General features: G+C 36.8%; 1 protein-coding gene across 1 annotated transcript; it reads right to left on the bottom strand.

Annotated features, from left to right (window-relative positions):
* Positions 1-8,267: 8,267 nt before the first annotated feature.
* MICU3 (mitochondrial calcium uptake family member 3) lies at positions 8,268-65,074 on the bottom strand. The gene is made up of 15 exons (XM_074866288.1): positions 64,793-65,074; positions 51,878-52,031; positions 47,919-47,950; positions 46,987-47,065; positions 42,008-42,055; positions 40,586-40,668; positions 35,421-35,492; positions 34,064-34,102; positions 30,740-30,835; positions 26,164-26,264; positions 24,213-24,384; positions 19,875-19,983; positions 18,754-18,911; positions 15,704-15,778; positions 8,268-10,676 (listed from the first exon to the last, which is right to left on the bottom strand). Exons 1-14 carry the CDS (start codon positions 65,072-65,074, stop codon positions 15,710-15,712), a joined length of 1,494 nt encoding a protein of 497 aa, XP_074722389.1. The 3' UTR covers positions 8,268-10,676; positions 15,704-15,709.
* Between the last annotated feature and the right edge of the window lie 688 nt (positions 65,075-65,762).

Here is a 65,762-nt window from a genome sequence, read left to right as displayed (position 1 = left end):
TCGGAGAGACTTCGGAGCACTTGGTTAAGAAAAGTGCCGCCTCCTTTGCAAACACCGTTTCATAGAGTGGACAAGAGGGGGGCGGCCGCCCCGCAGCGGGCGAGAGGCCCCGCTCTTGGCAGGGGCTCGGCAGGGGAAGGCGGTGCAGGGGTGTGCTGGCGCACCCTTTCCCGAAAAGGCTCCAAGTGATGGCCATCGGGGTGAAGCGCTTGTGAAGTGTCAGAGTAAACCCAGACTGCGTTGCGGTACGCGCGCCCAAATTGTTGCTGAACTATCGTTCCAGAATTAGAAATGCCGCGCACAGCCCGTAGTATTTCTGCAATCTGCTGGAGTCTCTCAGAGCATCGGCGGCGCGGTGGGTAGGAAAGAGCTGGTTGATTAAAATGTGTTTGGACTTGGAAGAAAGGCTTGTGTAATGTCACACACAGGAGACTATGCGTGAAGCCAAGTAATCACACCCTGGAAGGCATATGGCTGCCATTGATTAAAAACAGGCTGCGAGAGAGGAAAAAAATAAGAGAAAGTAAGACAAAAACAATAGCAGGTGTGCTGCCAGGTTCCAGACTATGAAACGGAGTTGTTAGCATGTTTACTGGAAAGACAGAGAAAGAAGTTGACCATATGGCTGCGGTGTTTTTATGTAATGCAAAGTCATGCACCCCTCATTATTATCAGAATAGGCTGAGGAATTTCAGTTAGCCACGGTGAACCGGGTGAATGAGCAATACAGAATGATGTACTGAGAGGAGTATTACATATCCCATGGTAGTAAATTCTTTACCTATTCAAGAAAAAGACTCATACATCATTGTGAATGGCTCAGCAAAACCATCTGTGCAATGTATAGTCATCATAGAAGAGAAATTAACAAAATATGATGCCATTGAGAGATTGGAATATGATAAGAAAAGATTCTGCATGATGGGGAATTATGTATTATATATAAAAAAGGTAGAGACATAGTGAATGGTATGGAAAAACAAGATTTGATATTCCTACACACCGTATCTCACAAAACAGGAGGAAAGGGACCAAAACCAATGTGACATAGACAATAAAGCCATTTTATTTTACCTGTGGTTAATTATGCAAATAATCACTGAGGTCAACATCTTAATAGAACATTTAAAGGATTTGACTTTAGTATGTTTAATGAAAACATCTATGGTTATTCAAAACAGATTTCAGAAGTATAAGGAACCAAATTACTCCCGCTTGAAGGCATACCCCATGCTTTACTGGCAAAAGTTAAAAGAAAGGAAGACAGTTTAATTCATTTGATGGAAATACCTGACAGTGACTTCTCCCAGGTACAAAGGATAACACATCTAATGTGTTGCGTGTTTCCAGGGACATGTTGGCTGTACCGTGAGAAATTAGCAGCTGGAAACTGTATGCATAAGGATGAATTAGTTTTTGCACCATACTTGGGGGCTATGAAAAGCCTATAAACCATTTTAAAATACTGCATGTGATACGGGGCTTATTAACAACAACACATGCCAGGGAAACGTGGTAAACAGTAGAGAAGACTTTTTAACATAGTAATTAATTCCTTGAAATAATAGTTATTATACAAAATTATGTATATAGAGAGGTGGCAGTTTGCCAGAGATGTGGGAATAAGAAGATGATGTGTTACAAAGACCTCAAATTACATCATGCAGTTTCTGGTCAGAGGGTTTTTATTACTCCTTCATGGAAATGGGCTTCTGTAGTCCAGCTTTCTAACTTTTCCATGGCCAGTGCCAACCTCCTCAGATTCCACAATAATCAGAATTTTGTTATTTAGTATGCTAGTAATTATATCGATAATTATTATTACAGCATACTCTTTATTAGAGCTCCAATATCATGGTCATTCTGGTTCAAAGCTAGCCTGTCTAATGAAGTAAACAGGCAAACCTTACTTTAATTTAGCTGGGGCAAAAAAGTCTGCCTTGATTGATATTCCCAATTACCCTGGAGCATCCTTTGGTCAGAAAACTGTAAATCCCTCTCATTTGCCCTTGTGCTCATGGCTTCTCCCCATGGATGTGGGCTCTTTTACTCCCGTCCATGCCCACTATTCCTTTCTATTCCCTCCACGACTCTTACCACTCTCCAGATGGGTCATGAGAGACCTTTTCTTCTGTGCCTTTCCTCCTCCTCCTCCCTCTGTGGTATGACCTGCAGAAATTTTAGGTAGCAGCAGAACAACTCAATAGCGAGCATATTCAAGGGAGCATTGCATTATGGCAAAAGTAAATCCTGGGATAATCTAAACCGTTAGGTATTCATGGACAGATTTCCCAAATGACTGTACTCGGGCAGCCTCTCTCTACAGAGGGAGGTTACTTGGGGCACAGTTTATTGATGCTTGTATGAATATTCACAGGAAAAAGAGGAAACAGAGGTAATTTACTGATTTTTCTTCCTGTCAGGAGCTGGTTTGAAGGCAGCTGGGGTTTGAGGAGAGCTCCTAAGTGTTTGGCAAATCGAAACAATATGTTCTTGTCATAGGTGGTACCACTCAGGTTTTCCCCTCTGGCAAGGTAAACATAAGGTGTTGCTGGTGGATTTTTAAAAAAAGTGTCTCATCTGGAATACATTTCTAAAATTACCATGTCTGACTACTCTCTATATCAGGTTGTGCGACCTAGGTAGCATAAAGGAATGCCTTCCACAGCTCTGGGGCTGGGCGTCCTCCTGCCCAGCTGCTGGAGCCCAGCCCGGGGACCTGGCATCTGTGTCCCAGGCCAGTGGACATGGTTGCTGCTTTCCTGCTCAGCTAGTGGCAGCTTCAACAGCACCTATGTGTAGGACTCACAGAAGTACTGACAGCCAGGTTCCCTTCTCCTCTTCAGCTGTCAGGGCTGAGGTTCCACAGGGAAAGCATCCCCCCCCCCACACTCTTTATGCTCACAAGCACACGCGCAGTTGCAGATCCCCGAGTACAGGCACGGTCTCCCTGGCTGTCTGACACCCCTGCCCAGATCCCAGGCCCTCTTACCTGCTCCATGGTCCCTGACTTGCCAGCTGGTCCAGCTTGGTGCTCACTGCATTTTGACAAGCTCATCTTGCTGAAACAAGCATCCTACCGCTCCACATACCTGTACCAATCCATCTGGCCGACCAGGGCTGTTTCTTGTTGTTGTCTCTGTGAGCATTGTTCAGTCGGGTTTGTGCCTCTGTATGCTTGGCTTCTCCCCTTCTCCTTGTCATCCCACTTGACCAGGTCCTGTGTCAGAGGTCGATAACAAAGCAGGCGCTCTCTCCTTCCACATGCACTGACAGGTAGATTCCAGCTGGGTTCAGATACAGAAGTGGAGAGTGCAAACAGTGCCTCTTTCCAAAGGAAGTCATCTTGGTACCCTAGCATCCAGTCTTAATTAAAAACTACTCCTGTGCAAGTCTAGGAGGCTCTGCTTTGTTGAACCAACTTTTATATAAAGAATGACATTGTGGTTCTAATTGCTGACATTAAAGTTCTTTGATACTTAAATTATAGTCAGATCATGCTGCATATTTACAATGCTCACTGTACGTGGATAGCTGTTAAGAGCATTTTGGTGCATTTAAGAAAGAAGAAACTGTTCTAGGAATTCTGGTCTTAATAAGTTGCCCATCTAGAGCAAACAGTAGTAGAAGGTTTGTACACATCTAATGAAGTTACACAGATGGCTTGAATGTATTTTATTAAGATGTGATAAACAGTTTCTGATAATCTATAAAGTAATGGCAGCAAAATAGAAGGAAATCTCAAGCAGGGGAGGATGTTTAATACATGGCAGAGAAAAATTATCTGTTATTGATAGTTTAGCATAGAGTCTCTTCAAAGCTCAGTTTTGTACTAGTTTGAAGGGCCATAAAATTTCAAAACAAGAATAAAACAGTAAAATGAGCCACAAAGAAAAGTGATTATGCAAATTAACAGTGTTGTTAATGTATACATGATTTGAATACGACAGTACTGCAGTAAGAGAGCATTTGTCAAGGAGTTACTTTAGGTTTAGGCTCCTGTGGATTTAATATCCAAGAGTGGTCATAGATGTTCACATTTCCAGTCCATTCATAGGTTATGATGAGTAGCTGGAAATACCATGTGTATCTAGCTCAATACATTTCAGTTATTAAATTACACTGAATTCTTAAGACTACCATTACAACAACTGAGTGTGGAAAAACAAGACTTTGTTTTTAAGGTGTCACAGATTTACTGTGCTAGAAGTTTGAAAATGATAAAGCATGATTCATTTTATAATCTCATAATAATTTTCTGATGATTTTAAGCACAGTATTTCTTTCATTATTTGGTCAATTAAAAAAATCTGAAACTAAGTGTATGCAGAATACAGTGAATGATAAATAAGCACACAAGCAAAATGCTCTTAATTTAAGAAGTATTTTTCAGAGAATCGGACTGGGAATTTAGAGTTTACAGACTCTGAACATCATCTCCTCTATGTAAGCAATCTAATATGGTGGAGTACTTTCTCTCCCACCACATGTCCCACATATTCAGTGGAGCAGCAAGAGGAGGAGGGACAGTAGGACAGGAGTATAAATACTTGCCTTCACACAAGTGTAATACTTGGACCAGCAGCTAGAAGCAGGAATACAGATAGACACAGTCATGCAGGCACACGGCACAAGGCAGGCAAACCAGTGGCTCTGCAGGGATGCTCTCCGACCTTTATGACAGTGCTGTGCCACTTGCTTCTCTCCAGAATGCTTGGGTGTTGGACCACACTTACTACATATAGAAAAATAAATGTCTGCAATGTCTCTGGTGCAAGATATCACTTAGAAAATGTATGTTGCATCCCATCTGGAGTCAAGTACCATCTATGTATAGTTCATGGCTCCCACATACATGAAAACAAGCAGCTTAGTAGCCTCTCCAGTCTCAGTCTAGCTGTCAGATGTATTTTAATTGGAGGGCTGTCCCAGATGTATTCATCCTCTTGCTCTCCCTTCATTCTAGCTAGCTACTTTATTATTTGCAACTGTTTGGATACCCAAACCTAATTGTTGTCATATGATTTTTAAATTTTTTTTCTTTACTTTTTCACAATGTGGAAATTTGCCTGGTTCTCCACAGGAGAGGCTCATTATCTCCTTTTCAAGTAATGAAGTCCTTCCTGGAATTTCTTGATTGGTACCCCAGATTAATAAAACACTGTATTTGTCAGAGTCTGCTTTCAGGGAAGTTGTTTAAACTTGTATTTGGATTCATTATCCACCCACTCTTCTGTCATTTTCAGGTAATTTTTTTTATTGCATTGTTTTTTTCCAGACATACTCATCTTGGAGTTTTCACTCCCCTGCTGCTTCCCCTTTTGCCCCTTAAGGTGGGAAAAATTTAAACCAGTTCTATTGTACATGTCTCTACTGAGGCAAAAATCACAACCCCTAGAGTGGAAAGGCCCTAGAGATCTGTATGTAAGAAACCTTATCTCATCTAGTGACATCCCCTGCTTTGCACACTGATCCAGTGGTTTCTGCCCTTTGGAGTAGTTTTGTGGCTTAATAGTTGACTCCAAAAGTAGGCATCTAAATGTAAAACTGCCAGTCTGATAGCCTCTTTTTTGTTTTAGATCAGGCAATTTTAAACCCACTTTTGCTCAGCTAATGCCCTGAAATGCCTTGACAGCGCTGAGTCACTCAGTGCCTTGGTCACACATCCCGGTTTGATCATTGTCCAGGGATGAGATACCTTCTCATGTTCATGCTTTCTATTCCTGAGGATCCTGAGAATATGCCTCTGCACAAAATGCAGTGACAGCCACAATTTCTTTCTTTCCACTTCCCATGGAAGTGTTTTAATTGCCAGTATGTTGGCTAGTTTTGGCAATTTGTCCACTGTCTTTATAAAGTGATATAGAAAAGGATGCAAGAATCACGGGACCGGAGAAAGTAAATGCTTCAGCAGCCTCGCAGGGCATCTGCCCAAAACAGGGACTTCTGGATTCCAGTCCCTGCTCCTTGTACTGGGTTTTGTCAAGCAGTTTCCAAGTACAGGGACATATTCTTTTTAGAAGCTAAGTTATCTCTGACAAGAAGCATAATTTGATAGCAACTACCACAGCAGCTCAAGTCTCTCTGAATCCAGACTGCCCTTATCCTGCTCTTCATCTCTGCTTCAGGCAATGTATTTCCACCCCCTCTGATACGCTGTCCCCAGCACTTTTGTAACAGGGAGCTGTTTTCATTGAATCGCATCTGTGCATACGTGTGTGGTTTTTTTGACTGTGTTAAATTTCTAACTGAGCCATCTCACCATCACTCACGTGCTACTGGCCATGAAAGCAAACCCAGGAGAACGCACAGCTCCCAGGAACAGTATCTTACGATGTCCCTGTACTAAGTACTGCCTGTTAACTGGTTTGGCTAGTTTGCCAATTTAAAAGTTTGTGATGTTTCTGGATCTCGTGCAATTCTCTGCATGCATTTTTTGGAGAGCCTAGGTGACTAACTTCAGACTCGGTATTTCACTGCAGAGATTTAATACCTGAAAGTTTATTTTTACAGCACTACAACTCTTTTGAATCTAGGTTGTAGCTTCTGAATCAGGGTTGGAGTGAGTTAAAGTTCATTGTTTCAAACCAGAACTTACCACCTCAGGCAAATTACCTAAACCCACTTAACGGTAAAACCACTTACTAAAAAACCATGGTGTATAGGTATGGCTGCTTAAAAAGGAGAAGGATTGTAAATTTATTGTCAGGAGAAAACTGTAAATGAACAGTTATGCATTGGATAGCTATGAAACAGAAACTGGAAAAGTTCCTGCACAATGATATTCATTTAATTCCATTTATTTTTAAATTAAGGTGGACATATAAATAGGTAACTCAGCTCTGTGTACTTTTAAAAAATATATATATATTTAGGTATTTTATATTAAGATTTTCAAGTGGGTAGCAGTATTTTTATGGAACTCTAACTAATAATAATGTTCCTCTGTGGGAGGAATTTATGAGTGAAACTAGTGGTGAAAATTGACATTACCCATTCAGGATTAAACACACCCCCATGTATTTAATTGTGTGTGTAAGAAAAAGAACATAATATATCCAAGGGCACCATCTGCTGACAGGTTCAGGGTGCCAAATGCTTTCATGGATTTTGAGATATATGGAAAAATACTGTACATTCAGACCTCAGATATATTAGAAAATACTCGTTTTAGTTTTGGTTTGATTTTAAGGAGAGTTCAGACTTGGTATTGCTACAAATTAGTTTTGTTTGAGATTCATTTTTTGAGTAACGAGCTTTTGGTCTGATTCTTTTCCTTCTCCAAGTATTAGTCTGGAGTTCTTTTGCTTGAAAGTGCCCTCAGTGGGACAAGACAGCAAAAGACATCATTATGTAAAGAATATATGCAATGTTGAATTGAAGCAAAGTGAAAAATTAAAATTCCTCTATAATTTTTTTTCTCATTTTGTTTCAAAGCACCTTTATACTGATATTTAGGTGGAAAAGAGAAGATCAAATAACTATAGAAAATCAGGCAGTACAACCAACAGTATGCTGCAAGTCACCGTTAAATAGTATTTCTTTTTTTTCTTTATGAAGTAACTTTATGACATAGAATAATTTTTATCGACTTACTGTCAAAATGTGCAAGGAGGGAAACTGCCAGTGTGATTTTAAACGTCAGAGGATTAGCAGGGAGCAGCTTGCAGTACGGGATATTCTGCTGGCAGCTAGGAATTCATCAGAGCTCAGACAAAAGTTAGTATCGTAAAGCTACCCAAAGCTGCAGGTTTAACAGTTACCATTTTATCACAATTTACAGCTGGTCTGGGCATCAGTTGGCAGTTCCTAAGCATCCACTGAATATTTTCTTAGATTATTAGAGTTTTCTTAATTTACAGAAGAGAACAAGAGCTGGTTTTACAAAAAGCCTTCATGTAGGCAACTATCACATAATTTAGTTGCAGCATACACACCTTCTCTGCTGCCAGGAATCTGGCAGATTTTGAGCACGGTTTTATTGAGCACACTGACTACTGTCTATCCAAGGGGTGCCTCTATAGCAGATGGCGTGTCCTACTACCCTGCCTTGTTTTCACCTGTCTGTCCTTACACTGCCAGCTCTTTATAGAGAATTCTGTGGCAGAAAGGCAAAGCTATCTAACAAAATGACCAAAAGAAGGAACAAAGTCTTACATTTTGTGATGGTGAGCTGCTCTAGTTCAAAGCACTTGTACATTCATGCTACACAAAAAAAGATTTTATTTCTGACAAAAGAATTTGAATGATATACACTGCAAAGAAAATTAGTTTCAAGTGCATTTATTTTGAAATAAACAAGATTATTATATGCATATATTCATATTTATATTAAATAACATTATTAAACATGAGAAAAAAATACTCTTAAAAACTATTCTGACACTTTCACATTCTATTTTATATTAAGTGACTATAGTTAGGAAATATATAGAAATACGATAAAATTGTAAAATTGTCTCAAGCCAGCCATAAAAGCAAAGTGCACTATTGGCCTAGGGCAGTGGAGGAGCAAAATGATGATGGTGCTGCTGCTTCCTCCAAGGGGAGGAGCACTGTGAGTGAGCAGTAGTGAATGAAGAGGAAGGACGGGAACCCCCTTCAATAACTCCCTATACTTTCTTCCCATTTTTTGTCCTTCATCACTGAAGTAGCATATTGGGTTTTGCATACACTGACAAGAAGCAGTGAGACAGTTCCACGTACCAAGATGATACATTTAATAAAATTAATTCCCTAAATGATCACACAGGGATTGCAGATTATCCATGTTCTATTGTGTCTTTATCCCAATTTATTCGATTTTTCCTGTTGTTGGTAGTTTAAGGACGCCAAGGTGGAAATTTAGTAAGTATTTATCATGAAATATTAACTAAAGTAGCATTCTTTAAAAGCTTTCTAAACTAAAATAAAAGCCACAGCTAGCACTTTTCTTTTTTCCTAAGATTCCCAGTGGAATTTCTTAAAAAAAAAATCTTCCATTTTGTTTTGATTTTTTAGCATAGATAAATCTTATTATAAAGTAAACATTTCTGAACTTCAGTGTACTTACACAGATGCTATACATCTTTTCTATTGACATGTGATATAAGATGGTATTTGAGCAACATGTGCACTAAATACAATTTTGAAAAGTTTGCTTACAGTTATTTGGAGTAATAAAAGATTTAAAACCATTATTTTGGTTGTATTTTAATTGTTAGACTCCACCAAATATTTGCCTTTCTGATAACAATTTATTAACACGAGTTTTAGTGTGTGTGTATTCAGCTAGAAATATTTCAAGGCACAGATTGTTCCTAATATTTAATGTCCAGTGAACCTTTTCAAGAAAGATAAGAGAAATATGTGTTTGTTTGGGTTTAATTCACACTGCCTAACAATCACCTTGAAAGGGAGTAAGGGAGTAAGGAAAAACGCTGCTGCTGAATAGCAAAGAAAAAAGTTAAGAGAATATAAAAACCAAATGTAATAGTGTCCTTACTAATGTTTCAGTAACATCTAGAACCTACAGGGCATGAAAGGTCATGGTGGCTACTGATTGCCTGTAGTCTCCATAACCTTTGTAAGGCCTAATTTATGTCTAATATTTGATGTGTAATATTAAAATAATATTACTTAGTGCGTGTTGCTCTGTACTGCTGCATGCATTCATGTTTAGTTTTTCATTTTCGACACAAACACAAGTTATCTATTTTTCAGATACTGCATTCCAGAGTAGCAAATGAGACAACTATAATTTCTGTTCAGTGCCACATCTTATTTTATATAAAGTGCACTATTCACAAGAAACACATGAAGTTTTACTCTACCATAAATATACCAGTGAAGTTAAACGTATGGCAATAAAATTTATATTAAATACGACAAAGTGTGTGTTACTTAATGTAAATTTGAACATTTTGACTTTTCTTCAACATACTACTTGTAAGACATCTTAAAATCGGCACTATTTTTTTAAAGGATAAATTAATAAACATAATAGTAAGACTTGGAAAATCTGAACATTATAGTCCATACAGTACCATTCCTAAGTAAATACCTATCATTCACATTATAACCATAATAGCTTTACTTTTTTAAAGTAACATCTTTGTTAGCTTCTAAGAGTTTAATTTTTACATTCAACTCATATGTAATTGTTATGCTACTTAATGTATTCTCATTATCAATTTAGCACAAATTTTTAATAGTGCTCTTCTGAAAGCAAATTCACAGTCTAAGCTGATGCAGGCAGTTTCTCTTCATTGCCAAAACGTTTTCCTACCCAGGTATAAAATTTATATTTGTTTTCTTTTAAATGACAAACATATCTCAAAATAATAAAAAATAATATTCAAAATGTGTTCTTAAAAAAAAAACCTTCTGCCAATCAGGTGATAGTTCATTGCTTAAATAAAATAGCAGTTGTAAGAGATGATGATCACCACATTAAGTGGAAAAGGAGTCCTGTGTTTTCTACTGCAGCTGGAAGATTCATAATTCAGCTGGGTTAGTTTGTTCTTCATTAAGAATTCATAGGAATAAATAGTTCTAACCAGTGCAGGTATTCCTTCTTTCTTCCTTTATCTCAGCATATCTCGTCTCCGAAATTGCTTCCATAGATCTCTGAGATGTTCACTGGTTACAGTCATCACACAAGAGTAATATTCCTTCCAACCATATTTTGGAGTCTCCTGTGAAAAATGAAAACCATACAATTGGAAAAAGATATTGTTCACTAAATTCCTTAATATTATATTAAATTTGACTCAGATTCATACAAACTAGATATATGTTTTAATATTAAAATCATGAAAGATCAAATAATTCTATGGCTCAGAACTACTTCTGTAAAATGAAGGTTATAAATCCATACATAGGTTAAGTATTCAGAATGCATCCTCACCTCACAGCACACAGTTAGCTTTCAACAAATAGCCGATGTATATTAAAAGCTGTAAGAAAGGATTTCCTCTTTATTCATGTACGTCCTGCTCTCTCTCTAGTTTTGTTTCTGGCTTCTTCATGTTGACACTGTACTAAAAAATTCAGCTCTAACACCAAATAAAAAGTATAGAAAACTGATGTTCATGAGACTGAGGCATTAGCAAAAACCAAATACAAAATAGGCAGATGATATGAAAGCTTCTTTATACTAGGTTACCTTAATCCTAAACTGCGCCATAGTTCACTGACATTAATAAGTGCTCACTGAATGGAGAGGAACATTGGCGAAAGGCTGGCCTGGGAGAGTCACTAGACTCTATGCTGTTATCACTATATCTCATTATTTCTTCCGCTGTTCCTGAGTCCACAAGCCTATTTTGATAGTAAGTACAGAAAGATAGAGAGGGGCTAAATATTACATCAACTGGGGAAAGAGGGTAAGTAAGGAACAGAAATTGTAGATAGAAGCATTTACATGTAATTTTAAACTGTAATTCATTTCAGAAATTAGGTCCAGTATCTGGAGGTAAATGGTTACAGTGTCAAGATGAGAGATTGTCTGATAGCTTGTTTTGGTTGAACTGAGTGAAGAAGTTAAAAATACTGCGACATTGCAGTATATTAAAACTAACCATTAGAGAGTAAAGCCTACTTTCCATTTATTCTTATTAGTCGTCTTGTATAATTAAAGAGCATAGAATATTATGCAGAAGTTGTAAATATTCAGAAAGCAATCTAATCCATAGCAGTATATAATCCAGACTTTAAATGAAATATTAGAAACAATACTTACATGAATGCATAATTTAGTTGAGATTTAGTCAGTCTTATGGAAAAAATGCATTACTTGCAAGATGCATTTCATTAACAAAAGCATATTCAGTTGATTAACCAGTGCTTTAAGATATGCATTTATTTTATTTTATGAAACAGATTCAGAGAAATTGTTCATGAAAATCAGTAAAAGAAACACTGAAGTGAGTAACTGTTCATCTACTTATTTCTAATGTATGCACTGTTGTTGTGTCTACTCTCAGTGTACCAAATTCATAGAACATTTTGTCCGCATACTCTGCGATGCTTTCACATTTCACTTGCACATTTCCCTCCAACTGTATCCAGGTGTGTTTTTAAGGTTCTAGTCAGGTTTAGGATCAAAGTTTGGGGTATGTAACTTCCAGTTACTCTTGTAAGATGAGTAAGGAAGGCATGCCTACCACACACTTCGCACTTTATCTGCTTTAAAGAAGAGGTAAGCAACAGTCTCAACTAGTAAGCAACAGCCTCTTTAGTTTTTGGGGTTTTTTGAAAGCTGTCTCTTACAATAGATGTGTTCAACTGCTGCATATTAGGAAAGTATGGAAATTAAAAGTTTTCAAAATACTAACTACATGACAAACCTTAATCTCACTTGACTGTAAATACTTCATTCAGAAACAGCAATTTATTGTTGAAACTTGTCTGGAAATGAGGTTCTGAATCCATGCTTCAGCCTTTTGTGTCTTTCTCAAAATGAAATTTCCTTCCTCAATCAGTCCCAAGACACTGGTTTTAGCTGTTAACTATTACTTCCTAAAAACCTTCAGTCAGAAATTTAGAAACCCCATAAAATTCTGAACATCTAGGAAACAGTTCTTTTAATGAAAAATCTTAAGATTTTCAAGAAATTACTGGGACATACAACTTAATTTCTAGATTTACAATTGTGGCATATAGTATTTCCTTTCAATACTTTAGAAGTGAACAAAATTGGAATTACAGCTTAAATATCTGTTACAGTTACTGAGCACCAAATGGTTTAGCAAACAGTACTTTCAGACGGACCTGAATCCCTCCTGAAGTTGCCCTCTAGCACCCTTCTTCAGAAATTAACTCTGAAAGCATGTTGTTCGAAATTTCCTAGATAGCCCTTCATAAGGCATTCAAAGCAGAGCTCTCCTCCTGGCTGTTTGGCAGTTCCCTACTAACATGTCTTTTCTGTTCTCCCTACAGTATATGCAAAGGTCTACCTGCTGATGCCGTCAGGGTGTGTGCCCTGCAGGGAGAGCAGTGCAGAAAGACAAGCTCTCCAAGAACACTGCCAGCTGTTTGGACCACACAGAGGTTGTACAGTTGTTCCCCAAGGAGAGATTTTTATTATTTAAGGGTATAACATTCTTTATGCTGTTAAGTAAATTGCATTAGTACAATTCAGAGATACATAATGTACAACACAGTGTGCTGTTTATCACTTTTCAGGGTGCAGATTCAAAGTATGGTATAATCTATGGTATGTATGCCAAGTATCTTAATCTCTTTCATCAGAGTTCTATGTTTACCACAGAAAGTATATCAAAGCACAGAAAATGATCTGTACATTTATATTTGGAACAAAGTAAAATTAAGAGTTATTGTATTGCACCTAACTTTGGGATGTAACTGCAGCAGATTTTTGTATTTCACATGCATTTATGTGGGTTTTTTTGTACATCAGACTGAAATTTCATTACCCACTTGAAATTGCTCAATTTCAAATCTTCAGTGATTCCATCTTTATTATCTTTTCAATTTAGAAACTAAATAGAAAATAATTATTTTTAGAATTATGTAAATTCACTTTCACTCCACACTGTACAGCAAAGACAGAATTAGTTCTGTTCTCCTCCATAGTAACTAACTCCAAATCACTTCATATGTGTTTTGGCTAAAGTTTTCATTTCCAACAAACTTTAATAAATATTTACAACAAATTGGAAGAAGTAGTGTAAGTTAAGTAACACTCTGCACAAAGGAACTCAGAATAGATAACAACTGATTATGTTACTGTAATTCATCATAAGAGACAAGGAGCCATTGCTCAAGTGAAGGGCAGTAGCTGACTAATATAAAATCTCTTTCCTGCAGACACATATTTTGAGGTTTACACTGCATTTCTGAGTGCACAGGAAACAGATACCCAATACAGACCTCTACAGGCAAGCTTAGGTACCAGAAGCATTCTTGTTAGAGCATCCGGGAGCTCCAGGTGGGAAGAAGAGCAGGGTAAATAACCAGCAACCTCTACCTATCAGTGAGACTGCCTGGGGCCAGGTCAGTGCATTGAGAACTAACCTGGTTTCTCTGTCTCCCAGCATGTAGTGTAGACATACTATTATTTAACTTTTATTTTTTTTTCCTTGAGAATGACTTTATACAGAGTGAACAAAATCTCCCTTTATAAATCTCCACTGCATATTTTTCTCCCAGTATTCAGATCTCTGTCAAGGTGTCGATGTATGTAAACCCGATCCTTTTGTCACAGTCTCTCTTCTAGTCACCAAGGTAATTTTATTAGGCTTGATGATTAGATATGGGATTCTTTTGTGTCACTGCATTTTGTTTCACTTGGTCACATACTCTTCACTAAAATTATTAGGAAAGCATCATAACTGTATATCACTTTGCTGCTTTCCTGTAAGAGCTGTTCCGTATCTTGAAAAGTTTACAGTTTAAACAATACTTGATAGGCAACTACGATGTAGGTTGTGGCAGAAATAGTGGGGATAAAAAGACAAAGTACTCCTAAAAATGATTTTTAAAAAGACCTGGGAAAAAAAGAAAGCAAGTTTTGAGAGTCAAAAGTTTCAAAGCGATGAAGTTACATAAAATTAATATAAAGCCATGAATTTTCTCTCATGTGACTGGTGAGTTGCATTACTAAAATTTGGTTTAACTATTTGTCATTTACACTTCCCAGTACACATTCCCACTTTGCAGAGATCAGATTTAAACCAGACGCCCAGCACACTCAGTGGCATACAAGTGCTCAGAGAGGCATATGAAGATGGTTATTCGACAAGAAATCTCAGCTTAATATTGTGCCTCAGAATTAAAAACAGTGGAGGAATGACAGTCAAACCCTCCTGGCTCAGCAGCACTCACACCAGACCACTGGCTACTAGGCCTTGTTTGTCATGGTGTACATCTGTTCGTTCCTCCCCACTGCAAAAATAATACATCCGGGATCTACATTAGCCATTAACAGTCTTCATAGCAACTACTGCAAAGTCTATAAACAGGAAAAAAGTGCTGGCTCCAAAACCTTAAATTGCAAAGGAGCAAACTCTTGCTTTATGTAAGAAGAGAAATGTCTACTAAAACATTTCTGTTGTGTCCACCATGTGACAAACAAGTTTCACAATATGGCTCCAGAATATCCACATCAGTTTTTACACTGAAACCCACAGTACAATCTAATTGTAAGAACGAATATTCATGTAGCGGATACACACAAACAGGCATGGTGGTCATGTGTGGGCACAGTGCTTATTTTTGAAAATTGCTGGTATAGCATTGATAGTGCCAAAAACACATTACTGTTTTCAAAAGCTTAACTATAAATCAAAGTAGAATCAACTTACTAACAGTCTCTCAGAAAGAAAAATCCATCTTTACAGTCTTCATTGGTAAATACTTATTAGCTATAAGTATCTGAAAAATTACTGGAAAGTGGTCACAGGACAGACAGAAAACAACAACAGAAACTATGAAGGAATACTTTTCCCTGTTCCAAACATAGTACAAAATTGCAGCTGGCTTACAAAACAGTGACAGCATGAGTCAGTCATTGCCAACTCCAGAATAAAATTTTATTGCTTCAGTCAAAAACACAACGTGACACTTTGAGCTAATACATTGCTTACACCCAGATAACCTCTGCCTGAGTTTTGGAACAGGAAACACAGCAGTGACAGTTTAACATTCAGCCATTCCTGCAAGCATGCCAGCACACTCAGACTGGGCGGCTAACACATACCGTCATTTATCTGCTATAGAGTTCCTTCCTCACGCAGGATTTGAAAGTAGTATACCTCTGTATAGGTTTGTAGCCCTGTGGAGCAGAAGATGGAGAAGTGCACAGATGCAGACAACATGTGAAGGCAGCCAGAGGTAAGCATAAGACAACGGTATCATGAAAATACAAAAAAATGGCTTTAAGTGACAAATAGCTACAAGATACAATATAGACTGTGCTAGGTAAAATTTTTAGTCATTAAGTTCCAAATCTTTCTGTTTAAAAATGGAATTTATAAAGGAAAGGGAATCTTCTTATATATTTTTCAATTAAAAAAAAGGAAATAACTATTTTAAACCAAACAGCAAGAAAAAATAAAGCTTTTTCGTGTCTGCACATTTTAATGAGTTTATGGCAATACTCCGACCGACCACTTGATGGCAGCTTAATATACTAGTTTGTTTCAAACTACTAAAACCAAGAAAGGTTTCAGATTACAATACTGTATTCCAGAAAGAGAGAAATTTCATTTGATAAACTCTTTGAGACATTTACTTTTCAAAAAACATATCTAAAATACATGTTAAAATGAGTATTTGTTATGTTCCTATAAGGGGTAGTACCCGAACTTCCTCAAGTTTATGGCTAAGCTTTTAAATAGGACAAAGCTGGTAGGTACTGACTGACCTTTCAGAACTCTAGTTTATTGGACTTGTGTAACTCTCTGATGTTAAATGTTTGTTTTAGTCAGACTATATAACTATAAAATGCCCTTTTCTAAAATACATGGTCCTAGTACCAAGCTTTGTGAAACCCTCAAGATTCTTCTGAGCACACATTTTAGTAAAACAACTTTTGAAAAAGTTGAATTACTTCAAGTATAAGATGTTAATTGTAAAATCATACTTCAAATCATAGGCCTACTTTAAACTGTTGTTTTGAGATTTTTTAGAGTGATAATCAGAGACTACACTGATTTGGGCAGACATTAATTGTAGTATACTTAACATTAAAATCAGGCATTTACACTTTATAAACAGGTTCAAATTCCTCATGGCAAAAATTTCCATGTTGCTACAAAATACTGCATAAGCAGAAGCTATAACGTTCTTTTATCTGGAACTTACCAAATCTTAGTATCGATTCAAAACACAGTTACTAACAAAGAAAAGGTTAGTGATTTGTTACTTTGGATTTAGCACAAGACAACAATTAAGCCCTTCACTGTAGGAGCAACTTTTACTTGTTCTGGCCACACTAAATACTGTGTAGCTTTTAAAGTACAAACAATAGGAAGCAATTAATGACACCTTCCACCAATCTGTTCTGGGCAAGCTGTTCTTATGTGTTTTCTTCTTTTCATTCTAAACCAAGATTGGGGTGGGTGGGAGGTGTTTATTAAACTGAAAAGGCACATTTTTGCAGAGTTTTTACTACTACCCACTCTTGGAAAAAATCAGGTTTGTGTGACACTTACAGAAACTTACTGGAAATTGTAATTCCTAAATTTGGTACTGTAATTGTCTTGGAATACTACTGATTAGTGAAGAGTAATCTAACAAGTCTGCATGTAGGCATATCTGAATATAACTGAATTATAGGACCAAATCATGATCATCTCCTGTGCAGTCCCAGAGAAATCTCCTATCTAATTAAAATTATTAGACATTCATGAAAGACGGTGCTATTCTTCTGAACACCCTTGGCTATTCCTTATAGTTCTTTTACAGTCCACTGGAATATTTTATAGTGGCCTAGGCAAAAGAAACATACATGTATAACACTGAATAGTGCTGGATGATACAGATCTTAAGGATTATATGTGATTTCTGTCATGCATTTTGTGAAATAGAAACATGTAATGCATTTACAAGAATTACTTAGTAAGCAGACTGTTTTTTCTGGTTAAATTAACATACACTGCACACTTACAATTAGTAAACAGTTAAAACATATAACTGAACATCTTGAAACAGTTATGAAACAATCATCATTTCCACATTTCCACAAAGGAATTGAGGACCAACAAGGAAATAAGTTTGCTACAAATGCAGTGGTTGTTATCCACATTTTATGTTCAATCATAATATTACAAAATTAACAAGTAAACTACTAGACTCAACACCACTTCACAGAAAGTTCTAAAATTATATTTAGGAAGCTAACTAAAAATGACTAAAATAACATTACAGAAATAACATACTGAAATGTGAATTTAGGACTCATAATACAATTTAAGATTTATGTCTAAGCGATTAGGTTGTCAGTAAGAACACCATTTTACATTTACTAAAAAAAAATGTTAACACCTGCCATATGAAGAAAAAAAATGTAACTTTTATTGATCATACTCTAAAAAAAATTTTCTGCTACTATAAAATTCCCCTTTTGCGACACAGAACCTGAAGAGGGCAGTAAGGCCTATATATTCACCTAAAAGGCAAAGCATGATTTACAAGCTTGTTCCCTATGAAAATTTTCTGGAAGTAATTTCCTGCCCTCTAGCTTCTTTTAATTTTATATATTAGATACAGGGTTAAATTATCAAAAGTAACTTTCAACTAGAATATAGCATTGCTCAGCACCACTTCACTAATTCTTTATTTGAAAATGAAAACTACTTTCTGCTGCAACTTTCCAACAGTCATTATCAACACTTGGTATTTTAAATAATGTTTTAGAAGAGCTAGTGGTTGACCTTTAACTAAACTGCCCGAGTCTGAGACAGACAAATGCTCTTTTCCTTGCAAATAACCCAGACATAATTGCTAGCCTTGTTAAAATTCTTAATGCCCATATCAATCTCACAATACAGAAGAAATGACAGAATACAGAGGATTTCTCATCTCCAATTTGGTTTGTATACTATAAAGGTACATTATGTCCTCTATGTATTGCTTTCTGATAAAAAAAAAAAATCAAGAATTTAAGAAGGAATTTATCTGACAGACTGCTTCAGGATTTCTATTAAACAGATGCACTGTTGCATCCTACAGGTGCTACAGGTGCTAAAATAAGTAGTGGTAAGTAGTAAAGTCAACTAAGATAACGATAAAAATCAGAATCCTTACCCTAAACCCCCGATTGAGTCTGTCTTTCATAATGCCGATAAATTCTTTATAACTCAACTGGTCATCTCTGTCAACATCAAAAATCTTGAACACTGTGTTCACCAAATGTGGTGAAAGCTTCACACCTGTGGCTACATACACAGCACGTTTGAATTCATCTGCATAAAAAGAACATCAGAAGAAAAAATAAAATACATTAATCCTACTTTGTGGACAACATATTATGAAATACAAGTAAACTTTTAACTGAGTTTTCACATTTAAACACTCAAAAAATAAGAAAATGTGAAAATTAGGATTGAATTTCACAGTTCTAAGCCAAGTAGTTCTCAACTGATATAAAAAGATACTGCTTAACTGGTATCAATTATTTTACACAAAAGGTACGTCTATATACAATACTGTGTGTAATAACACAACTAGGAAATCGTATTATAATTAAACCTATGTTACATATATACTGATGGCATCTACTTAATTGACACAAACCAGAACCTAAGAAATAGAGCACAGAGAAAACAGTATACTCCTTTAGTAAGACCACACAAGGTAGGACTATGCTGGTGTTATTGTGTCAGACCCATAAATGATGCTACTTGAGGAGAGCACACAAGTCTGACCAGTTCACATATTCTTTACCTTGCACTCCCCAAGCAACTCAACTGTTGTATTAAGGATTTTAGTCAGTACATACCTGCCTAGTTCTTTCAGCACCCATTTACTGATTTGTTCAAAAATCTGTCTAAGCTCTCTTTGGCCCTTCTGACACTGTTTCCTTCTACAACCTCGTAGAAGGCCAGATTCCAGACGCCCACTGTGTAAAGAAATGCTTTTGTTTGCTTTAAACTGATCTCTCATTGGTGTCATCAAGTGCCTCTTAACTCCTGTATTGTAGGATTTGGTGACCAGCTATTCTTCATTCAGCTTATCCACCACTTATATGACGCTGTAAAGCTTTATCATATCACTTATGATATGACCCAGCTTTCTCCTCTCAAAGCTGGAGTCCTAGCCTTTTACCTGAGACTTTAAAACTACAAACCAGGAATTACAAAACATTTTTGTATTTTTGTCAACAGTTCCGTATATTTATCAACTGATTTTTATAAAAATATACTTACCTTGACCTATGGAACGACTTGCAAAATTATACATTTGCATTGCAATTGTAAAGTCTTCCAGGTTGTTCAAGAATTGGAAAAACGATCTAAACTCATCAAATGTGATACCCTAAAAAACAGAACAACAATATGCACCATAAGAATTATCAGTAGTGATGACAACTGAATAAATAAACCTTGCAGTTACCTATGTCCATTTCATTTAAGAATAGATACTAAACCCATTGAAAAAAAAAAATAAATAGAGATTTGTACTGAAAGTCAGTAAAGAACCGGAGTCTCCTGAGGAATGCAAGATGTCTTCCATCTTTGCCACTGCAACGGATAGCAATTCTCACCCAAAAAGCAGTCAAAAATATTGTTCTATTGTTTAAGGCAATCTTTAAGAATTCCAGGATTATTAAAATACAGTAGTTAATATTGAGAATAAGAGTCTAGGTTTATATGACTATTAGAATATGGTTACTACTGAAAACCTGCTAACCACTATTATATGTATGTGAGTGTGTGTGGTCACATAAATACACTGAATGAATTCATAAATACATCTTACGATCTGACTTAAGCTCTGTATTTGAAGGTGAAGTTTTACATAACCAGTTTTAGACACCCGAGTCTCTTCAGCTGATACTCCAGGTATCAAGTACTGCAGGGTTTGTCCAGCTTTTTTAAAAAATCTTTTGCATTTTGACCAGACCAGAATATTTTCTGTGAAAGTTTCTCTGAAAGTGCTGTTTTTAGAAGAGCTTATTTTCTCTTCTTTTCTTATATTTATTCTGGTTTTCTCTCCTCTTAGCTACAAAACCTGATAAACTATCTCTAAATCAATTTTGAGAAAAACAGAGACTTTGAATTATGCCAGGACCATTGCCTATATCCCATCTTCCATGGTCTGTCAGCCATTCTGGACATGGGATGGCATTCGTCGTCAAACCTTGATCCCTGTGGCCTCCTTTAACCATCATTACTGGCTATTCTTCTGTCTGCTTTTATCCTTTTATCCTATTTAACTACTTCTTTCTGGAAAATGACAGAAAGACAACAGAAAGACCTGTAAGCCCTTCTGTTCAAACTAAAATCTTGACCTATGTCTCTCCTCAAAGATATACATAGTCATTATGGTATGGTGGAACACAGAAAACATGCTGAAGTAGGTTTATTGCAGAGGAGAAAATGGCAGAGATTGGGTGTAAACCCATATGAGGCAGCAAGTGCTGTGGTAAATGTGGACAGCAACATAATATTGTTAGAATAAAAGACTTTAATAGGTCTCCACCCACTTGAGATGTAAACCACTGCTTAAGTGATTCTACCTAACCTCTAGCTAAGATTTATAAACTGCTTGATTGGAGAGTTTGACCCATCTCCATCACAAATTGCTTTTCTCAACAAGCATATTTGTTCTCTGTTTCATCCTTTGCAATTGGGAAGAAACTCTCACAGACACAAGCAGAACCACCTCCTTATTCTCCTTTAAATTTTTATCTTAAAAGCTTAATTTACTAATACTAACCAATACTGTCTTCTTGTTTCATTGCATTTGACATCTAATAGTTACATTCAAGTTCTGTTTCTTGCACTCTGTTTAGACTGAAAACTAGAATAGTTTTGTCACATATTTGTGAAATACCTAGATCGGTGAAACTTCAGTCCCCAACTAGGACCCTCAGGTACTAGGGCAAAATCGCACTAATAGAAAATGACCATCCAATTCTTGAGCTGACATTTTTTGGTTCACGATGATTTTTAAAAATCCTTAATTTGCACCAATCTGTTTGTAAAGATTCTGAATGTGGGAGATACTGTAAGAGGTCAGGCTACTGCAAAAATCCTGTCTCTTTCCATGTAACTAGAGAGCAGATGATCAGTCTAGATGGAAAGCAGCCCTTGCACAGGTAAGTCTGAGAACCACTGGTCTACAAACAAGTCTTTTTTGCAGCTTCTGTGTTTCCAGTAGTGATGAAAACTGCTGCCATAACTTGACACTGGAGATGAAGCAGGGAGATAAAGAAGCCACACCTACAGTCCATAGCTAAACTGTATATACTCCACAACATTTTAGCAATAAGAAAAATATCTGGCTTCATTTAAAAGAGTTCTACAATTTCTGCTGAAATCACACGTAATCATACATGCTTACTTTCTCACAAGGAAAAACAGCAATGCACACAGAAGAGGCAAAAGGACAAACAAAATGACACTCAAAGAGAGTTGGGCATACAGCATTCTACTGTCTCTCTTCTCTCCTATAACCATATTTTGTTCAGCTGGTAATTGTAATAACATTTCATATTTGCCATATGTTTTGCGTTCTGACACAGGAAGTTATCTACATGTAGATATCCTAGAAGTTTCCTACTGGAAGCTTTATTTCTATGTAAAAGGAAACTAACTTTTTTATTTATTTAGATGTATTGTATTTTACTATAGCAAAGAAAACTGTTACATTAATGCACCAATGCTGTTAAAAATGCACAGACTTTCTTAAGGAGCTGATATTTGCAGTAATTCAAGATGCCGGCTTAAATGAATCACTGCTTGGCATCTAGTTAGTAAAAGGAGGAAAACATCCTGTGAGCAGGCAGCATGCCAGCTGAACATTTTAACATGACTACAGTATGCCAAATGATCACCATGTTGCTTTAGAGGCTTCTCCATACAGTGCCATGAAAGATTAACATTGCTAACTGTGAGAGTAGCCTATTACTTTACAGGCTAGACTATTGTTTCTTCTAAATGGAATTCTCTGGTTTATATTAGTATTGCAGCATATCACTGTAATTAAATAGAAAGTACATTTATAATTTTAGAATTAAAATGCTATTGCAAGTGGCAATAACGTGCGAAGTCCCATTCTCAAAAGCCCGTGGCCAGCACAAGAGATGTCACAGGGATTTAACTTTTCCACTGTACTGACAGCACACTTACCAAGCCAGTGATATGGAGCTATGGAAAATGGCAACGTCTTGTTTTACTTAATAGAGGTATAGCATAGAGCTACGTGGCACTGGTCAAGTGCCAGGATATTCCCAGAACGCAGCATAAGCAAACCACTGTGTAACTGAGTGACACTGCTTTCTACATGGAAGTTTTCCTTAGTCCCACCAGAGATCAAGAAGAGGAAAGACTTGCTATCTGAACAGTGGCACTGGAAGATTTAGAGATGAACTTCAAAGAATACTTCCTTGTGTTTAGAAGAAAGTGTAAAGTTGCACTGACCTAGAGTGGTTAGAACAGAGCGCCTCAGTGGCTAGACCGGGAACTCAGAAAGGGTTGGTAAGCAGGAACTCTTGAGCCCAATCTTACCACTTCTTCTTACACCTAATCTGGTACAAAAGAGACAGCCCTGCTTTCCCCTTCCACCCCCCAGCTGTATTTATCTCTCAGTGGACCTAATTGCTGTGCAACCACAGAAGAATCAGATAATCCAGATATCTGAACAGAAAACTTTTGATTTTTGGAGTGTGTTTCTATCAGGTCAGCTGACCGATCTTACTCTGTAGACTGAAATATACAATGTAATTTCTCAAATAAAAAAACCCCACAAAACTGTTCAACTAATTTATTACTTTTCTTCACAAGCTCTGCTGTCAATGCAATAGATATATAGCTATCGGAAGAGTTAGATTTCTAGGACAGATTAATCTGATCTCCTTCTGTAAACAGAAGGAGCATATCCAAAACATCCCTTATTTGAAGGGCTACTTCTAATGTTATCCTACCAATTACCATTGATGCATTACTACTACATTTCTCTCAGATACACTTCTGACAACACATTTGTTAAACGAATGAAAGGACTATCCACCTCATGACCTTTATTGTTTTTATTTTCTTTTCTATCTCTTCAGCCATTAATAAGAACCACATACCCATCAATAATTATATACAAGTGATCCATCATTAAGACTATAAAACAACTAGACAAAGGGTGTCAATGTTATTTCTGAAGAGGTGCTATTCCAGTGGCAGTGCAAAAGAGAAGTAAGAAAAAAAGGTTTTTTAATGCCTTATTGCTAGAAAATTGCTCTTTTTCACATCTTACGTTTTTTGCTGTTTAAACTGAATTTTCATGTAATATAAAGCTTTGTTATCTAAGCTTCAAAAATACTAGTAGCTAAGTCCTATGGAACATAATTCTATGCTATTTACTCTTCTACATTTTATTCAGCAAGTAATTTGAAAAATTAACACACACACATCTTGTGATCAGAATAAAATCCTGGTGCTAATTAATTCAGTGACAGAACCTCATTCAGTCCAACAAGGCTATGTTTTAATCTTGATGACACTGGGACCGGATGCTGTTGCCCACTGCTGTCTTCGCTAAACAATTACCTTTTCTTCAGGAATCCTGCAGCGCATGTTTTCCAGGTAACTTGATGTATTTTCCACATTTGTATACCTCAAAAGAATATGGGCAAAGTCTTCCTCACTGATGGTGTTCATCCCATTAGAGTAGGAAAGGAATTCTATCTCTAGAACCTCAGTTTGTAGGTTATCCATAAATCTAAAGCACAAACATAAATATGAAGAAATAGTAATACTTTGTATTTCTACTATTCATGTCCTTAAAAGACACGTAGGATATAAAGCCAAATAGCATTACACAGATTAGTTTCCTTTTCGTAGCACTGATGGTAAATTTGGTAAATCCCTTATCTATGTTGACATATTTTCTAATCAATACAACAATATTAACTCAAAGATTAAGTGCTTTACTAAGGATTAAAATGACTTAACACTTACATTTCTAATTTACTTCTAGTTTGTATTTGCTTAATTTCCTTCTTCAGTGGGTCACTGATCCTTATTTTTACATGCTAGACTGAAAATTCCATGATGCTACTAAATGAATTCCCAAAATTTATTCCCCATGTAGTTACTTACAGATTGCAATTAAACCTTACCTTTCTCTTTTTAACAAAGTATGATGAGCTCTTGTAGCATTTTAATTGAAACTTTTTTTTTTAATACTTTAATATTTGTATTAAATTTCTATAAACTCTCCTCGACAACATATTTAGTATATTCTGGACACCAAAATTGGATATAGTATAAAAACAACTACATATAAAAAGGAAATATAACTTCCTTGATTCTGCTTGATGTCCTAGTTATACAACCAAGGATGAAATTAGCTCTCTGGTCACAGTACTGCACTGGGAGCTTATGTTCATCTGATTCTCAACCACAACCTGTAACACCTCCCTGTTACAGGTTCTGTAGACATTGTCTACAACACTCCTTCCTAATATATAACTTGACTTCTAAGAACTATGAGGAGCTCAAATCAAAAGGATGTCCAGGCAAAAGTATAAGTGCAAAGTAAACATACAATAGTATTTCCCTCACCAGTCCATAGTTCAATGATTTTTTGAGCTGGTAAAGTAGTTTTGACTAAAACTTGATGGGTCCTTCTTTCATGAATATATCTACTAGATTTTGACCTCTTTAGAATTCACAACATCTTACAGCAATAGATGGACATTTTAACTAGATATCTTTTGAAAAAGTACCTTCTTTTCTGATTCTTGAACTCACATCATGATTTCACTTGATGATACAGTTTTTATATTATGTGAAATACTAAATACTTTTCATGACGTACATAATTTTAAGACAAAATATTTTGCAAACATCTGATTGATTAGAACACACAATTAAGTGATTATAAACTATAAAGACAATAGGTATTGTGAGTCTTTATTGAGGAAACAATAACCAAACACTGGATCTCTTTCAATCACACAGAACATACAGTTTTATGGCTCTGTTTTTATGGTACTCTCCCTATATTTTTAAATTCTATTTTAATTGGCATAATAATTAAATCAATACCTTCCACTGTGTTTTCACTTTTTCCCAAAGAAGCTTGTTCTAAGTGCCTAAAAATATTTACATTTAAATATGTCCCTAAGAGCAGAGATACAAAGGTTTTTTTAAAGCACTGAAAAACAGCGGAAAAAAATAAAAATCATTCAAAACTGAGAAAAAAGTTCCCACATACCAATAAGGACAGGGTTGGGGTATAACCTCTCCACCACAAAGCAACTATGCACACAAGCGCTAACAAAATTTGCAAATGCAGCAGCATTAGTACAGAACCTTTTACTGCTGGTCCACTTATGGTTTTATTTTCCTCTTTATATATATATATATATATATATCACACAAAGGGAACACGAACTTTCTATACATGTCTGCATAAACTATGTGTATAGTAATATAATACACGTTAATTAGAACAAGTATGTATTTTTTTACAAAGAATAAAGTTGAGACTCACCTATAAAAATCCTCAAAGTTCAGTTCAGCTTTTCCTTTCTTGCCAAAAAAGTGCACAAGCAGTGTAGTATCTGACAGTGAACTTGAAATATCATCAGCACGCTTAAATATTAAAATAAAAAAAATTAAAGGCCATGACTGGAGTATAATCTGAGAATACCTATCACCACAATAGACCTTTCTATTAAGAGAGTTCATGTTTTATGTTCAGTCTTAAAAAAGACTTTAATATTAAAATCCATTAAATTAATTTAGTCATGCAATTTTCACACAAAATAGCATTAGGCTGTTAATTGCATTTAGTAGAAAACACTTAAAACAACAATATAATATAATGGAAGCTGCAGTGAAGGGGAAAAAAGCATGAAAAAAGACCCCAGAAACTCCTGAGTGGGAGCCAGTGGTCTCTGCTCCCCCTAGGCAAGCTACCACCTATTAGCAACACTATTTTTGTGGAAGTGTGCCTGCCGACTCTACTGTCAAAAGTACTGTCCTGGTTTTGGCTGGGATAGAGAGAATGTATTCTTCTTAGCAGCTAGAACAGTGCTGTGTTTTGGATTCAGTATGGGATTTGATGAGAGAAGAATGTTGATAATACACTGATGTTTTTAGTTGCTGCTAAGAAATCAAGGACTTTTCAACTTCCCATGTCCTGCTAGTGCACAGGTACACACGAAGCTGGGAGGAAGCATAGCCAGAGCAACAGACCCAAATTGGCCAGTGGAATATTCTATATCATACAACATCACGCTCAGTGTGTAGATGAAGGTGGGCTGTACCATGACAAGTACAAAACAGAATACACAGTACACAAACCTAGTAAGTATTTGGGAGATGCAACAGTACTAATTTATCACCATAATGATAGATTATAAACGTATGGGATTTACTAGAAGTATAGAAAACTGTTTATACAGATCTATAAAGATCTGTCTATACAAATCTGTAAGCTGCACACAGAGTCCTTTAAGTCTGACTTTATTTCATAACTGAAGAGGCTACAAATTTATAACAGATAGAGAAACTCTAAATGAAGAAACTAGGAAGTCATTTTGAACAGTATGCAGTAGTTCTACTTTCTCTGATATATACTATATTAATTTCAAATTTATATACTGATTTGTAGAAAATGTAAAATGCAATATCCATTAAGAGTATTTATGTATCAACAAGGAAAAACATGAGGCAGTAACAACACAAATCCTTTCCTTTCAACATCAAGAACTAAAGAAATGAGAGAGACTTTTCTGTACTTCAGTATAATCAGTTTAGGATTCTCAAGGTTGTATTTCATGTACTCTAGCTTCCTCTTTATTCTCATATTCTTCTCCAGGGAGAAATAAGATGACATAGTGTATATATAGGTAGAGAGATATTTCATGTCCTTCAATTAAGACAGCTCTGCTCTTCAAGTGAGCAAACTAATTCAGAAAAGTAATCACTATTTGTCTTTTAATATTGTTAGTCTCCACTACAAGACACAATATACTGAAATGCAGATACCCTGAATTCTTATGTCTTTTAAGCAATTAAATCCCCAAGCACATTCAAACAATTTCCCTCAAGTACACTGAAAAGATATCAAATGTTAAATTACAGCCTTTCATCTTGCAAAAACATTTCAAAACCTTAGACTTAGGTTGCATTCACCCATATCTAAAGAACCATTTAAAAAAAATACAATCGGTAAGTCTTTTCACAATTCCCATTTGGTCAGCCTCAGTAAATGAAAAAACCCCAAACAAAAACCTCAACGCAGAAACTCAAACCAGTGTGCTTCTCTGCAGAATTGCAGACAACTGAAAACTATTCCTGTGCTCCTTCTGCATTGATAACATTAAATAAATTCTCTCTCTTAAGGGGTAAGGATAAAAAAAACCCCAACTTGATTATTTATTGTTCATAATAAAATTAATTTTGTATTTTAGATCAGTGAAAATGAAATGACCACACCTGTTTCCATATATATAAATATGAGCCTCTATTTTGATCTAATATATTTTGCAGTCATTTAAATGAGAATAAAACCTTGCCTCACTTCCCTTTACCTTTATACTAACTGTAATACAAATACAGGTACAGAGACAAAGAGGAGAGACAAGTGTTTCAGTCACATTATTAGCTTGCTGGATAATGGCAACATCTTCTCCTCTCAATTTCATAACCTGATGAGGAGTAAATCTATTTTCTTTATATTCTGCAAAATTACGTTCAAGCTTTTGATTAAAGAGAGTTGACTAAAAGTAAGTTATACTCATAAGCAATGGTCCACTTGTAGCAACATATTCTGAGAATGAAGTATGCATATTATGCTTTGAATTAAGAGCTTTCTTACTGCAAGTCCTTGATTTTTCAACAGTGATAATAAATGTACTGATTTCCAGTAATTTAAGAATAAACCCACAAACTGAATTCAGTAGTAACTGATATATTTCAACAGGATGCTGTAGTTGCTAAATTAGGAATAGCAGAAACTACTGTAAACTGTCCTAGAAAGAAACCGGATGTGACTAATAACTTCTTTTCCCCCCATAGAGCCCTTGTAAGTTGATTCCCACAACAATGAACCTTATTTACTCTCCCTTTCAACTTACACAAGGCCTTCTCAAAAGGCTATGAAACAACACAGACTCCAGTGTCACCTAGCTTTATACCACTTTCTTAGTAGAGATGGCTATAATATTCAGATGTGAGAGTACCCAGGAGAGATAAGAATATGGATGAAAGCCAGATGGCTCAAACTTAACCCAAGCAAGATAAAGATGGTTATGGTGAGCAGTAGGAAATTGTCAGTGGACCAAATGCAGGGCATGATTTTTCTTCATAAAATGATTTACAAGTGAGCAGAGAGACTTTTTATACATTATAAAGACAATTTAAATCAATGTTTAGTATAACTGCTGTTAAGCTTCAATTACATTGTAGTTACAGATATTAGTCTGAGGCATCAGATATAAAAAAAACCTATCTCTCTTCAAATTAAAGGTGTGTAGATATTGCCAAATTTAAGTCCATCTATACTTGGGACTGAATTCATGCCAGCTAACTGTAGATTAAGATGACAGTTAATTCAGAAAAATCCGTGCCCCAAGCTCCTTAAATGGTCAATGAAAAGAGTGGCCCTCTCTCCCCTCTATGTCTCTCTTAGCTGATATTCTGGGTTTTAAAATCTGGTGGAATAAATAAGGACTAATAACTGGACTAATAGTTCAGGAGCTCATCAATTTAAAACCAAGGAAAGAAAGGTTGGGTATACTGCTTTATCGCAAGATTACTATGAATGTATTATTACTATGAATATTGTTATGAATATTGGTATAAAACTAAATTCTGTAACACTACATTTTGTTTTGTTCAAAGGCAAATGAACCCAAGTTGAGAGAGGTACAGAGAAGGCCTATTTGATACCCAGGAAATGTAGGTTCTACCTTAAGAGAAAAATCAAAGACCTTGTTGTGTTTGGTCTATGATAATTAAAACTGAGGGCTATGACTGCATTTATAAACACAACCACGAGTAAGAAGATTACCACTAAAGAAGAAAAAGCCCTACGAAAATGAAGAGACAACAGACTGGTATAAAGGGACTATGAGTAAATTTAGCCTGGAAATTAGAAAAAGTCCATCCGAGTTCTCAGGTTATTCAATAGCTTCTGCAAAGGAACAGCAGGGACAGAACACTAATTACTTTTAATATGGAGCACACATTGCTTATGAAGCAACAAAAAAGATTATTTTACCCTGGAGGTGCGTTTCAGTTCTTTTCTCATTATCATCCTGCTTATGAAGCATGGGACTTGAGACCAGGGTCAGTGGGGAGTTGCTGTATGTCCTTTAATGCCACAACCAGCAGAGCAATCACCCTCACTGTATGGGGCACAGAAAAGCCTAAATGATCTAGTTTTCTCATCCTCTTAAATGATCAATACAAACAAATGTCTTAATTATCTGAAAGCTGATCATTAAACAAGAATCTTATTAGTATTTAAATCACAATGGAAATTAATTCGACAGCTCTGCGATATTGCTAGTCCTCCATAATGATCATGTAATATTAAAAAAGATTGATGTTTTGGTTACCTTAAAACATTCCTGGTTTGATCCAACAATTAAAACAATCTTTTTGTGACACTTTTTGTGAAGATAAACTCTGATAACATACATAAAAAGCACATTAAGGACATCAAGAGTAAAAGCTTAAAGGACTGCAACTCTCATTAAAGTTGTCATATGACTGGACCAAGCCTAAATAACAAAGGTTTCCTGAATTACTTCTCTGTGTAATATCTGTGAAATACTGTCACTATTAAGTGTTAGAAAATGCTTCTTATAGTAAGGACTGAAGTGGACTTATCTTCCCACTCTTCCAAAGCGAAGTAACTTTGCTTTTACTTGGAAATGACAACTTTCAATTATCAAACTTCACAGAACGAAATCCATTTCATCTGAGAACTTTCAGGTTTAAAAGTAATTAAAAGGAAGAGAAGAAACAAAGTGCATAAAATAGGAAAATAATCAGAACAGAAATAAATAAAATAGCAGTCTGTTCATGGACCAGACACAGAGGTTGTCCTATACCTCCGCAAGGTCCGAAAAGAGTGCTTGGCTTGTGCTACGTCTCAAAGTATCCCAATAGCTTCTGGGAACAAGGTCCTCTCCTTCTGTTTTAAGAACCTGCAGAAGTTTCAAGAAGCACAATTGTTTGAAAACCAAAGAACAATAAAACAACCACTTACAGACTTTAAAATCTTTTCTGACTCATCTTCAAAAGCATGGCTTGATTCTTTTGCTTCTACACAAAGTTCTACCCAGTTACATGACAGTAAATGAAAGGAACACTGGTTTATTATAGCATTTGCTTATTACTCATAACTTGGCTGTGCCAAAAGTATCACCAGACTCCACTTTCCCCAACAAAATAAATTAGAGAAAGTGTAAAGTGAAAATATTTATTAAAAGTATGTGTGAAAACGTCCATCTAAACTCAGTATTTTGCTGTTTTTTCTAACAATTCTGTTTTGCTGAAAAAAAATATTAATTTATACACTTATGAATTTTTTTTTCTCATTGGTCAAAACATAGATATCACCATACAACTAGTTATATAAAATTAATTTTATCCAATAACCAGAACGACATCCTTGCACCAATAAAGAAATGCAAAAAACAAGCCTAACAAGTCTAGCTTCAACTGTAACATACTTATCAAGAAAACACTATGCACATCTGATGACCAAACTTACCTTGTTTAAACAGAAAATAAGCATTTAATCTCTCCAAGGAAAATATGCCTACCTTTTTGCTGTGAAATGTTTCAATTTTGGAAGCCTAAAAAATCCTCCCTTATTAAAACAGGCCTTCCTTTATCTTGCAATTAGTCTTGGAAGATCTACATAATACATTTCAGGTGGGTTTTTTGCCCAAAGAATCTAGGGGAGGTGATCCTAAAGACAACAGAAGGCTATTTGAACTTGGCTAGGGTTATTGCAACTGAATTAATCTTCCCCTTTCTCTCTACAATTTAATCTAAACTAGGTCTCCTACTTTCACTGCTCCCCACTCACATCCATCTCGGCAGGCAAGAGAAAGACAGAATAAGTTTAATCTTCTAACTCCAAATGAAAACCATTCTTTTTACTCAGTGCATACTGTTCTCTTAGATTTATGCTGCTGTCCAATGTTTAAAACCACACTGTTATCATAAAGAATACAGTACAGAGTTGAAGGTTTATTATCTCTATGTATTCTGCATTATGTCAACACATTATCCGTACTGCTTCTACAAGCTTTATTATGTACTTCCTCCACTAACCAATGCAACCCAGCTCTTTCTGTAAATTGTCATCAAAGAAACATGACAAACTATTAGGAATTATACCCATGCTTAACGTATATTATACTTATATTTCCTTTTTGAAAAATTCTGGGTTTATCTTTCTCATTATGGAGTAACAGTTCCTTTGTTGTGGCCACAGTATTCTCATATAAAACTCTATTCAGTCCTAAATTGCTCATCTCAGATAAATTTGTTTACCTCAGTGTGCACAGGATTAGGTCCTTAAAGTTCCTCTCTTAGATTTACTTATCCCTTTTGACGTTTACTGGGTCATGTGAATGAACAATACCTCATTCTTTTATGCATCCGATTCTGCAATTACCTATTTTAAGTATTCACTGAATTTGTTCTCTTACTGGAGATTTACTTTAGCCAACGGAATTAGTACTTCAGGGCACGCACATCTTATTTTCCTTACATGCATCTCATCATAGTTATCATGTTCCAGTTGGCATTTGGCTAGTGAAAGCACTCATGCAATACATGCTGAAGTAGCCTTAACACACAATGCAGCATGCACCAGAATATGACTTGAAAGAATTAACCTGTACAAATGAAAATACGAAAATATTTACGCCATTTAAAACATCACTGTATGCACTCTGTGGCTTATAAACCTTGACACTTCTCAAAAAATTAGAGCTGTTTTGAAGGATGAAGTGCGGAGAAGTGCCCAACACAGCACTTTGGACTATCCCAGACATTTTAGGGCTGCATCTCCTTGGTTTTGAGTATCTTCAGCTCCCCAGGACATCAAGGAAAACTGAAAAGGCTGCTAACACTTCTTGTTTCAGTAGGAGAAATAGAAACCCGAAATACCAATTTTCTGGGGTGAGGGATTTGTCAGATACTGTGAATTCCTATACCTCTGAGTCTCCTTTGCATGGAGATCTCCATTCAGGTAGTAGGAGGGCAGAAAAGGATGGTGCATACCTGGGCATCATCTTGATATAGAGTTTGGACGTTGCTGGAGTCTAGAAGGAGATTTTTTTACTAAAGCTGGAAATTATTATATGAGTGGGAAAGCCTAACTAATTTGATTTAAAATAGGAGGCAGCATAGGAATATGACAACCATTGTACAGCATCTTTCACTGCAGTAAAGCCTGATCTAAAATCCATTGAATCATAAGGCCTCACATTTCCTACTATATTATCTTCACAACATTGTGGCATCTACATCATGTCACCACATCCTTTCATTCAACAGACTTCCTTCCTGCAGATTGCTCAAATTATATGTGCTAACTTCACAGGAAATAAATCTGTGCATTCCTGAGAATGATTATATAAAGAAACAGATTTTAAACTGGAATTTCATTAGTATCTAATCTCATAGGTTCCCTCACCTCACTTTGAGTATCACAATAATCATGCCAAAACAAGTTTAATTCTTCTATTTTAACATCAGACTTTTTTTACAACAGTTTTACTTCTGCTGTGATCCAAAAATTAATCAGGTCATGATGAAGACATTAAAAAACCCAGAAGATCTCTCTTGCTGATTCTCTCTCCTTCTCAAAAATGATTGAAAATAAGTTTACTGTCACCTACATAACACAGGGACTATTTCCCTAAACCCCTATTCTAGTTCAGCACTGAAAGGTTTGTTGTTTGTTGTTTTTTTTTTTTTTTTTTTTTGGGGGGGGGGGGGGGGGGGGAAGCGGGGAAGAAAGAGGTGGAGGATTCATTTGACTAATTATTACTTCACATTATACACAGAGACAAGACAGACCTGAATCAAATGACTCATGCAGGGTGATTTAATTTACACACATAAAAAACAAGTCTATAATTTCTTAAGATATATTTTGTCCTTTCCCTTAAAAATATTATTTCATTTTATATAAATAGAGAGAGCATCCTTTCCTCCTGGTAGGCTTGCCTGTTTCAGAATGCATGCAACAACCATGCACAATCTTTTATGCAAGTAAGATCCATCACATTTTTACTGATTAGCAGAAGTAATGTACTTGATGAAAAAGATAAATATAGTAAATTTTCCTATAGCATACTATTTCTTCTGGTGAAGACTCCATAAATTGAAAATAATTTAAGAGTACATACACTGTTAGTAGAAGTATGATATCCATAAAGTTGAAGACGCTGACATACAGCAAAAACAGGCCAAGCCAAGTATCACATGTCAGAACGAAGCCAAAAGGAGGAAAAAAAAAAAAGTACAACAGAATAGGTTAAGACAAGCAAATTTTTATTTTATATAGTAGATCTTTTTGTCTGTTTTTTTTTAAATGACAGGGAAGAAAAAATGGTTTCTCTTCAATCTCATTCTTCAAATTTTCAAAAGAGAAGTACAGAGTTGCAGAGATTACTCTCAGCAGAAAAGTTCCATTTTGCAAACTTTACTTTTTCCAAAAGCTCTTTCTTTGGGTGTAAGTTTCCTTTGTTCAGAATAAACAGTGTATGAGACATTCAACAATTGACCTACAGTTTTGAAAAGTTGGGAAGGATAGGTGTCTCTGGGTGGGAAGAAAAGATACCTTTTTATGCTCAGGGAAGGTTTAAAAAGTATTAATTCTTGAAATTCATACTTCCTATAGTTTCAGGTACAAAGATCAAGCATCTATGGTCCCAAAAGTATAATGGGCACAATGAAAAGCTTTGCATATACGTCAAAACATTTTTTATAACAAGGAATTTTTGGCATAAATATGCAAATTGCAAATGAACATGCTTTTTCCGCTGTGGGCTTGACAGAGACTCATCCCTGATTTTCACTTGTCCAACAGTAAAATAAATTCCTGCTACTGCTGCCATCCTCCAGACAAACCACCACAGACTTGTCTGACTTACCTTTCTTATGCACATAAGAAACGCAAATTTGACATTATATGAGTATTCAATATTCAGCAAAAATCCATTCAGATAATATAAACAACTAAAAGCATTTTGCAGTGGTCATAAGCAGTATTTAATAAAAAAATAAATTTGAATATAAAATCCAAGTTCACTTGTAACATTTCATAAACTATTTTAAAACTACTACATTAATAACAAGCATCAGGATCTGTATATGAACAGTTAGTTGTGAGAGCAGGAGTATAGTTTGGTCTTGCCACTGAGATCTCTCACTCTTACAGACAGTAACACTGGGTCATTGCCACTGACTTTTTCCTAGATTTACAGACTCCAAATGGAATCAATGCTAATATGTAATACAGTATTTAAACACTAATTTTTCCTTTCTACAGACTATTAAATACATTTTTTTCCATAACTGCAGTTTAGGCTAAATATTGCTTTTTTTCTATATATAACAGTTATGCATATTCTCTTAATTATATGAATTTATTGTTTAAAAACAAACCTAAAAGTGATTAGTGAAATATATACACACACAATTTTGTCCCACATTGAAGAAAACAAACTAGCTGCCAGCTGCAACTGTTCTAATTTTACTTACCAGCATTGCACGTTTTTCTTCATCTCCTTTTCTTTCTCTCTTCTCATTTTTTTTCCTGAAAATCTCTTGTAGCTAAAATACAAACCATTTTGTTCTTATTTAGTTTTCAGGCTATTTCACATGCATAACAATAATTCATCATGAGGAACACTGAAAACAGTATTAAAATGTAGTTCTTTACTAAAATAGCAGTGTTTCAATGATGCTTTACTGTTCATATTCATGCTTTCAAGGACCTTCTGTGACCTTAACCATCACACAGAAAGGAAGAAGGATACATTTTTTCCCACAAAGTAAAGCTAGTAATTCTATTTGGGAGCACAATACTAAGAACATCCTATTTGGCTCTACATTTTAGCTAATCCAGCCTATACAAAAAGGGGGAGTTCCAGCCTTTTTCACCACCTCTAGGCACATCCTTTCTTGTCGGGTACTAATTAGTATCTGTGTGGCTATGTAGTCACCTGGATCAAGCTTTTTTTCATATTGTTAATTTTCAACCAGATCAGTTCTTACTCCTGCTGGCACAAGGGAGGAGTGGAAACACCTGGTGGGGGTGAAACATTCCCCTTCAGCAGCAACAAACTACTACTCAAGAGTAATTTATCAAGTACCCTTTTTTTTCAAGTCTGTTCAAAGAATACCTTCAGGTCTTGTAAAATACCCCTTTCACAACCTTCTCTACATTAAGAGCTTTAAACATGACTTCTGAGAAAACCTCAAATACAAGATTTAAAACATACAGATTCTTGAGCATATTTGTTTTTTGAAATTATAAAGTCTTTAGACTAAGAACTAGTCTGTACTTATCTTTCTTTGTAAGTATGTTTTATTTAGATATTTTTATTTATAGTACTTATTAATATTCCCAAACCATTAGAAAAAAGTGACAGAGTGTTTACTCTTCACAGTAAGAAAGAGCAGCGTTAACTATGATGCCATCTATATCTCTACTAGTAAACTTCAGCTTCTCAAAAACTGCACATGAAAACACTGTACTGCCACTTGTAGCATTTGCTAATCTCAAAGTGGGCTGGAAAAAGAATAAACACTGTGGCTGATTAATTTGTCCTATCTAGAATATGGTATTTTCAGAACTGAACATCATGGCATACAGACACAATTGTGGAAGTTGTTTCAAAGACCCAATTTTACCTACCAGAAGTCTGATAAAAACCTGATATTGTAAAGACATGCACACAGAGCTCCCCAGGGTTTGGAATGTGAAAGATAAAGTGTGTGTGACAAATTTGCAAGCAAATTTTCCAAATTTAATTTCAGAATACTGTATTTCAGAGAAGGCAGATGACTAAGACAAAGGGATCAGCAAGTTCTACTACAGGGGTATGACAACACTGAAATAAATTAATACAGTGTTTAGTGATTAAATAGCAAATACATTTATCAGTAACATTCTATGAATTTCCAGAATTGACTACTGTGTTCTGGAATTGTTTTTAAGGCAAATACAGACCAGAATATTGTGTGTGTCACTTTATCGATTTTTGACTATGGGATCAATTTACAGACCTTGGAATGTTTTTTCTGATTTTTTGCAAACCTACAGGCACAAATTACTGTAACCTATGCTGACAAGAAAAGTGTCATGATAGGCCATTTAGCTGGATGGCCTAGAGTATTACACAGTTTGCAACCCAAAAATGTGGAAAGAAGAAAGGTAAATGAAGAGAGAGAAGTAGAAGGAAAATACCTTGTGAAAAGTGAAGTGACAAGCCATGAAGTAGGAGAGAAGAGTGGCAGTAATTGAAAAACCAAAAAAGATCAGTAAAAAGCAATGCATCCTTCGATGTGTTTCCCCTGCCACAGAGGCAAAGGGAGAGGATTCTGTTGCATTCATCATTAAAGCACTTGCTAAACTTGTAGAAATGGATCTTTTGTTCAGAAGGAGTGCTATAGGATACCAGCGAGTAGAACAGTGAATGCAAAAAGGATCTAGGAGCACTTTCATAGGAACCTTGTTTGAAACAGGATAATGAGACTGACTGCTGAAAGCAGCAAAAACAAGATCTCCTGTAACAAGGCAACACAATCCTTCTGTTCCTTGACCTCACCCCTATGACATAAGCAAAGAGGAAAGCACAAACACCATGGAATTAGTTTACAAAAACACTAAAGCTGTTATCAGAAAAATTAAGTATTTTTCAACTCTTCACTACACACACTCTTCTCTTCAAGAATCACATAACATGTGATCCCTACACCAATCTCTTCAAAGTCTCTTTATTTGCAAAATTGAATAGCATTAACTATAAACCCAATTTTATGATAGCTGACTGTAATCAGTGGAGGAGTATTTTGCAAATGCTGGCTATAGTTCAAATGGCAGTGTTTAAAGTCTCCTCTTCCAGGCACACAGGAGATGATGCATACCCAAGCAAGGTGAGTACAGATGCAAAATATATGTTCTGGGGCCAGGTCTACCACAGCTGCAGCATCACTGAATCAACTTTTATTTTCATATTTACTTTTATTTACACCGACATTATGCATCTACCTACCTATTTTAGTCCTTCTCACTTCAGAGCTAACATTCTGACGTATGGGTTTTGATATAATTTTTGAAGGGTCACTGACACACTAATCACACAGAGTTAGGGTAAGGTTTAATCTATAATAGGTGGAGGACAGTATATCTAATATTTAAAAATTCTCCTTTCTTTCTTCTATCCACCAAGTCTGGTAACAGAAAAAGAATAAGAAGGAGAAATTTTTATCAAGGACCATGACAGAGAACAGGCAGGATATGAAGAGGACTATAAAAGCATAATTAAAAAGAAAGATGCAATATTCATAGTTAAATGTTGAACTTGCTTCCTGCCTTATATACTTATTTGATTTCATTTTTAGCATCAATTGCTGAAAGACAAAGCCTCCTGCTTCAATTTCCTCCCACTTAGCTGTTGTAATGGAAGACTTTTTTTTTAAAAAAGAGTTGTCCGTCTATTCTACCACATTCTGTTTTACTGAATCACGAAAGACTTTTTTTTTCTTCTCTTCCCCGCCCCCGCCCCCCCCCCTTCTTCCTCTATTTTTCCTTTGGCCAATTAATCCAATGTCAGCCGGCTTCTTCCCCTGACTGGAGGAGATGGTCATTAGGAATTAGCAAATATAAGGATGTGTACATTTAATATTAGAATATAAAAAATTATCAGCATGCCACAATTTGCAAGTGGCAACAGCTTCCAAAATAAATGAGACCTGTTCTGCTTAAGCTATGCCACCAGAAAACAAGCCCCCACATCTCAGATCTCACTTCCTTGAACAGGAGAACTGAGGGAAGTTCAGTGTGTTGAGGACAGATTTTTTCACGTTTCCATTTTCTTTAGGTTAGCATAGCTTATCTGAATCAAGCCTTATAACTTGACTTGAAAACAATTAAGAAACAACACACAGGAAATTAGGGTGTCTTCTTTTTAAATAACTTGTGGTCTTACACTTAAATCCATTCCATATGTCTGTTTCATTCTTTATATTTTGTTCCATCTTCTTCAGTAAGGCAGTGGGCTTTTTCTCATATGTACTTACTGTATTTATTTATAAACTCAACCACACAAAAAATGTACAAAGATAAGAATTGATGTCTTCTGCAAATGTCTTTTTTTTTTTTTTTTTACAAACACCTGATTAATTTCTTATATTTCTTATTCTATTAATTGCCTGTACTTGTTCAGTAGAAATTAATGGCCTTGTCTTCAGAAAGCTTGTCTAAACCACTAACCACAAAATTTTAGATGTTAATTTCTAAAGAAATGTCAAAAACTATGTTCCATAATAGTGTTTCAGTGTAATCCCAGACATCTGCTGTGTATGGACATTACCAGTTTAGAAAACTCTGATTTATACTGTATTGTTCAGTTTGTTAATGTAAAGCCATGTAGTCACTGTAAAATCAGAAGCCCTAATGCCGAGTGGGCAATCTGCTGGATTTCATGATTTTTTAAAAAATGATCAATTTTTTACTTCATCACTGACATTCATTCAGAATAGCATTAATTATTCCTCCCATTTCTTTTAAAATCAGAAAATAAATGAAACATAAATCTGACATAGCCCTCTTGTTCCAAGGCTTTTTAATTTTATAGTCAGTGCAAACATTATTCTCCTGTACTAAGTGGATCCTATCACATAAAAACTTATGAAGTATTCGAATTTTAAGATGCAATTATCAGATTTATCATGATAAAAATCAAAATACAGTAGATGATTAAGATTTTTTGAAGATTTTCTTTCAAGTGCCAAATTCTTCTTAATGCACAAATCTCAATGACAAGTGAAATAAGCTAATTTTTCTTCTAAAGTCTGGGCCTTTTAGAACTGTTTAAATTTTTAACCAGAAGACAACTCAACTCTCTGCTTAAATAATTTGTAAGAATAATTTACAGAACTGCTTTTCCAAGCAATAAACTGAGTCAAGCTCTGGTTTGAAAAATACTGTAATTCAGACTTGTAATGTAACAAAACCTTGGACGCAACAAAACTACTGCCAAGTTCTAGATGTCCTGCCAACTGTTCCAAAGCACATGAAAATTATTCAGCTCAATTTTGCTATCAGGAATATTGTCCTTAAAAAGAAATCACTGAACCCCAGCTTAGGAAATTGCTTCAGCATATGGATTTCATGGACTGAACCAGATATATGTATGATATGTACAGATATATGTACAGTATGCTTTATTTCACTACAAATCTTGTCTAAAACAGATGATAGCATCACATTATGTCAGTCAGTATTTTCAGGTCACCTGGGATTATAAACAGAATGAACAACAAAGTGAAGAGGTCTCCCAGGAAAAGATTCTTTCGCAAGTCCCTCCATCATTATGGCAATTAAATAATTCTGCTGACCGTTGGTACAGCGATATTACTTTATTAACCTAACTATCTGTGAATATAGTAGCAATTAAAAAGATCCAGAAAAAAACCTGGAATTAAGCTTCGAAAATCATTATATACAACACGCACTGTAACAGGGAGCTACTATTTACAACTTACATTATTTACATTCAATAAGGCAAAAAACCAATCACGTTCAGTGAAGAATAGCTCATGTTCTCATGATTACTAACATCATTATGAGTCTCAAACCAGACAAAAAAATGAATTTCAAAACTACATCAAAATATTCAGACTGAAAATATACATACCACTAAGAATTCCTTTTTGTCCACCATCTCATTGCCATCAGTATCAAACATGTTGAAAGCAATTCTAAAACCTGCATGTGGCTCTGCCAAAAAAAAACCCATTCAATTATTTATTTGCTTTGAAAGAAAGCAAATATAAAACTCTAAGAAATTATTTAGAGTCTGTTTATAAAAGCCATATCCTCAACTAATTTAAATTAGTACATTTGTGGACACAGTAAATGCAAATCACAACATCTGTAAAACAATGTAATCTGTAAAACATCTGTAAAACAAAATCCATGTTATGAAAACAGAAGGTGTGCTCACAAATTCATAGATTAGGGGAAACAGACAGCAGAAATAGAATGTGAAATATCCAAGAAAAATATCTCACAGTAATGGCTGGTTGGGTTGTTGAGTGTTACTTTATAACTAGAGTCCATTTTATGTCACAAAACACAAATTAGTAGAAAATAAATTTTCTATGAAAACACTGTTCTAAAAGACACTTTTAAAAGTTTTTCAGAAAAGGTACGGGATGCAACTTCTGGTCAAAACAAATGATGTGTTGAAAATGACACAGAATTTTCTTGTTTACATGCTTAGTCATTGAACTTTGAAATCAGGTTAGAATTTTAAATGATTTCCAGAACATGGGGACTTTGAAGGTAACTGTCAGTGAAGCCTTTAGGCAACATTTTGGTGATATTCAATGATCTGCAATATGGACGAATTATGGTCAAAAGTTAGTGCAGATAACAAAATGATGGAAGAATATCCACTGATCTAGCAGTTAGGGATTGTAAGGGTTCTGGGTCAAGTTCCTACTTTGATTCATAATAAGAACTCAAATCATGTCTGAAAAAAAAACCCCTAATGAATCCAACAGAAATGTTTTATTAACATACAAATGAAAGACAAGTAAAATACTTTGCTTCTTCCCAAAAAGCACCTCTTAAAATACCAAAACAAAGTCTGTATCAGTCTTAGTTTACTCTAAGTTCTTCTACTTTGGTTTTATGGGTGGTAGAAGAATAAGTATTCAGTTTGGTTAGTGTTTTCTAACATAAATAAACATTTACTTTAGTTTGACAGATTTCATATTTTATCATTGTGTCATTGATGTCACCCATTATGCACTAATAGGTGAAACAAGCCAATAATAACGTATATCTTTCTCTTCTCCCTGTACTCAGTGTCCTTTATGAACTTCAGTAAATTTAGCTAGAAACTTTGTAGGAATTTCAAAGACGATAAAGATTCCAGTAGGACAGGAGAGGTTGAAATGGATATAGAAATGCATAATACAATTTTTTTCCATATTGGGATATACAGGAGAGGGCAGAAAAGAAAAAAAAAAAAAAAGAGTATTGTAATGTACAGCAATATATTCAGAACATAGAAATTTGTAAGTTTTGACATTTTTCCAAAAATACTTACTTGTTAAAATACATAAGAGGAATAAATATTCTGTGTAAGATATCACACCTGAAGACAAAAAAAAAGTTATGCTATATTAGTTTCACCTTGTCTTCACGTTCTAAACTTGAAAATATTAAATCTATGTATAAGGAGAATTTTTGTACATGTGCACATGCATATTCATACTTGTGTTCATGTGACTGTATTCAACCTGGTCAGTGAGTTATTTGTCTAAAATACTGATCTATGGGGTTGGGTTTTTTGTTTGGGTTTGGTTTTGATTATCCTAGAGCAGGAATACATTAAGTATGGCAAATAACTGTAAGGAACTGAAGGAAAAAATGCCTCAAACATTCATCGACACAGAAAACCTCAAAGACAAGCAGTGGCCTTTGGATTAGTCTAAGGAATGTCACCCAACGAACCAGGAGTGTATCGAAGGATGCATCCCCCACTCCCTTGCAGTTGCATTGACAAACTCCTTAGACAAGCCTCAAAGGGGGAGACTGGACTGAATGAAACCAGGTCGTTTCCCTCAAGCAAAAGTACTACCCGATACTTTGTTACTCAATTGTGCAAACCAGACACCATGCTTGTCTTGCCTAATGACTTGCTAATAACTAATGGGCCTACGCCATTGAAGTGGTAACAAGAACTGATAAGAGGTGATCATTTCTGGGATGACTGTTAAGATCTCTGGGAACAGAGGAAAAACCAAAGCTGGGCAATGACCACCAACTCAACTGGAACCCATGCTCCACCTTTTTCCTCATCTCTCATGGAAATGAATTTGTGGAATACCTGCCCCTCCTCGTCTAGTATGCTAATTAGCTGGTAAGATGAACTTAAAAGTGCAACAGAAACTTTGCTGTGCGTGCACCCACCACCCAGAATTACCGGACTTGAGACAATGCTGGATCCAGGGGTGGTGATCTGGATTTCTTTGACTCTCCTTCTCTCCTTTCTTTTTCTTTCCTTTCTTTTCTTTCTTATAGATTTATAAGAGACCACATTGTTTATTATCCTTTTGCAAGTTTACATTGTTCTCTAGCACAAGTAAAACATTTTAACCTGTTGTTTGGTGTTGTTTCACCTTAATTTAACCCAGGGGGATCACAGAACCGTTGCAATTCTCTGAACTTCCAGTTCGGGTCGTGACAACAACTACAGTCAGTGGAGAATAGATCATTAAACAGAAGCTGGCTAGATTCTTAGAAGCTAATATAAATGATTTACTTGATTTTCTTTCCGAAAACCCCACCAGTAATTCATGACAACACTCTCTAACAGTATGAGAACATTTACTCTGAGAACATTTGTAGTGCTCCCTCCTGATATATACCTTTTAAATACAGTTCTTGACTTTAATATGTGCTTTGTAAGTGCATGTCCTATATTAATTGAAAACCTGGCCTTGTGTTACTTAAGAAAGCATAGATTTTGGTTTTTCAGTTGTCTTTACATGCAAATTTTCATAATCATCACCTGAAATTTATATTAAAACTCTTTAATAAATGAATGTGTAAATTTTGTTAAATATTTTTAAAGCCTGTTAGAGACATTTGTACTATCTCTTCTTCTACATTCAGAATATCTCTAAGGAATACATTCCAAGCTTTTCATCTTTTGTTACATGTCACAAGTTAATCACAGTGTGGAATGGCACTTCCTTTTCGCTTCAGAAGTGATTAAGGCAAAACTTAAATTAGAGCTGAATTCAATATCCAAATCATTCAGTATCCATGTCTGGTACCATAAGCTGTACTTCTGCTTTTCTAGCTCTTGGGTAAAGAGATAACCTTGCAGAATGACCATAGTACCAACAAAGAGAAGCATTTTACAGTTCAGTGAGAACTGAAAACAATGACTTGCAGCTCTCCCAAAAGTCCTTAGCTCTAATGATCTTCGAGGCTGAACTAGCAAAACTGGTTCCTGATTTCTAACCAATTGATTTTGTCTGTCCTCCAAAAACAAGTGTTAAGGCAGTCCACAATATCAGACTATTTCAAAAGAGCAAAAAAAAAAAAAAAGTATTTAGATGCCTGAGAGTAAAGATGTCTATCAGCTGGGATTTTCAAAAGTTGTGGGCTGTCTCATTGATTTCAGTCCAAGTCAGGTGCAAAAGTTTTTCTAAAAACAGCCACATCTTTGGATGTTCAAATATCTTTTAAAATCTGACTTAACTGAATATGTGACAAACTATGTAAATAGTCATCTGAATTTTTTTTACTGAAAAACCTGTACAATTAAAACTCAAAACACTGTATCATTCATGTGATTATAATGAGTGAACACATTTAACATCAGCACTTCCAACACAGCCAAAGTAAGAAACTAGCATCTTCTACTAATATTTACAGCACAAAAAGTTCTAAATTAATTCTGCCCTGAAATAACACTCAGGAGGGACTTTCTGTCCTCTTGAATAGATGAGATATGAAATCCCAGCTATATTTCTCTTGGATCTGTCCAAATGTCCAAATGCCTCCCCAAACCTTTGATCATACGATACTCCTCCCTAAAAGCCAGTTGTCCTGAAAGAGGAGCACATTCAAGACAATCGGGTCTCCTATCCTCACACAGAAAAGAAAAAATAACCAACCACAGAGATTTCCACAGATACCACATACTGGAATATAAAGGCAATACAAATGACAGACAGTTAAGTAAATTGTCTTTGGAACCAAATCACACACTACAAAGAACCAGTAAAACCCTCAACCTTTACCAGCTGAAACGTTGCCGTCCCAACTTCCAATCCATTCATGGGGGCGGGGGGGAAGGTATTTTCCCACCTTTTGATCCAAGAGCAAATTTAAGTCTTCAGAACCAAGATTTTACTACTGCTAGTAGATCTAGTTACGAGGGCTACTAAGTATTTTTAATACCACCTACTCTTTTCTTCAATATACACATAGCTTTACACTGAAGACTAGCAAAGATTAAAGGTAGGCATTTAAGTAACGCATGCTCTATTCTGTATCTTCTTGATTTTATACATCAGTTTGCAGACATTAGTTTTCAAAGGCCTGCTTGAATCTGTCTGGACAAGCAGCTATCAAGAAATCAGATACCTCAAAGGTTCTCATTCAGTGATGTAAAACGTTCTTTAATAGCCAGTCAATAAATGTAAATATGTATTTTTGTTTGTTTGATGACACCTTCTTTGTTGTAAAACAGAGGAAGAAAGCGCAATTGTCAAGCAGTCCATCACAGGTATGAAGAGAGCAATATAAAATGCCTTGAAAGTGTTCTCTCCTTTTGTCTGTACTGGTATATTGTAGCTGTAGACAGACAGTTCTGGTTCATTGCTCTGAGTGTTATGGGAGAGAGGCTCTGTAATGACGATTGAACAGAAAGAAAAGCTTACACTAAGATTAGAAAGAAGAGAAGGAGGTTGCTCAAGGGTAAAATGTAAAAATAAAACTTAAGGACAACTGGCATAAATCTGTGTGGCTCATCTGATTTAAATGAATCTATGGCAAAATGAATGGACATAGGCTTTTGCTACTTGCTTCACATTAAAATGTGCATGTTTTAAAGAAAATTAGTAAATTAATCTTGGAGTTTTCATGTTATGTACTAAATAAACACTAAATTAGAATTAAGGAGACCTGAATTCTATTCCTATTCCTTTCACTGGCTTACTGAATGACCTTATCAGTCATAAGACCCATCATCTTTTCTTATATTATCTATAAAATGGGATAATGGAACTCACTTTTTCATAAAGCATGCTGAAAAGCTATGTAAGTGCTAAAGTTTATTGCTATTTTACCAGCTTACTACGACAGTTTTGAGTCCTCTTAATTCTATCAACTTTGGTAGAATTTCACTGGTAGAAAACTGGAGTAAGATATTGGTGAATCAAGACTGCACGTTACAGACATTTTATTACAGATTTCATAAGCAACATCCAGATACATTTCTTTTGAACTGATAACGTATTAATAGATTCTGAATTTTTATGCAATTAATATTTCAAACATCAGCTGTTCTGACTATATAGAGAGCAGCCTAGAGCAAGGAAACACAGTGCAAAGATGTGTCAGTTTCTGCCCCTCTGGAGTTCTGGCTGCACACTCAGAAAAAAGTGAGTGTGCCTCCATGCACTAGAGATTCAAGCCTGGGACTCTCTTCTGACTGTAGGTGCATACTTACTCCTTTAATAAATTTGAGCTGCATATGAATTAGATTCATCAGCTACTTGCACATGTTTGATTGGAATTTTGTTGCTAGCATGCTTATTTTAAACATTCAAAAAGTTTTAAGAATGTTTAAAATTATAGCAAGTACTTGTGGCTGCTTTTGAAAATACTTAAAGCGCTCCACCAAACCTTTGCCATTCTGAATATAAGGAAAGGAATATGTGGATTATTTATCGCAAATAGCTTTTAAATGTCTGTATACAAGCCATCATAGGTTTCTTTTTTTCTGTGTTTTTTGTTTTTGAAGTGATAGAGCTTATTAAGAAAAAAAAAAAAGAAAGAGGAGACCAGGAGTGGCTCTTAACTAATAGTGTGAGTTTTAAAAGCTATCAAAGCCCTCACCTGCAGAATTTAAAGGGATACATAGCATTTCTGAAAGCATCTCTTTGTGTTATTAAGAAAATGCTTATTCAGTGATATAAGATACCATTACTGTCTTTAAAAATAATCACATCACTGAACCTATTAAAGAAAGTAAAGAGATATTGCGTCTTTATTAGAATACTCTGTCTGTGGTCTACACATCACTTTTCATTACAACAGGCAGAACTTGAAACATTCAAAGATCACTTTAACAGACTCTAAGATACCAATTCACTTGAAGAGGCTAGTAAGATGGCATGATTAAAACACTGTAGAGACTAAAGGGAACTTTTTCATGATGTAAAACGTAAAAGCAACAAACACTTTTTATCTTTCTGAATATGTGACTCAAACAACATCACTTTAGCCACAATAAATTAATACAAGTGATAATTTGATTCAGGAAAATAAATTCTTAACCCTCACCTTTCTCATTAAGATTACGGAAAAGTTTGGATGATCCTTTCCAAACTGGTGGTGTCTCCATAAGGATCTGATTCAGTTCCTAAAAAATAAGATTTAAAAAAAGATAAAAATATGTATTTAAATATTTAATGAAGTCATTAACAGATTACGAGTAAATGCTAGGAAATCAATATAAAAGACAAGAAACTGCATGCAAATCTACCAGTTAATTTAACTTCAGTTTTCACCAATGACTTTGAAAGTAACTCAAGCCCATATATCAATTTTGCACACAAGATTATTTTAAGAATTGCTCATCTGCATGAATACTGTTTCCAGAGTTGGAGAGAGACATGTAACGTATTTGTTGCTGAAATTACTCACCACTACTCATATTCACTGAAGCCAAGGATAAATCCCCCTGGATTTCAGTAAGGTTTTCATAGAAGCTCCAAGCAACTGTTCTTTTAAAAACACTCAGCCTGAACTAAAGCAAACTTCACCCATGAATATGAACGTACTTTACTTAAAATACAGGGATACAGAGAGAGTCTTTTTGCAGTTGTATAAACGGAAAAAAAAAAAAAAAAGAGGTACTTAAACATGACAAAAGGTAGAGAGTGGCATAAGTATTTCAGGCAGCTTTGGATACACCTGCTACCTTAGAAACTAATGAAACTCAGTCAGATATGGGCTGAGGAAGGAACTAATAGAGGCTTGAGAAAATCAGTAAATCCAACATAACAGGCACAGCTGCTCATGTATCTTTGAGATTCTGGACTCAGTTGAGTCTGAAGTGATAAAACCAAAGAAATTAAAGTCTGTCCTCCTTTTTTTTTAAATAAAGATTTAAAAACTCCATTATTTCTCCTGTGACTCTAAGTTTACATCATGAAAGAAAATTAATGTATCAAAATCTATGGCTGTAGGACAGCACAGGAATTATTACCCACCTGCTTTGAAAGGGATCGCCACTTTTTAGCACCTGCAACAAAAGACAAAGTTACAAACGCACAGAATTTAGTTATGCCTATGTGGTGCCATAAAAATTAGACTGCATCTATACTGTGTTTTCTAGCCAAAGAAGAGGTATTGTCCCTACTTCATGAGGCTAATCTTCAACCTCGTTGCGAAAAATTCTCTTTATGTTATTAAAAGGATAATTAGCCTAATACATACCTAAACTCCTAACTTTAAAGAACCAATTCAGATATATAGTTTTAAATCCAACTCTGCTTCAGTGGGAGAAAAGACTTTCTACCTCCAAAATACACCGTTAAAACATTAAACGGGAAACAGAGGGCATTCATGTTAACCTGTAGTATCAATATTCTGAAATGATTATTTAGCAGCAGTAGTATTACAATGCAGATTGTAGGGAGACCTGGATTCTGGCTCTTGCTTCAGGGACTACTCATGCTTTTAAAGCAAATACAGAAAAAAATCCTTGAAACTACACCAGGTGCTAAGACTCCCTTCAGCCATTCCTCGTAACTCAGATTTATACTCCCTTTTACAGCCTCTGTTAGGCTCAATTTTTTGTAAGCAGTTTTAACAGAGGAGCTGAAGAGGGCCTCCAGTTCAGAACTGGAACTGTTCATTAACACTGAAAACTAATGAGTAAGACTGAGCAGATACTTTCTTCCTAATGCCTTACATGACAGACTCCAGGAGCAGAGAAAGATAATTGCATTTGACAACAGTTGTCCACAGCCATCCAAGAATTCAAAACCTGAGGTTCATCGCCACTCTCTCAAGGCAAACATTTGCACAGATTCAATACTAAGATAAAGCACTGGGAATATCAGAATTCACAAAGGTACAAAAAGTATCAGAGTATGGGGTCAAATCCATAACTTTTTGGCTGGTAAAGGTTCATTTTTATCGAGCAAAACAATCCGTGGTATTAGAAATCCCTTCCTCCTGATGAACTCCATGCTCCATTAAATAATTATCACAATACAAAAGCTACTCGCTATGGTCTGTCTTTAGTTCATGGTTAGAGACTCACCGAAATTTTAGTTTTACATCTTGTTAAAGGTTAGCACCAAGACTGTCTGCAAATCTCACTCTATGATGGAATTATATCAAGCAACATCTAACACGAGCTAACATATTTTCACATACTTTTTAGTTTAATATTTTAATGTCAATTAAAGTCTTGTCTCAAAATACTAAATAAAACCCAACAAAACAACCTCATTTGCCATACAAATTGATAAATGTTTATACCTACCATAAAAAACTTGGGGAATAAATATATCTAACTTTTCAATCAGATAATTTCCCAGTCTCATACATTATATATAGATTTTCTTTCTAGACAAGCAAGTGAAGATTTATGTGTATATACATACTTCTTACAGCTCAGTATTAGGCTAAAATTACTATAGCTAGAGCTGAAGAGAACAAAATATACTTCCTCTTCTCTTAATTGGCTTTCTAAATATATAAACATATATTCAGATGATAAAAATGTATCAAGCATGACTGTTAAAAATATTACATTTTCCCAAATGAAAGCCTGCACCAAAGGCAGCAGCAACAAGTTAATTATAGCATTTATTTCACATTTTTTATAACAACTGCCTGGAGTCAAAAGTTACATTTCATAAAAGAAAATATACTCTTACCATATTAGTTAGTGTTTAATCAAAAAAGGAAGTGAACACCCTCTTGACTTTTGTAGGGTTTACAAGATTTCCAAAGTAAATCAATCACAATAGATGCATTCACTCCATCACAAATCTCAGTCAGGTCTAGTATTATTAGCTTTTCTATAAAGCAGACATAAAGAGCTACTATTATTACTCTTCAAAGGGCATTTTTGCTTTTTGACAAAACTCAAGACCTTTCTAGTCTTCATCCATAAAAAAAACCCAACAGGTATATGCTCTTTTTTTTTTTTTTCCTGCAAAATATATATGCTCTAGTATGTCAGCCTGGGTGGACCCAATTATTTACAACTTGCAACTTAGTTACAAAATGATCCAAAAAACAAAATAAGGTGTTTAGAATGTATTATTTTATTCAAAAAAATACCTTCCTTAAACTTACTACCTCAAATAGAGCAAGACAGAAAATTAAGACTTGCCCAAACAGACAAAGCGGTACTTTTGACAAAGCTGCAGTACAAAGGTGAAAATTAACATAGTCAGAGATAAGAAGCTAGAAGTGGTAATCTGCAGATCATCTACTTCACCTATGACTTCCTACTTGTCAGCCTTCTGTCCAAATGTCCCAGACAATATGACTTCCACTATAATGAAGTCATCCACTTCTACTTAGTTACATTCTCTTACACTATCCCTTAAAATAATCATCTCAGTCATGTGACCTCTGATACTAGTCTATAAAACTAAAGGACATCCAGGTTAGTTTTTCTTTCAGTCTCAGAGATGAACTGGATGCACAGGAAGGATTTTGATACAAACAAGGTTTGCTACACTGAACTCAGAAGGGTGCCTTACTGTTCACATCTCTTCTCCTTTGGCATGAGATGAACAGAACATCCTTGTGAGCTTAACACTTTTTGGTTTGCGGAGGAATCATAAATTTCATTAGCATAGAAAAAAACAGCAAACCATATAAACAGTGTGGTCAAACCAGTCAAAGTGTCATAAAATTGAGTTAAAATGAAATGTTTAACTGATGTCCAGTATATAGCAGCACAAATGCTTCATGACCATACATGGTGAAACCCAATTCTGAGAGATCTGGGCAGAGGAAGAAGACATAAAGTGCTGATGTGTATTTGTATTAACTTCTATGATAAGGAAGAATCTGCTTCCTCTCTTTTAACTGCAGAGCAAAAAAAAGAGAATGAATATTTGCTTTCTGGTAAGAGTTTCAAGGTTTTACAAGTTTCCACCATCTCAGCTCTATCTTCTGTCTTCACTGTTACAATGAGATTATATCTTTATTCAAAAGTTGTAGAAGTTTTGATCACTGATGTGCCATGGCTGAATTCTTTCCTCTTGTTTCATTACTCTTAATGAGAACAAAGGGGAAAAAAATCTAACAAACATCTGCACAGAGCTTTAAGCTCTCCTCTGACTGTTTCAGCTGCTTTTGACTGTTCTCTACACTAGTTTTGTGGTAAAGACTTTAGGAAGAAAGACCCAAGGTGAGTTATTATACATGTCACACCTGAGCAAAGATACTCACTTTTCCGCAGAAGTTGTGTGCTGCTACCAATGCACTGCAAGCCTGAGGGCCAGGAAATCAAACTAGATCTGAAATGGATCACCTTACTATGTAGTCACTCTTTGATACTTAAAGCAAAAATTTTACAATAAGTGAACTAAAGCTGATAGTTTATTTTTCATTAATTTAATTAACACATAGCACTAACTCTGGCAACTTTTAAATGTAGAAAGTGGATCCCCTGGGGGACTGAATTCGTACTCAAAGCATGTTATTTAGAAAGCCGTGATATGGTTATAAAATCTCTGTAGGGCAAAAAAACCCCAACATGATAACAGATGACAATTTAAGATGGCAAAAATACCAAAACAATGTTATTCTAAATTACTTAGAGAACTCCTATCTTGCCTGTCTATTTACACAGAAATTACAGAGGAGGAGGCAAGAGTTTCACAGCAATACTGGCCTGCTCAGAAAGAAACCGTACCTGTAACTGTTTCAATGCAAATGGTACAAATGAACTTCTTGTCTTTCATGTCTGTTGAGCTGTCTGTGACCTCTAAGACCATAACTAGTGACTAGTATACAGATGTTTACAATCTAATAACAATCAGGACACTTGGATACCATTAAAAATCAAATTCTGGAAGATGCACTACCTTTTTACGACAATCAAACAGAAGTAGTAATCAAAAGCAAATGGAAAAATAATGTACACCACTGGCATTTTCCCTAGCAATTTTATCAATATAAAACTCCTGCTTACGTTTGGGTTCATCATTTGTGACAGCCTGAATGAAGTCATATGGAGTCATATATAGCTGTCCTTCAAATTCTAAACTGGCAAACCTACGAAACCGTTGCTCCCGAGGAGTTGCATAATGGTGTAAATCTTCAAGGTCTGATCTGTTTTCTGTAACCTTCAAAGACAGAAGGAAACAATTTTAATGTATGAAAAAAGTTTTGGTTTACAATTGCCACTGCCATTCACCATATAGAAACTGTAAATGTAAAGCTGATAAAGTCAAATGCATCCAGATTTTTTTGTATGGTAAGAGCTGAAACTACAATCAGGATTTCACTGCTATCATTTTCAGTCTTCTGCAATTCTAGCGATAAATATTTATGCATTGAAATTGTTGACACTACCCAAGCTCAGAAAAAAAAGAAAATGAGGAAAAAAAGGAAAAAAAAGGGGAAAAAGAAAGAACTTGGGCTCTTGAATCATAGACAAAGGAGCAACTTTAACTCAAGGAAGTCCATGTAACTTCAGTAGTCAGACTTTAAACAGTTCTGCTAAAATTATTTTAGTTGTCTGATATTTTCAGCAGAGAATGCAATAACATTTTTTTATATTGCTTCTTAGTGTACAGCGCATCTGTTGACAATAATAGGCAAGACAGCTCCATAATATACTCCAGTGTAAATCTACAGATACTGCTATTTCAAGTGTCCAATGCAATTAAAGCTACCATACTTGGGGAAACAGAAGAAGAGAAAAGCATAATTATTCCTCCAGAGTTATAGAAGTACTATATGGCATTAAGTTCACATCTCATGAGAGCTTATAGATGTCAGGAGTTTCTGGTATATTTACATTCCAGTTGATTTACATGTAAACTTAGTAGTACAAAACTGTAAGTGTTCTAAATTACTACATCTTTGTGTTACACTGTCAAAGCTTTTAACAGAAAATATGCTACTGCTATAACTTGCCCATATATGCACTTATACTTGCCCATAACAAGGCAAGCTTCTCTGCAGAATCAGTATCTTGAAGAAAATGCAAGTATCTTGAACTTATTTTCAGACATGAAAAAAACAAACCCAAACTGTTTCATAAAAGGAAGAGCAATGATATAGCTAACTTCTCCCAGTACGTTAAAACAGGAATGCAGCATCTTATCAATGAAATATCCCAAGCCGCCACTGTCCTCACTATTCTTGTCATTTCATACAGTATCCCTAAAATTCTCCAGGTGTCAAACTAAGGAAAGGCAACAAGTAGCACCTGGTTTAGTTAACTAATGTTTCTGTTGTCTTTTAACAACTAAGAAAATAGCCAAACATATTTTGCTTTTCAGAGAGGCACCTAAACACCAAGAGAAGTTTAGAGATGTCTGCAGTTGCTGTCTGCTAAGAGATAACAGTCCTCAACTACAAATGGAAATTGGTTTTCCAAAAACTTTCCAAAGGCACATTTATCTTGGGCAGTCAAAAATCTGGGTTTACTTCCCTTTTGCTTTCCAAACAACGTCCTTAGAAATAAAACATTAGTAAGACTACTGCAGTGAAACAAAATTTTATGGCCTCAGTTGTAACTAGAAGATTAAATTATGTTTGTAAAACAGACACATCAAAAATGATTGTGTCTAGAAGAGGTCAACACCTTCTATTTGGAAAAAAAACAAAGAAAAAAATCACATGTATAATTACAATGTAACAAAAGACTCGTTATTTCTTAATCTTACATACGGTAGTCTTAGTACTTCAGTACTTTATCTAGGACATTTTAACCAGCCTTCTAGAAGGAAAAAAGACTACTGACTGCGTAGTTCTCTTTCTGGACTGTCTCTAGCCTTTTTGAAATTATTGCTTCTATTGTATGCGTGTGTGTGAAAATGTTTCACTTCAATGGAAAAAACTGTCATAGAAAGTAAGAGTAACAGAAATGCTTATACAATCACTTAATTTTCAGTAGACTGCTCTACATGCAAATATTCTGCACTTCTTCGTGAGGAGCAGGTCTCTGTTTTTTATAATTTTCAAATGATCACCAAATTAAATATGGTGAGAAAGAAAAATAAATCTAACAGCCAGATCTACAAACTCACATTAGAATGACAGAAAAAACCTGAATTATCTTCTGACATACTCACATGCAAGCCAAAATATTTCTGTCCTATGTCACTTGGTGACCAATATTATGGTCTTACTGATCCTTCAGCAGTCCAGTGGCATTCAAGTGGGATTTACACGACACGATTGTTTCAGTAGAGCTTGTAGTGACATAACTGATTATCCCTGTATTTGAAGTTTAATAATCTATTTTATTTTTGATATGTGTTATTTTATCACTGTTAAAAACGTGGTTTTGAATACATGCAGGTTGTAAGCATTAATAATAAAGCAGTATTTCTGCAAACTGAAAAGAAACTGCTTCAACACCATAATAAACATGCAGTACGTACAAACAATTGTAATCAGTCATAATCAATCATACATAATCAGGAGAATCTGTAGATTATGCATCATTCAAGAAATATCACCTTAGTTTTGATCACTGTTAGTATTTGGAGCATGTTGAGATTCTTTGCTCTCAAGAAATTCACACTATCTCAGTTACTATTGCTTAATATTTTGCTTGAGACACTTAGAAAAGCATTTGCTAAGTTCTCAGACACGTATTTCAACACTACCTTAAGTACTCTATGCTACTCTAAGTACAAAATAACATACTGCAAACATAGAATTTTCAAGACATGCTTAAACTTAACTCATGTCAGTATTCAGGTCTGCAAAACCTTAATTTCTGCCTCATTTTAGCCAATCTACAGTTTGACTATATAACAACGCCAATATTTCATGCTCTGGCTCAAAGTCAGTGTAACCTGATTTGAATATAGCCTGCCACCAAAAAAAGCAGTACCTCCCTAAAGGCTCCATACCCTGCATGCCCTTGCTCTGGCACTTTATGTCCATTTTTCCAAGAGTCAAACTGGATAAGGGAGCTGGTCTGACTGAGAACTTTTGTTATGGTGGTGTTATTTTTCAGCCAGATAAATGCCTGGATCTACCCCACAAGAAGAGTTACTTATTTCAAAACCTAGGCCACAGGAACTTCCAGCTTACGGAAAAGAAGATATCACGTGTTCCAGCAGCAAGCTCCACCTACTTCAAGTTAAAGCAAGGGAAAACTAGAAGCTTAAGAATCAATTTATTCCAAGGAATAAAAATATCACTTTATTTTGAACTTTGTGGTTTTATCTGAAAGAACCGAAACAAGTTGTTTCTGCTATTGACCCAACATGAATTCAAACAAACGTACACAGGGCTTAACACATATTAAATCACCGGTCCATACACTAAATGTCCAAATAAAAACAAGGTTTGGCTGCAGAAGACTCCAGGCACATGTCGTAGCAAACTGACAAATAAAACCATCTTTGGGAATAATATTATTTTTATGCAAATTTGTTGTTCAGAGCTTTCCTTCTTCTATTACTGCTTATCAATTTATGTAACATATAGCAACTTTAAGTCTTTTGCATAAAAGCTGTAATTATTAGGAACTATCAATATGCTAATTAAAAGCCAAGCCATTCTAAAGTATGACCTCAATTCGCATCTCTTCAGGCATTCGTTTAAGAAATTCCTCTCAACACGTAACAATGACACATCTCCCGTTTTCCCCAGCATTAGCAGATCATAATCCAGTAAGGCAAGTATGAGAATCTTAGTGATACCAACTACTCTCCATTGATTTATTTCATATTTATGCCCAGGTTACACAATCTTATTGTAGCAGCATTAGTATCAAATCCAGTGGACACATGAACAAAACACAGAAAGCAGATGTTGAATACCTCAGGGAAGGTACTGTTGGTGAAGGAGTGAACAGGATTCAGTAAGATTCCAATTTCTATTTGAAGTTTCAAGAGCTTATCCAGACTAAATCTCTGTAATTATCAACAATCTTCAAAAACTTTCATGAAAGTACATCTCTTTGACAAACAAAAGAGGGGAGATTTTTTTATGCTTCTGTTTACTAATCCTCTTGGCAATCCTGCCTACTAATTACTATGATCTTGTATCATATTATGGTTCTCTGCCTTTTAAAAACTGGACACAGCCATTTCCTTCAAGCAGAATGTCACGAATTTCCCAATATCAGTATTACCTTAATTTTAGGTGTAGCAGGTTAGCTCTGGTTTACCTGAACATGTACACCAACCTACTTTGTTATTAGAACTTTTAGGGGAAAAAAAAGCCCCACAACTGAAACCAAGAATCTAACTGGTAGCCAGAATTTCCATCCTTCCAACCTCACAATTCATGAGGTAAATAAAAAGAGGCAAGACTGAAGCTCATCAGCAGTCATGAACAATATATTATCTTTTCCCTTTTCTCAAAAAAATCTAAGCGTTAGTAGTTCTAACCAAACAGCTCATGGTTATCATCCTTCTGTCCTTCCTCCCTCAAACTCTGGTACATTGTTGCTCCATATTTCACCTCCCACCTGCTGTGCTCCTGTGCCATACCCCTGGAGAAGGACTGCAGAGGGAACACAGCACTTTTTTGGGGTGCTGCTATGCATGGTCTTGGCTTCCATCTACCTTCTGCAAAACCAAGAACAGAGATTGTGTGGCTCTTATAACCTCAGTTTAAATCAGCTGAGGAGAAAAAAATGATCCTAGACTATTTTCTTGCTGTTCCCTAACACAGAAATGTATATACACGTACCTAATTCTCACACAGAGGAGACATTTCAAAGCACTTTCTAAAATGGATTAACTGGATTCAGCACTTACATGCAAATGGCCACCAGGCAAACAAAACAAACATTTCCCATAAGAAAGCCCCTTTTAACATCAGCTTACCAAAACAAGGTAGGTAAAAAATAAATTGAAGACCAAATAGTAATTTGGCAGGGTACTTCTCTGAACGGAGAATATCACTCTTCAGTTGCATGTGTTTCCATTGTAAATCTATCTACAAACATATTACAAACAGATTAAAATATCTGGAAAAGGCCTCAAAAGTTTCAAATTTATTATGCAAAGGAAAATATGATGATAATGCTCTCTCACTAACATATTTCAAAGACTTAATATAATTCCTAAAAACTGTTTTCTAGAAGTACTGTATTTAGAGAGGGCCATCTAACGCTACAGTAACGCCACCACGTGTCTCACAGAGTAGCCCTTTAGATGAAGGTCTTTGTTATGGACACTCAACATTTTTGAGTCAATCAACTTTGAAAGCATTCCTTGCAGAACCTCTTTTAGAGTGATACCTCTCTCTATTTTCTCCCTCTATTCACAGGAAAAGCTTGAGTGAAGAAAATCTAGGCTTTCTATTAAGCAAAATTAGTGTTCAAAACCCGTTCCCATTTTGGGTTCATCTTTCATGCACTACGTCTATCGATGGAGACAAGTCAAAATGCCCTGAAAGTCTGGTGCTCTCACCAAAGGTTTCCACATATTACCTGAATGTCCTCAAAGCATAGGCTAGTCTCCATTTCTGGTCCCATGTTTGTCTTACTGGCTCTCAAACCTCAGGGATATGATCTGTCTGAATTTGGTATAACATGAATTAACCTGTATGGCCTTCCATGCAATAACTCTACATTGCCATAAGATGGCCTAACATGGGACACAAGCTAACAGAGTAGCTAAAATTTTGCAGTAGTTATGACCTCAAACTATCTGAAAATATCAATAAATGGGAATAATATGGCTCAGGTTCAGTATAAGTAAAGTGCAGAAGATAAAACATGACATCATTACCCTTTCTATTAAAAAACACAAAAGAAACGTTCTCAGACAAGTGTCAGTCTCGTATTACACTGTCAGTAATTCAGAAGTTTTATTCTGTGGCAAAAGATCTAGTTTTCCCATAGAGACAAGCTTAAACACCAGATACAGGATTTTTCACTTGAAAATTAGAAAAACTGATGCCTACAAGCTCATAAAGCTCTGAAGTAATCTGCAGGAATCCATTATCAAAACCCAGAACAATACTTCAACTCCCAGATTCTGAGAATATCTACAAATAATGAAAAATATTTTACTAAATAAATAGGTAAAAATATACATGCTGTGTGTGCATGCATGAGACAAAAAGCTCCAACCGTATCACATAAAAAACCACAAATCTGCTATGTTCCAAGTCAAATGAGTGTTCTCTTTCTTTTTCCAACTGAGATAAAGGTGAGACTATTTTAGCTAAAGCAGCCAACTTTTACTACTAAAACTGCCTTTTGCTTGCAGTCCAAAATATGTTCTGTTACAGTAGTTTAATCTTTAACTAATTTATTTCAAGTGCATGAGTTTCTTTGAATTTTTGCTTGCAAAGTAATCTGTCTTCCATCAATGAGAATCTGTGCAAATTATTAAAATAAAAAGGTTTTCAAAGCAATGCTGTTCCTTACTTCCTTCGTTTATATTTGTCTTCAGGCTTATTTAATATGCTCCCATGTAGATAAAAGTAGCACAATTCTGTTTTCATGCTGGGTGGCCAAAAGGTTAAACGTCAAGTTCCCAGTGTGGGAAAATCCCAAAGTAGACAAAACTGTTTTGATGCTTACTGAAGCTGTATTTCTAGCAGACTACTTAGATGTAGTACAGCCGACAATTCTGTTTGTTGATCCCGCTTCACTGAGATAAGGACATCATTATATTAAAATATTTACAAGCATAGGAAGCTGGAATGCGTTTAAAATGCTGTAGAAAGCGCCCTGTTCAAATACAATTCTGTTACAAGAAAGCCATGGGGTAACAATGTTTATCTGTAAGCACAGTTATTCCAGAAAACCTCCAAAGTAAGTATTACAGTAAAATATTCTCCAACAGTCCTTCTTACTTTAGTTCCACAGGGAAGTTACTTAATCTCTAGCAGGTCTTCAAGAAGTTTAGTCAGTGCTGCAATACATGTCCATATGCTTCACTCCATGCAAGACTAAAACATGCCAGTAGCTGGGTCTGTCCCAAACATGTATCATCCTTTTTTAACATCTTGAGGAACACAGAATTAATGCTGAGAGGTAAACCTTCCTTTTCCTTTAGCATGGCTCTCACTATAGCTGGCTGGCAAGCAATATCCTTCTCAGACTGATGACAGTGAGTAGCTTCAGATGTCATCAGCCAAAGCACAAACCATCTTCCTACATTTGGCAATTGACCTATGACATGAAATGTACAATGCTTGTGTAAAAAAGGTTAACTACAAGCGGTTCTCGTAAAAATTATGTTTTACGCATCTTTTGGAATAGCATCCTCTTTGAGAAGGCAGGATAGTCTCCTCCCTAAGGATTTGCCTTACTTTTGGGAGTTAAAGTCTTGTTCTTCATTTCACAGAGATGGAAATACATGAAGTAATCCACTTAGAAATGTGCTGCTACAAATAAACTTGACCTTCTGAATATTTTCACAAAGAGAGAGTTTGACAGTACTGCTGAGGCACTAGGAAAAAAAAGCTCTGGAAACATCTAAAGTATGCAGCTTCCTTCTCCTGGAAATGAGTGTGTCTTCAAGAAATGTGATAAAGTACATATATGTCTGTCTCTCCCTGCCCTCCTTTTAATTCCTAAATCTCCTCTGAAGGAAGTGATTCTCAGAGAATATTTCATAAATAGAGACCTGGAGTTCACTACCTTTACAAAATGACAACATGATTACAGTAAAGATCTCTTTGGAGTGCAAAGAGGCATTATTGGTATTTCCAAGACCATTTTAATAAGCTTTACAATTGACACAAGAATTTTGGAAGTAAGGAACACGGAAGCAATGAACTAGAGGCCAAATATTAATTCCCCTGAGGAATTCTGACACTGGATTGTATTTTTCTAAAATTGTTATATTTCTCTGAAAAAAACATCATACACAGCTCTTCTGACACGGTAAATACTTCATAAGTAGTATGTTGGATCAGGGCTTTTCTTGGGTCAATACTGTTCTCAGTTGTCAGTACAGAGAATCTGTGTCAAAATAACAGTTCTTTTGAAGAGTTCCTTGCTCTGCGTAAATATCTCCTGGACTCTAAAGGAGCTATCTGTTAGTAGAGCTCTCCCAGTCTTCACCAAAACCTTCAGACACAAAACCAGCAGCTCTTAGCGCAGAATTTTACTTTGGTTCTGAAATGTTATGTGGCAGCAACCCTGGAATTAAAACTGTTGTTTTATTACAGTGTCCAAGATTTAGCTCCGGGTAATCGCATATAAACCCCTGGTCCTCAGGACTGGAATTACTCTCAGAAAGCACCTGGGAAAAAGGAATCCTGTAGGGAGCTTAGCTTCACGCTGCTTCTGTGACAAATCTTACTCTCTACCAGAACACCTCCAACGATATGCTTGGTCAAGCAAGAATTTTTTTGTACTGAGCACATGAGATTCGTCTGTTCAAAAAGTTTGCCACACCACTGACCCCATGTTGATGACACATCTCACAGCTTACTTGACTTCTAGCAAACAGCATCTTCTTACTCACTTGTACATAAATTCACAAATCTTTTGCTCATCAGGTTTTAGACTGTAAGAGTTTCATAGAACAGAGAGATCTGCAGACCATTCTGACACTCTGTTTCTCTAGGAGACTCAAACAGTTTTTTTCAGTTCCTCTCAAATGATGTACTTCATTTCTGAACTGACTGGAATGGGAAAGTGTCCCATCAATATCTGTGTAATCATCAGTGTTAGTCCTGGAATCTAAAAGTCCTTTTAAAATTTATTGGTTCCATAAATACTACAGCATCAGTAAATGCTAGATGACAGCAGTACAAAGCAACTAATTATCAAGGTATACAAGGTATTCTTAAATATTCCATCACTACTGACAAGCATTATTTGGGACTCAGTGATAGAATAGGAAGAGAAGTAGCCTGTAGGGATAATAACTGGGCCCAGCACAACTCTCAAGATACTTTCACAGGCCATATGAGCATTATCTGGAAGCAGGTGACCTGCAATAAGGAAGTTGTCCTTCGAAAGTCAAGACTTAAACTAGGTTAACCACCCTTTTTTAGCATTTAGGGGGATCAGAAACCTATTCTGCCGTCTGCTGGAGCTGCCTACATGAAACAAGAAGGCGATTCCACTTATTACACTTTTACAAAAATTCACCTCAAGAAGTAAGACAGACATGTGGGAATTCACAAACAGATATGCGCACTGGTTTTGGCTGGGATAGCTAACTTCCTTCAAAGTAGCTGGTATGGTACTAAGTTTTGGCTTTGTGACCAAAACAGTGTTGATGACACAGGGATGTTTCAGCTATTGCTGAGCAGTGCTTGCAGTGTCAAGGCTTGCTCTGTTTCTCACATTGTTGCACCAGCAAGTAGGCCAGGGGTGTACAAGAAGTTGGGAGGGGACACAGGTGGGACATCAGACTGCAGTTGACCAAAGGGATATCCCATAACATATGATACCATGTTCAGCAATAAAAGCTTTGGGGAAGAAGGAGGAAGAGGGCAGCGGGGACATTCGGAGTTATGACATTTGTCTTCCCAAGTCACCATTACACGTGATGGAGCCCTGCTTTCCTGGAGATGGCTGAACACCTGTCTGCCAGTGGGAAGTGGTGAATGAATTCCTTGTTTTGCTTTGCTTGCTCATGCAGCTTTTGCTTTACCTGTGAAACTAATTTTATCTCAACCCATGAGTTTTCTCACTTTTACCCTTCCAATTCTCTCCTCCATTCCGCTGCTAGGGGGTGAGGGAGTGGCTCTGGGGGCTGTGTGGTGGCTGCTGGCCAGGCATAAACCCCAATATGGATGAGACAGCCATAGCTGTCTTGAATACTCTTGAACGCTTCAAATACCCGAATACTTTACATTGTGATACTGTTTTCAGTTATAAACTTACTACATATTAAGCATTAAAAATTAAATCATGCATCATCAATTAATATTTCAGAAAGGATTTTTTTGAATGGAACCAAAAACTATGGGGGGAGATATTTGTTTTGCCCACATTAGAATATTTTTAAACTTTTTAACAATCTCCACCAATTCCACATTTTAAAGGAAGGGATTTCAGGTTTTGCAAGGGCTGGTCACTTTAGTGTCAGGTCTGGGGTTTTTTTAGTGGTTGTTCTGTTAAGAAGTAATTTAGTTATGATCCTATGCAAACTCTCACCTAAAAATACTCGTTTTGGTTCGCTAAGTCCCCCAAAATTTCAACCTGTTATATGGCCGTTCCAGATCAGAGTCCCAGGGGTGATGCAAGAAACATTCAGTGTAACTGCTTCTACCAGCTGCTGTCAACCTCTATAGCAAGATGCTGAGAGCACAGACATCACCTGCTACTTGCTTCCAATAATCCAAGTAAAAAACAACTGGGAAAAGCATCCTGCTGGGGGAAAGATTAAGGAAGAAGCATGCAAATGGAAATATTAGCATGAAGTAGAAAAGTTTGGCTTGGATGGAAGGAGAAAAAACAGATGCTGGATGATTTGCTTTGGTGGAATGAAAAGCAGAAAGATCAGAAATGAAATGGGGAGCTAGGGAAATAGGAAAGTGGTAGAAAAACAAACCTAGAAAGCCCCAAAAATGGTGTCAGACTTTGTGCATCAGGAATAAAGGAGAAACGTCTTTGACTCCTTGATCTTCCAAAAGCAGCTGAAGAGGATCTCAAGATACTTGAGCCTCATCATTCTTTGTTGGTCAGTACATGATAGAATCATAAAAACCTCCTAGCAAAACGTGTATCACATGTCCATCGAACTCATTTATCCAGAAACTGCAGGTTATCATTCTCCAGCCACCGCTCTAAACACACTCTGCAGTAGATCCAAGAGCTCCAACCTTGATCTTAGTAACACTGACACTTATATGACTTTTCATGACAGAATTTTCTACTTCAAATGTTATTATATTTGTTAAACACTTTTAAGGTTGTAAGCTCAGCACTTAAAATTAGGAAATAAAAAAGTTATTGTCACTCAGGCAACATTAATTCAGCCTTCTAATAAAGTATGCTACAATACACTACCATTGCAGAATACCATGAATACCATTCACTGCAATTTGAACACAGTATTTGCATCATTTTTTTCCCCTGGAAGACACTTCTGGAGGTGTTTTAGAAACCTGTAATGAAAGAGTTAGTGCTCATCACAGGTCTAGTGGACAACCATAAATGGAGTACAGATTGAAGATAGAGATCATGGTCAAACTACTGGTAGTTCATTAGCTAGATCCAGTATCAGACTATGGCCTTTCCCCATTGCCATACAAGCCCTTCTGCAGCACGACAGTCAATATTAAAAAACACAGGAACCCACCACCTCAGACCAAAAATTCCACAGCTATTTGATCCTCATTTTGGGGGGGCTTCAGTTGAAAGGATATTTTTTCAGGAATGCTGAGCATTCAGATCTGCGACTTGAAATCAATGAGATCACTCATTCAAAAAATTAAAAACTGCAACGTAAAGCTAGTATTCTGTGATGCCTGTCTGTGCATTTAGTCTGGCCACACAAACAGAGTGAGCATATTTCAAGTTAATCTTTCAAGTTTTCTGCTATGCAAATGGAAAACCAAATTAATTAGAACTCTTTCGCACATGAGCATGGTTGTCTTTGAAAAGTAGTCTGTGTCTACATAGAAGATGCATTTTATACATCTTTTTATTTTACAGTGATTCAAATATAACCTTAATTCTGACTTTGTAACCTCAATGTTTTTATAGTGATGTCTGTGAAAATTTGTAACTACACATTACACCAAATTTATGGACTTCTCAAGGGTGCAGTGGCCATATATCCCTTGAAAGACGATGCAGAATTAAGACTGGCTAAGTACAACAATGTAAAGTTCTGTCACATCAAAACAGTATGAAAGGTTGAAAGAGTTTGTCTTTGGTCCTCTGCACCATAGTAACACACTTAAAGACAACAAGTACACGCATAATCAAAAATGCCTGGTGCAACTTCCTTTCATAAAGGATGCTGCCAACAGAATCTGCCTTTTGGCTACCAATGCAGTGCAAAAGGGCAAACGACACTCACACTTAAGCCCAAGGCCTCCATTGCAAAAATGTAGTACCTCTTCCCAAACATAACATAAACTTTATCTACAGAAAGCAGGACATTTGCACCACTGATTTCCAGTCTTAACAGATATCATACCGACAAACCGCCTAGTCACGGCTATTGACATTTGTAAAAATACCTAATTTCTTAATGAAAAAACCCTATCGTTACCCTATGTTACATATGGCAGTGCAATAGTTTCTCCCCATCACAGGAAACTTCATTTTCCAGGTTCACGTCAAGTGTTTTTTGTTACCCATAGCTAGTCAACCAGTGTTTTCGCAGAATTAGTCCAACTGAAGCGTTACTTACTTGCACCAAGTATCACTTCTTATGACCCTCTGCATAAACCTTTGACTCTACAGAAAATTGTATATCCGAGATAACTGTCCTAAATATAAAGAAGACGCACAAAGGTTTTGCACCATCAGTAGCGCTTCCATTTGCAAAATAATATCTTCTATTGAAGCAAGGTTTGATTAGGACAGCTCCAGAGAGGAAAAGCAGAGTGGGACGCGCACGGTTTGCACTTTGAGGTGCAGCGAAGTCGTGTCAGCGCCCGCTGTCTGCCACGATGCTTCAGTGACAGCCCTTCTCCCCCGACGGAGGACGGGCGACAAGCTCCGGCCTCTGCCCTCGCCCCCGCGGGCCCTGCCCGCGCAAGCTGCCTCGACCCCGGCCAGGGGCCGGCTCCACGCAGGGCCGCCTCTGCGCCGCAGCCCGGGGAGCGGCTCCGCTGCCGCCTCGCAGAGACGTTTCCACCGCGAAAGGGCGGGGAGCGACGTTCCTCTCCCGCCGCCGGCTCCGGGGCAGCCCCCGGGGCGCCCCCGCGGGCCGGGCCGGGCCAGGCCGGGCGCGGAGCGAGGCCGCGCTGAGGAGGCGAGCGGCCGCCGGGCCGTTAGGCGGGAGGGGCGCGGCGCGCGCACACCTACCGTCTCCTTGGCAGCGGCCGCCACGGGGATGGGGAGCAGCGCCCGGGCCCCGCCCGGCTCGGCGGCTGCCGGCTCCCGGGAGGGCTCCCGCCGCCGCTCGGTCAGCCGGTACCCCACGTACCCGGCGAGAGCCCCCCCCGCCGCCCAGCCCAGCTCCCACCGCCACCGCCTCAGCCCCGCCGCCCCGGCCCCGCCGCCGGCCCACAGCCGCCGCGCCGCCTGCGCGCCGGGCGCGGGGCCCAAGCGGCGGCGCCACCGGAGGAGGGTGCGCAGGGCGGCCATGGCCGCCGCTCCGCCCCGGCGACAGGCGGACGGACCCCCGGGGGTGCCGGCAGAAGCCTCGCGAGAAGCGGGGAAGGGGTGGGGAAGCGAGAGGCCCCCTCCAGTCCCCGCCCCGCGCCACCTGCCCTGCCGCGCCGCCGCCACCGGCCTCCTGCAGCCCCCGCCCGGCCGCCCCCCCCCCCGCTCCGCCGGCCCTCGCAGCCAGCCGGCCAGGCCAGAGGCACCGGCCGCCGCCGTGGTTGCGGCAGGCGGCGCGCCCGGCGCTCGGGGCAGGCAGCCGCAGGCAGCGCGGCCGTTTTGTGCTTGCGGCGGGCAGCAGCCGGGTCGGCGGGGATGCGAGGCGGTTAGAGCACAGACAGAGAACGGGCGCGGACCTGAATCCCGGCAGCGTACGCCGAAGCGCCTAGGAAGGGCGATGCGCGGGAACTGCCGTGACTGGGGACTGAGGCCGTGCCTGGGCCTCGCCGCAGGCTGGCGCGCAGCCCGTGTCCGCGTCTGCTCGGTAACGGGCGCCAGAGCCCAACCCCGGGTGTGGGGGTAGCCTTGCTGCCAAGGGAGTGTGTGCCCGCACGACCCAGCCATGTATCCCTGCGGAACCTGGGAGCACCAGCTTCGGAAAAGGAAGAGCTTCCAGCCTCGTAACCCTGAAGGCTGGAGGTGACTGCAGCATGAAGAGCGTTCACTGTTT

Source organism: Strix uralensis, chromosome 4, assembly GCF_047716275.1.
Source record: "Strix uralensis isolate ZFMK-TIS-50842 chromosome 4, bStrUra1, whole genome shotgun sequence".
Lineage (NCBI taxonomy): Eukaryota > Metazoa > Chordata > Aves > Strigiformes > Strigidae > Strix > Strix uralensis.
This window is presented reverse-complemented; position numbering and strand designations above follow the sequence as displayed.

Coding starts and splice junctions, on each gene's coding strand:
- MICU3 (XM_074866288.1), bottom strand. CDS start 65,074: ATGGCCGCCCTGCGCACCCTCCTCCGGTGGCGCCGCCGCTTGGGCCCC. Junction 52,032..64,792: donor CGGCCGCTGCCAAGGAGACG/GTAGGTGTGCGC, acceptor CTGTCTTTGAAG/GTTACAGAAAACAGATCAGA. Junction 30,836..34,063: donor ATCATACTTCTACTAACAGT/GTATGTACTCTT, acceptor AAACTTCTGCAG/GTTCTTAAAACAGAAGGAGA.